Source organism: Myxocyprinus asiaticus, chromosome 34, assembly GCF_019703515.2.
Source record: "Myxocyprinus asiaticus isolate MX2 ecotype Aquarium Trade chromosome 34, UBuf_Myxa_2, whole genome shotgun sequence".
NCBI classification, from domain to species: domain Eukaryota; kingdom Metazoa; phylum Chordata; class Actinopteri; order Cypriniformes; family Catostomidae; genus Myxocyprinus; species Myxocyprinus asiaticus.
The window spans coordinates 3,538,095-3,610,183 of NC_059377.1; the positions used below are offsets into that span (position 1 = coordinate 3,538,095).

Genomic DNA, 72,089 nt, shown 5'->3' on the forward strand with positions numbered 1-72,089 from the left:
CTTTTAACCTCCTGAGACCCCGCGTCCACATGCATGGACATAACGTTTTGGCTTTGCTATAGGCTATGCATACTTTAATTTGATTTAAACCGACTGATCTCAGTTCAGGAGACTCTAGGCTGTCATTAAAGGGTTAACTTTCGCACCAAGTTATGTGACAAAACAACATGGCGCCGATCTCAGCTGAGTTTGTCTTTAGGAGAAATGGCAACAAAACTACATCTGGTAAGAAATCTCATTAAGTTTTTACACTATAACCTTTTTGAGTCAAAAGATTAGAGTCTCTAGTTTCATCCGATATGCAATTTTAAAAATGTCATAAATGTTTCGTGAAACGCCACGCTGTTCAACTCAGCTGTCAAACTCAGCTGTCAAACTCACATTATCACATTGAGAATCAATGGATGCATCCAAAAGTTGGAAAATGTTGCTTTCAGAGGCTGTATAAGGAGTTAGGATGAAAATAAGGTGCATTTTAAACTCTTCTGAGACCAGTGCAGACAGACAGCACACTGAAGGTCATTCATTAATTAGGGAGCAAGGGAGCATCCTATAGCTTTACTATGCAGCCAAGTGCACTCACTCCTAACATCGAAAGTTCAGTTTTAGGCTGCAGATGATGTTTGGACCACTCAACATGTTTGAAAGACATTGAACAATGGGAATCCGTACATAGATTCAGAATTTGTCATGCAGAATTTTATTTTAACATTGTTGGCAGTGATTGGACGATGCTGGCCATTACTTTGAATCTGAATTATTTATGCAAATTTCTGATGTAATGTCTGTAATGTCTCAAAAACATAACCATCACTCCTGAAAACATTTGTAAAAAATAAATAAATAAATAAATAAAATAAAAAATAAAAAATCGGACTTTCTTAGCTTGGTATTATTTTAAATGTCACAAATTAGTCCCACTGTCCACAAATATGGACATACATTTTTAGAAAAACTATTTGGTCTGAGTTGTTTTTGTTTTTTTTTTGTGCATGTTTCTTAAGGGCTACTAGTTGCAGATAAAAAAGGGGAATGGAAAATGCACACAGCAGTCATGCAGGGGTCTCAGGAGGTTAAACTTTGTGACAACTTTTCTGTTTGGCAGCTTGCCCTGGTCTCCCCCATATCACTGTTTCTATGATTTTGTCAAGCAGCATAGGGTCTTATGATTTTTGCCCCAGGTCTCTTTCACAGCAGAGAGGAATACACCATTAAATCGGTTTAACTGGCTCACGCTCCGTGTTTTCATTCCATACTGTACGAGTCACGGCGCATTCCTGTAACAACTTCATTGCGGTACAGAAAAATCTCCTTTCCAAAACCGCAGGCCCATGTGTTGTGAATTAAACCTCTGTTTGTTCTCATTTACAACATTTCTCTCTTATCCCTACCTTCCTCTGCATGTAGCTCTCTCTCTCTTTCTCTCTCTCTCTCTCACTCGCTTTCTCTCTCTCTCTCTTTTCCACATTTTGTGTTGTAAAAGCAGCATTTAATCATGATGAAAGCATTCCACTACAGAGCATCGGAGGATTAGGTTGCCATTGACGACCAGCTGTCAATGGTCCACCGTTACGTCACCGTTGGGGGATTTTCCACACGAAAAGGGGGTTATGGCTTTTATACATGCACGTTGTTCCCGCCCACCTGTGCCGCAGAACAGCCAATGAGCGCAAAGGAGCGCACGAAGGCGCACACTGATTGGAGGAGCGCGCCTGTGAGTCCCTCCCGCCTGTCGGATTAAATAGAAGGTGATACGCGCGCTCTGGCTCGCGGCGTGGGCGGAATCCCCTCGGTCAATTTATCAGCGAGTCACACACGGGCTGTACACTGAATGTCACATTCACTCGCGGCCCGCCCACCGCACTTGTTCATAGACATGGGAACAGTGGACGGGTGACAGGAAACGCTTGCCAATAGCCATCATCCCCAAAAGAAATATAGCCCCCCCCCCAACACACACACACACACTCCTCCCCCTCCCGTAGCCAAAGCACATTTGGCAGACAGTTTTGGCGCTTCAGTGTCTCTCAAGGATAATATGATATTGGGAGGAGATTATCTACTGACATCCATCCGTGAATGGTTCCTCTGGAGTGTTTTGTCATGTGGGCAGTAAAACCGCGTTAAAAGCCCGCACGGTCAGTGCAGGTCGCACAACGCTGATTTTACGGTGTCTGGTCACATCCCCTCCCGTGCCTGTCAGTGCAACAGGTTGCATTGCATTTCACAATATACTGTAAACGCCGACAAATTCTACAATACAACAACAGGAATGATCAATGCATTGCTCAGTAGCCTAGATATCACACAATTCTGCAACAGAAATCTGATATATGATCACATATTTAAAACACATATTTGAACAGATGTTCATTCTGATATAAAAATGACCGTTTTACTAGTGGAGTTTGAATATGTACATATATGCTTAAATATATTAATTATAAATGTTTACACAGTATATGTTCCTATATGGCCATATATCAGATTTCTGTATAGGGATATCGAATATTGTGTTCAAAATACACTTTATTCCCCAATATAGACTATATTGCTTGTCAATTTCGTCATATCTCACACACATATATAGGCTACTGTATGTATAAGGAAATGCTTATATGTGAATCTTTCTCAAGAGCCGTGAATGTTGTGTGGTAGAAGATGCGCGCCCCCGGATAAACCTGTTCTAGAGGGAGTGACTTGATTCACGCGCCGGCCAATTATCTGATAGCAGCATTAGTCAGGTCTAGTCATCCGCAAACAGGCGTGAACCAACGTGGAAGGATTGTTCGTCTGAATATTTTATCTAACGGGGAAAAAAAGAGAGATTTCTTTTTATTTTTCTGGAGGGGTTTTGAATCGCGGCGTCTGTATTATGTGGAAAAGACGCGACTCGAGCGCGTGAATTCCGCAGGTCCATTCACGGCGTGTCTACTATCAGTAATAGTGACTGTGCTCGCGTAAAAAAAAAAAAAAAAACACCGGCTACAAATCTGCAGGAGACAAAAAAAGGGACAGGAGAGCTTCAGACAAACGGAACCTGTGGCCAGACTCCAGAGGAAGTAAATTGATTCGCCCTTTTTGATGAGATTTACAAAGCGCTGCTCAGTCTGTCTGTCAGAGAGATCAACAGTTGGTGCGAGCGCGCGATTGTGGGGACTTTGCATGTAAAAGACTTCGATTTGGCACGTCTCACTATTATGGGTGTGTGATTTCAGCACCTCAGCCTTATGGACACCCGACTGAATTGTTTAGTAATATGGAAGAAAGACTGTTGCACATCGTGATGCACTGGATGCATTTGCGCGTTTAGTAGACTACCTATAAACAAGAATGAGCAGTCTTTTCGGTGCTTTTGCTGTTATTCACGTATTGCTTTTGGTGTAAAAGACTACAGACAGGGATAACAGTCTCACACACCCATCCTTTTTTTACGGGCGCTTTTGTTTTTATTTTCTCTATTGACCTTGCCTGGCGCGCAAAAGCAGCATGTTAATGATGGAGAGCGGCGGCATAGACGCGCATCAGGTTGATCTGGACGCGGACTATGAGCCGCACTGCCGCCCGAGGTCATGCACCTGGCCGCTGCCGTGTCCGGAGGAGGAGAACCGAGCGCTGCCGGTGGCGTCCGTGAAAGTGGAACCGCGTAACGTGCCGGCGTGCCGAAGCGGAGGGGCGCCGACGGAGTTCAAGCATCCAGCCGGCGCCCCTGCCCCTATCGCGGCCGCCCCGACGTGCATGTCCGGCGCCGCGCTGGATGTGGCCGGGCAGCTGCGCAAATCCAAGTCGTCGCGACGGAACGCGTGGGGCAACCAGTCGTACGCGGATCTGATCACGCGTGCCATTGAGAGCACCCCCGAAAAAAGGCTCACCTTATCCCAAATCTATGACTGGATGGTGCGATTTGTGCCCTATTTCAAGGATAAAGGAGACAGCAATAGCTCCGCCGGATGGAAGGTACAGTTGCCACATGATCACTTTTAGAAATGTCATAACTGCATGGCAAGCGCTTTGCGTGTTCTTTTGCATATAGGTACAAAATGATGGCTCAATGTGACCGCTCATGCCCTATGCAGAGGGTCATGGCACTGTTTTGTGATGGGAAAACCTATGGCTTAATACTTCACGTTTTCATTGTTTTCAGAGTTCAAAGTGCTTTAGGCATTTTATCGCCTTTACATTATTATAAATGAACAATATTATACATTTATGACGCAACAAGGACGTTTTTAACGCATTGATCGTTGATTATGGACGCGTTCTATACGCGCGCCGCGTTCTTATGTACAGAAGTCAGGTCACCTGGGGGACAAGAGTGGATCTGGTCATCTTCCCCGCTCGCTCAGCTCCGGCGTCGGCCACGCACGCACGCACGCACGCACGCACGCACGCACGCCTGTCTGTCTGTTGTGAGATCTCCAGCACGCCCCCCTCCCCTCTTCTGTCTCCTTTTCAGTCATGACATCCATCCCCAAAACTATGGGAAATAAAATAGGCGGTGTAAAATTGTAATTAAAACATTACATAATCGAAGAGTGTTATTAAGTGAGGCAAATGCAACCGCATAATTGCACCACATTGGTTGGCGTACCAAGAAAACATGCTGGATGTTTCAGCTGTTCATTTTTATGTCATATGCTTCAAAGATTTTAATTAGATCAGATTTTATATTTTGAACTGTATGCTCATGCTCTCAACTATACACATGCTTCATGCAGAACCCAAGGGACCTCTCTCTCTCTCTCTCTCTCTCTCTCTCTCTCTCTCTCTCTCTCTCTCCCCTTAATTCTATTTCTTTCCCTGGTTTGTGGCTTTCTGGAAAACATTGTAGATCACCAGGTTCAATTCAGAAAACATCCAGAATGTGAGGCAATGTTCAAAACGTTCTCAATATGTGGAGATTTCAAAAACTCATGGCAGTTGTGTTTGGGATTTTATTTACAAAATACAAAACCTTACAGAATAAAAAACAGGAGAACATCATTTTAAAAATTGCATGTTTTATGTCATCTTTTAGATAACAAGAGTTAATACGCTGTTTCAAAGTGGAATTTCAAAGCAATGTTCCGGGTTCAATACAAGTTAAGCACAATCGACAGCATTTGTGGAATAATGTTGATTATCACAAAAATTATTTCTTTTTTAAAAAAGAAGCAGATATCTGTGTTCCAGTGAGACACTTACAATGGAAGTGAATGGGGCCAATTTTTGGAGGGTTTAAAGGCAGAAATGTGAAGCTTATAATTTTATAAAAGCACTTACATTAATTCTTCTGTTAAACCTTGTTTATTATTTGAGCTGTAAAGTTGTTTAAATTAGTTTTTATGGTATTTTGGGGTTTTACTGTACAGTGTTACGTCGCCATGGCATCAAAGTTGTAAAATTGGAAACAACTTTACACAGAAAACATTAGTAAGCAATTATATCACACTAAAATCATGTTTACATGCATATTGTTTACGTCTTGTAGCGATACTTTTGAAACAGTGAGTATTTGAATGTTTACAGATTGACCCCATTGACTTCCATTGTAAATGTCTCACTGGAACCCAGATTTTTGCTTTCTTTAAAGAAAAGGAGGGACGAGTCAAAATTAATTAATTAATGCCACAAATTGTGTCGATTTAACTTAACTTGCTTCTTAAAACAATACCCATTTTTAAGCAAATATTGTTCTTTACTACAAATACCTGTACTATAATTCATTCTCGGTTTAAAAGGATGGCCTGGACTTGTTTGTCTTTATCTCGTGTTAGGGAATGTTTTTGTTTTTCAAAGTGTGTGCAATAGTTGATACACACATCCCATTTATGACATCATCAAAACAGCATTAACAACGGCAGTCCATTTTTTAATATTTCTAAATGGGATATTTACCTCTAACTAGATCCTTGTTTTCTCATTGGTTATAGAGGACAAAGAGTAGGGCTAAACTAATCTTAAGCCTTTAGTTTTAAACTGAAATTAAATCTGCTTTAATTCCTTATGACTTGTTTGTGCTGCCCAGGGATGTACAGCTGGATGTCAATCATATGTTCCCATAAGGCTCCGCAACAAGGCAAGAGATTTGATTGGCTGGCAGGAGGCAAAATGGAGAAAAACAACTTGATTCAATCAAAATAAGGTTGTGGAAAACAGACCCACATGCTCACACATGTTGGCCCCGGAACAGTTGGCATCGTTTTTTTAATGTGCATTTAATTCTGATACGTGTGCCATGAGCTGACAAAAACAATACTCACATATACAGAGATATGTACATAAACACACACATATATACTTCCATATGTTCTGAACCTCATTTATCACTCACATCCATTTATAGATAGACAGATAGAGATAGATTATAGATAAAAAAAAGTGCTTTATGTGGCTCATTAATGACGAAGTCATTTAAAAATGCATTACAAATGATTGATATGCCGTTACAATAACATGAATTAAAAGGGCGACTTTCATGCAATACCGGCCTAATAGTAAGCATTTTAACTTACATGTTATAAATACTTAATAAATACACATCATATTTATATTAATCAAAATCATAAAGTGCCCTAATTCATGATTTTTGTGACAATCCAGCAAAAATAGGTTATTACAGTGAGTAGGTATTGGTTGAAAACTGCACATTGTAATAAACACATATCAGTGATTTAGAATGCATTTATAAATGACTTATTAGTCATTAATAAACCCTTTATAAACACTTAACAAAGCGATCATTAATGTAAAGTGTTCCCAAAATATTAATAGATAGATAGACAGACAGACAGACAGATAGATAGACAGACAGACAGACAGACAGACAGACAGACAGACAGACAGATTTTTCTGAATCTATATACGTTTGAATCTAGATAAGTTTTCTCTGAATTTGAGCATATAGTTGAAAAAACCTGTCTGACAAAATGAGTTACAGTGTTTTGTCTTTGCATGGCATTATACTTATAGAATCTTTAAAAACTGAAATGTATACACCATAGGCAAGTTGTTGATGGGATTTGGATCAGGTGGGGTTTGGAGCAGAGAAACATCAGATACAGAGAGAGAGAGAGAGAGAGAGAGAGAGAGAGAAAGAGAGTGTGCCATTAAAAGCAGTTTTTAATAGCTATTGTGTAATACTGTCTGAGAGCTGCCCGTCTCAACTGTGGCAGCTGGTTTTGTGTCTCTCGACTGGCCTGGCTTGGACACCCAGCCTTGCCATCTTTGGCATAAATTAGCTGCTATTAATAGGCCTTAATTTGCTGTAAAGACTGGATTATTGTCGTATGGTGGGCAGGAGGGCCCATAAGAATGCTCCACACACACACACACACACACACACACACACACACACACACACACACACACACACACACACAACACACACACACACACACACATTGCTCATGCAAATGACCAAGGCTTGTGGTTCAGGGAGGGATGCCATGTTGAAGTGTTTTTCTTATAATGTTCTCATTCTTTAAAAGTGTATCTGCGTTTCTGTGGCATAGCGTGAGGTTTTCACATGAGCCCAGTGATGTGAGGCATCTCATATAATAGTACACCAAGAGTGTGTCACATCCTGTTACTGATAGTGACTGTCGTGATGCATGAAAACACTAATCAGATTTCCTCAATCTTTCCAAAGTATTTATTGTGCTTGTCTTTGATTTATTCGGTTACATGCCGGGGCTCACCGTTAATGCATGTGTGTCAAGCAGAGAGAAAATAGTTCATACGTTCGTCAAGACACAAAGATGTTATCTATGTCTATATCTATACTTTTACCCAGAGTGAAAATGCGTTGCTCAGAGGTTGCTCTTTCATAGTTTAGGAGAGTTCTTATTTATGTTTTATTTCAACAAGAATCAACATTTTCTCTTAAAATTCTAATAAAAATACAAAAATAACAAAAGCAAATAAAACTAGACACAACTGGTTTAATGACTGAGTAAGAGTTCAAAATTAATAGAAATAGCATAGATCAGATAATTTGGTCTTGATGTGAAATGTTGGTAACACTTTACAATGATTTTCTTTGTTAAGGGTTTACAAAGGGGTTCATTATTGACTAATAATACATTTACAAATGTATTATAATTCAGTAATATGCGGTTATAACAACATATGAAAGATGGCTTTCATACAATACCTGCCATTAATGCAGCCTGATCTCATGAAAATTATGTGACTGTAACATTTTTGCAAAATTACACGACATGGTTAATTACACGCATCGCAGCAGTTCCGAGATTCAATGTCCACTGTGTGGCAATAAAAGCGTTTTCTCCCAAACAGATTGGTGTTAAATGGTTTATGCTCTATCGAGTTTTAAATCGACAAAACCAGCATCCCTACCCTAAACCTTAAACCAAAACCTAACCGATAGTGTCAGAAAAGCAAATGTGAGAAGAAAAATGCAATTGCAGAGTAATTTTCTGATGCTTCTATGACATTTTTGGCTCACGTGTCGACTCACATGGTCTTCAGGACTTGTACCCCGGTCCTTTGCGTCACAAGTGCAACGCTCTATCAGTTAAGCTACTGTGCAATTTGATTGCATTTGAACAAGCTTGTAAATGTAGTTGTTATGAAAAGCAAACATTAAAATGTATCATCTTACAGATCATGTGCTATAGTAAAAGTGTTTAGATGTCATAAGATAGCATTGTGTGAGGAACAAAGCAAAAAGTAAGTGTTCATGAACTGATAATCTGCCGTTTTACTCGTGAATTGTGTGAAAGTGAATAAAAGTCACTGTTGTTGTAGCGCCTCTAGTCTGCCTTGATACGTACAACGAGCCACATAAAAATAATTTAGCAAAAATGTATGTATTGTAATATGATTCTATGAGACCAGGTTGCATTAATGTGAGAGTAATAGGTAAACAGTATGAAAAGAGTAATGAAAGAGAGAAATAGGAACATGAGCTATAGTGGCAGTCATTTTCTAATAGTGAACTGGGCTCTTTTGCCACCCAAGCTGTGGCAGTGCTGGCCAGCCTGGCATTGATACAGGGCAGGTCTATGTGCCAGGCTATTTGGCCAGAGCTGTGGTTCAGTTGGATGCCCTCAGCTCTGGAGAAACACTGTCATTGTTATGACCACAAAGACTGTGCCTAAAGAGTGACTGCAATACAGTCAGCCAGTCTGGTATCCAGAGGATCATTCGGGGGGCATGACATAGGCAAGACTCTGGCAGAGATCTTCTGCTTTGCAGTTAGGAAGCTGGATGTTCTAGACTAATAATTACAAAATATAAATAGCTTAAAAGTTGGCATATAGAAATTAATTATTATGGGAGTTATTATTGGAGACATCAGTGTATGTGTGAAAGATAGAAATCATGAGGGCTCTATGAGGCTAGTCTCAACCTCAAAAGGCATGCCAACGACCATTCATCGACCACATGATGCAGTTTAAACACACAAAAATACAAGAGCATTTGCTCAAGCTCCATTCTGATTGGTTAGCTGCTACGCTTCAGATTTTTACAGCCTGATCTCATAGCTATACCTACATTTTTTGCTGAATGATTTTAACGTGGCTTGTTGTACATTTCGTGACAGTTTCCTGGTGAAATAAACACTAGAGGTGCTACAACAACCATGACTTCATTAAATTTTTACACAAATCACGAGAAAAATAGTTTATTATCAGTTCATAAACACTTTTTGCCCTGTTCCTCACACTATGCTTTCTTATGACATCTAAAAACTTTAATTATAGCCCGTGACTTGTAAGGCGATACATTTTAACTAGGGATATCATGAAACCGATACTGGTATCGGAATCGGGTCTGATACCGTGCTCATTTACCTGTACTCATGCTTGTAAAAATACTCAGATACCAAAAAATGATACCATCTGACGTACGAATGTCATTCCGTAAACATTCAGTGCACAATTTAAAATCACAATATATCCTAGTGTGATTTTTAAAATGCAAAGGCTGTGATTTAATTAGATAAATACTGTATATAGTTTGCATGTGCTGCACACTTCAAATGTGAGCGCTTGTGAATGTGTGGAACTGGTGTTGTGCCGATGCTCATATCTTTAAGAGCTCCTTGGCTCATACACGGAAAACACCATTGTGCATTGTGCGCTCTGTTTCTAACAGAGAGCTAATTCACTTTGTAGCGCAAGGCACATACAGACTACATATTTATTTAATTAAATAGCATCCTTTTGCGGTTTAATTATCATATTGGGTCACATAGCGACCTGCTTGTCCAGAGGTGAGAAGCTACCATCAATAATACATAGAAACAGAAAGGGCTTTACTACAAAATAAAAGCTTCCGCCACAATAAAAGCTCAATTTAAATGGAAAAAGTAAGACATAAATATATTACTACTGTATAGCTATGTAATATTCACTGTACTACTACTACTACTACTACTACTAGTAATAATAATAATAAATCAATAGTAACTGTAATATCTCACATCTGTGATGCTCTGTTATGCAACACTTTATTTGACAAAAATAACTCCAATGTTGAATTTTGGATTGCGCTATAAGGGTTGTAAAAAAGCATGTCATTTGATACAAAATAATACAATATTATGTTGAAAATTATTGTTCTAGTTTCATTTCATTAAACACCATTTTGATGATAACATTGAAATAAACTGTTGATAAATAATTCGGAAAAATTGAACAAAAAAACAGGTATTGTATCGGCAAGTACAAAAAAGCAAGTATTGGTCCAGATAAATTTTTCCCAAAAAATTTTATCTGGACATCCCTGATTTTAAAGTTTGGATTACATAACCAACTACATTTACAAGCTTGTTTAAGTGTGATCAAATTGTGCGGTTGCTCAACCGATACTATCTCTTCATAACACCAGTTTTCACATTTGCAGTCACTGTTTGACATTTTACCGGTTACTCTCAGATAGATAACATAAACAGCGTATTAACATTTCTGCGACTGAAATGAGTGCATGAATATTAAATAAGGTAAGCACCATGGCATTATATTATTGGTTGTGTGTTGCAAAACAACTTTCTGTAACATTCTAACACTGCATCGTTCCCACTGTATGCCTTTGGCAATGCAATGCAGGGTTAACCCAGTAACGCAGGATCATAACCCCAGGATAAAAACAGTGCTAACCCCCTTTCAAAATGAAAAGTGTGAAACATTGGTTTACTTGTGGTTAAAAGCAGGGTTTAAAAAGATGATAACCCAAGGTTAAGCTCAGTGTAAAAAAGCCCTTTTGGGCACTTCCAAGAAGAACAAGCCACTGGATTTGGATAGTTTGCATAAATCTTTTAAAGATGTTCAGGAGTTTTGTTTGAATTAGTTTTAAGCCAGTTTAACAAGATGTAGATTCCGATTTGTCGGTGAAATTGTCAATAGTAAAGAAATTCACATCACAGAGTCTTCAAATATGTTATACTAATTTCTTTGGTGTTGTCTCTACAAACTTTTGTTTAGACACTGTGCCATTATGTAAACAAATTGTTGTGGTATCATCAATTTCATACTGTGGTTGGACGTTTTATAATATAATCAGCTGCAAAGTGGGCCAGACTTGATGCCAATAGTCAAAAGTCTGGCTCTGCAAGAGGCAATAAAAAGATCCTGTAATCTGCAAGAGGGATTTGACTGCACCTGGCAACCCCATGTGTTGCCACATGCATTGAATGAGACCAGGCTGGAGAAAGTACCTGTTTGACAATTTTTTTTGATGAATATATATACAGTATATACTTTATGTTTTATACTAACACTACAATGCTTTTATATGGTTGGATACTACTTGTGTGTTATTCCATGCATGTTCTGGAATTGTTTATTTGTATGTGTGTGTGTGTGTGTGTGTGTGTGAGTGTTAAAGAGAGAGACAGTCTGACGGGATTTCACGTCCAGGGGGGAGGGGGGTGCAGCACTCGTTAATAATTCAGATGAGGCTCGTTATCACAGCTACACAGATCTCCCTCTGATTCCACCTTAATTAAAGCCATGAAGCTCTGCACACACACTCGCAAACACACACACACACACACACACACACACACACACACACAGACAGAGTGTCACACAGGCGTTCGCGCCTTTTCCATTGCAGATTCACGGAAAAATGCAACAGTAATGTTGCTATGGACCATATAATATAAAAAGATTCACTGGCGGGATTTTTCACCTATTCCCAATTTTGTTGGGCGATATGTAAAATATTCACAATATACTGTGTTTGCGATGATTTTACTGACAATATAAAATTATGCAACATTGTGAACTAGAGCGCGTCATTAGATTAGTTTTGCGATCCCTTGTCTTGCATCTCACTTGTACGAGGGTGTTAAGTTTACTAGTATTTCTGATAAAATCATCATTAGATTTGGGAAATTCAATCCATTTCAATGACTGTAAAAACATTTTTGTTTTTATTGCTGAGTATTTCTGTCTTATTTTAAATGTTTTAGTAAACATATATGAAGGGAAACTTTGCTGTGTATTACTATTCATTGTAATATTGGTGCATATAAATGGAATTAAATTAATTGTGAATAACATTGTAAAAAAAATACTAAAACATTAATTTAAATACTCTTCTTGGCAATAAAGGCTATTCAGTTGAAATGATGGCTCCTCTGGTTAAAAAAAACAAAAAAAACAAAAAAACAATCAATCACCATTTTAAGAATTTTTAGAAAAAATACATATATATATTGACAAAAGGCTGACAAAAAGAGATATATATATATATATATTTAGCTATATCAGCAAGCCAAACTATGCTTGCAGCGCTTAGCAGTTCAGTATCACTCAAAATCAGTGTAAGTTAGATGAAATCACCAAAACACCAGACCTTTTGTGAAATTCGGCCCTGGCCGCAATCTCTTAGAAACTTACAAGAGCCTGTACACATTAAAAACAATTGACTCCAAAGCCTGGCATGTGCTGCTATTAACAGGTGCTTACATATTTAATCAGATCTTCATAGGATTTCCCCCCACCAGAGCGCTGGGCAAACGGAGATTGATGAGCTGTAATGGGCGAGAGACGAGCAGCCATGATTAGTGCATGCGCAGAGGAAATCCTGGCAGTGCGGCACGACGGTGTTCGTGAGCTCCAGTAGAGGTTTCAAAAAGGGTTTGGGCTCCTTTGACTGTTTGTCTAACACTAGTCTAGCAAACCAGACATTTGACTATCAGCATAAAGTCTGGTCCAATATTGAATTAATTCTGGCCAAGAACTGCCCACTTGGACTGCCCGGCACGTAAAGCGACCAAGCACACTTCACTCTTTTATGTGCGCTTAGGAGTGGGTAAATGCGGCATAAGCTATGTTTCCAACCAAGCTGCGAATTTAATTCATGCAAAAAATAGGAAAATTGCAAAAACAATTTGTGACTATAGCACCATTTCCATCCCATGTGTCTTTTATTAAAGGTGCACACTTGTTTCCTCATTAAAAAAGTTGAACTCCTAAAGACATGAATTGTAATTTTGCAATATATGTAGGAAATCATGAGCACTCATATTAAAATGAAGACTCCAGTCATATCAGTAACCTTATAAAAGCTGTTTTATTCTTCATGGAGAGGGTCCACACATGGGGGGCTGCCATGTTAGAATCACATGACCAGCCAAATACTACTCACTTAATCTCAGTAATCGTCCTGTTATTTGACACTTTCACTCATTGATTAAAATAATCATGACTGACTGTGAATTCTACATTTCTACAATAGGTTCTGAAACTGAAAACTATTGATTTTAAATGATGCTATGTGTCAGTGTAAGTCCAAGATGACACAAAGACAAAAGTTACTGAGTGCACCTTTAAATGTAATAAATGACTTGTGTTTTAGAGTGCGCAGACTAAACGTTCTGACGAACTTCATGTTTGTTAGCGTTCAGCAGCAGATGCCTTATATCTGGCAGCGAAAGCGTGTCACATCGCTCTGGAAGGTAATAGTAGCCAATCATTTAATGACAGACTTTGGCATTTTAGAGTAACCAGTGCAACATTTTTTAGATGCTGTGTGATGATATTCTCTGAGCAAATTATGTAGTCACATGACTTTTTTGAAGAGCATCTATATGCCTATGTAAATTCTGTAGGAATATGTTCTGTTAATGTGTTTCCATCATAGATTATTCACATCTTCTTATGTAAAAAAAAAAAAATGTAATCCAGGTCAAGCAAGCGTATATGTTTTTTTGCACGTTTTGGAGATTTTATTCGCATCTTGATATTTCCATCCATAATTAGTTTTATGCAATGACCCAAAATTCGTATAAAAATATGTGGATGGAAACCCAATTATAGATGATTCCGCAACAATAGAGTGGAAGGGGGCCTGAGTAGCTCAGTGAGTATTGACGCTAAATACCATCCCTGGAGTCGCGAGTTCGAATCCAGGGCGTGCTGAGTTGACTCCAGCCAGGTCTCCTAAGCAACCAAATTGGCCCGGTTGCTAGGCAGGGTAGAGTTACATGGGGTAACCTCCTCGTGGTCGCTATAATGTGTGGTTCTCACTCTCGGTGGGGCACGTGGTGAGTTGTGCGTGGATGCCACGGTGGATTGCGTGAAGCCTCCACATGCGCTACGTTTCTGTGGTAATGTGCTCAACAAGCCACGTGATGGGTTGACAGTCTCAGATGCGGAGGCAACTGAGATTTGTCCTCCACAACCTGGATTGAGGCGAGTCACTATGCCACCATGAGGACTTAGAGTGCATTGGGAATTGGGCATGTGTGTGTGACGTTGGCACCGCAGTGGCAAATTATGGATGGGAGCCCACAGTCTCTATAATATTCTAGTCTCTAGATGGCTTGGATACCTCATTCAGTGTAAATTTGTTGGATTTTACGGCCTTGGTTCCAGAAGTGTTTTTCCTTTTTTTCCAAAGGGATTTCATACAATCCTTCATAAAAGTGTTGAAAGCCATGAACCAAACTAACCAGCTCCGAGGTGAATCACAACATTACAAACTTTGATGTGACGCAAAAAAGTATTTGAAAATCAGACAAAAAGACAAAGGTACAAGACTGCACTAAACATCTTTAATGAGGGAATGAACTACAATCACATGAAGCATTGCGAAAGACATAACTGAAACAAAAACAATGGAAATTTATGAAAATATTGATTTAAATTTGTTGATTAGAAGCAAAGAAACAATATATTTAAAGTATAATATTCAGATACAAATATACTATAAGTAGTGTAAGGAGAGCAACTCCATTGCATCATTCACATTGTATCATGGAAGTGGGCGGTCGCTGCAGAGCTCTTTTGGTGCACTTTGTTTGCCCCCATTCTCTGAGTGGTGGAATTTTTTCTTCAGGATCATGGTTAGTGTAGTTCTTCACAAGGAATTTTGCTATTAAACACGATTATTTTTAAAATGACATTGAAATAATGCAGACTGATGGCTTCAGAAAAAGCATATACCATCGATTAACAACCTTGGAGCTCACAGTAGGTCTGTATTAAAAGTTTATAAGTTACTGTTAAAAATCAATTCCCCTATGGAGAAAGCACACCTATAGCACACCTCTTCCTCAACAAGCTGCATGATCTTGAGGTAGCACATATCGTAAGTAGTTCAATTAAAATTAGATTATTGATTCAATTAACAGCCCTATGCTCTATATTGCTGGTATTTCCTGCAAAGGAAAGAAAATGCAACCTGTTTCTCTCTCCACAGATTTCATTTTCATCTTTCTGGCTCAATAGACTCATATATTTTATTTGCATAACTAAACGGTAGATAAGCCTGTGTATTGGTGTGGGGATGTGTGTGTGTGTGTGTGTCTGTGTGTGTGTGAAGCAGACAGTGTGTGCATTTTATTTGTCAGTTTGATGAAAATGGGTCAGGATTCAGGCCCGAGCGTTTAATATGCTGCCCATGTCACTGCTAACTCTCAGACACGACACATAGCCTGGAATGAACCCTGTGTCCCTTTTGTCTCCCTGTGTCTCGCTCCCTGCTCGCCAGTCTCTTTCTCTCTCAGTGTCTCTCCAGCTTTTATGCTTTCCGTCTTTCCATCTTTTACACACTTTTAATGATCTATCCCCCATTTCTCTCTATTTTTCTAGATTCCTGTTGAAATTTCTATCATAATTTGGAACCAATCCTAAAAGATACAAATGAGAACAAATATGATCCTACTGGATAAACAGACATTTTTCTGTGTATTTATTTATTTATTCTTTTTTTAAATTTTTAAATTACATTTTTTTTTTTTATTTCTGTTTATTCAGTAGGATATTCTCTGATTATTAGAGGATCCTTTACAGGGTTAGTTCACTAGGAATGTCATAAAATATCGATATATCGATTATTGATGGCCATGTTATTTTATCAATATATTTTTGAGGCATCAATATATTTAAATTAGCTTATATTTGAATTAGAAACCTAATTTGTGTGCCTTCCAATTCACTCATTTGGGCTTCTGTTTATTGTCTGGCATAATAGCTTTGGGAGACCACAAGTGGATGATATAACATTTACTGAAGCAGGTTGCAAGACACTGGTATCATAACACAGGACCAGTATTTTAGAGCTCCTTGCACAGGACGCATACATACAAAAGTTACAAAGTTCATTTTAGAACGAAATTGACGTTGATGAGTTTGCAGGTTAGTGTATGTAACTGGTGTAGCTGCGCAAACTGAATGATTCAAATTTATTATGCAATTTCTCTGTATTTATCTTTGAGGAGGTTTCATTCAAGCTGTCAAAACATTGTGTAGGCTATATGAAAGATGCATATACACAGTATATCATTCAGTGATGGTTAGAGTAAATAATCATTGTCCTTTGAGAATGACTTGGGTTGAATTTAATAAAAAACTATGCAAGTTGCGTTCTGTGGCTCTGCACATTTTTGAGTGAACCTGCATTGTGTATGTACCATAGAAAATAATTTTGTTCGAATTTAGAATGTGCCATGTCATTTATTGTGCAACTGGTATCCCTATTTATATCTGAAAAAAATCCTGATATATATAGATTATCATCGGGAAAATCTTATGATTATTGATGCGTGAAAAAGGTTATTCACGTAAAAATGAAAATTCTGTCAACATTTACTCACTCTTATGTCGTTCCAAACCCATGACTTTCTTTCTTCCATGAAACAAAAAGAGAGCTGTTAGCCAGAATGTTAGCATCAGTTGCTATTAACTTTGATTGCATCTTTTATTTCCATACAATGAAAGTGTGTGGTGATTGAGGCTAAAATATTGCCTAATATTTCCTTTTGTGTTTCACAGAAGAAATTCTTACTGGTTTTAAAGAAGATGAGGGTGAGTAACGGGATGACAGCATTTTCATTTTTGTGTGAACTATCCCTTTAAGGATTAGGATTCAAATTACAGTAGAAAATCCAACTGGAATCTTGTACATATTTTTTGTGGAATTTTTGACTAGGGAGTAATCTGATCTTCATCTAAGGTTTTCTTGTCCTTACTCCAAGTGTATTCCTTTTTTCACACTCACACACACATTTTAATTGGTTAAATTGTCTCTACTGATCTATAGCTTCACCCCAAATTTTGACTACATCGAATCCTGGATTCCATTAAGTCTTTATTGTCTTTGATAGCTTGCTATCGGACTCCATCAGTGTGTTAATAGTAACAGTAATCTGTGTATTATCTAATGCCAATGAAAGGAGGATAGTAAGGAAAACCATGAGGGAATGAAAAAGTGGGAAAAAGACTGTTGGAAAAGGGGTGGTAAGAGTAAATGAGAAAGACATATACTTGAAGCAATTCTTTGAACTGTGTCAAAGCCAATAGACAAAGTGTAGACAGCATATTTAATTTGACGCAAATTAAAATGAGGCTGTGAAGGATTGAAGTACAGTCTGCTCAATATGTTGTACTGTTGTGTATCTTGGTGTTAATCATTAAATGAATAGTTCCTCCAAAAAATAATAATTCTATCATCATTTACTCAACCCCATGTTGTCTCCAACTCACACGACGGAACACAGTGCATTATGCAGCGATAAATGTTTCAAATTGTAGTATAACCTCATTTCATTGCATTTGAGTGGCGTCCAATATCATAATAGAAATTAAAACATTTAATATGGATTCTTAATTCAATTTTGTGTAAAAAAGTTGGAACTTTTAAAAAAATGATAATACATCTGGTTCATTCATCACACTGGAAATGGAAGGTTAAGTCAGTGTGCTTAGTTGTATACAGCACATTTCATGCATACAGAAAATATGCATACTATGCACAGTATTCATACTGCAGTAAAAAAAAATAATAGTATGTTAATATGCTATTCATAACAAAGCCAGTGAGAGCTATACAAAGGAAAAAACACAAAGAGAGGAAAAGAAGGAGACATGTTAAATCCTTAAGAATAGTAACTGGGAGACACTCAAAGACAGAGAGAGAGAGATGAGTTGGACAGATATGAAGAGAAATGGTTGTGACTGCGTGACTGTGAAGGCCTGGCTGCGTTCTCTTCTGAAAACAAATTATGAAAGGCCCGAAGCCAATAGCTATGTTTGGAATGACATACTACTACCACACTACTTGTATTCTTCTTGTATACAGTATTCTGCATGCATAGAATAACCAGATGATAGAACACCCTACTACATCATACATCATACAATGCAATGTGTTTAACTTATTCTTACATTTCTAGTATGACCAATAAACCAGAAGTAATATCAGTCAAGATTTTATTTTATTTTTTACTCATTATTTGATCAGACTGCCTAAAGTTAAATTTGAAGTGTGTGATTTCTGTATTATTAATGTCGCCAAACAGAATTGCAAAAATATTTTGCATTTAAAAAAAACTGTTTTTTCAAAAGGTTTCTGGGTTGATCTTCATCTAAGTTACAATAATGAACAAACACAATCTGTTTTAACTAATAACACACAAATTATTGTGTTGTTCTTGTACATATTGAATACATCATTCAAACATTAACAGTGAAGGTTGGAAAAAGTATGGGAATCCCTAGGCTAATGACATCAACAAAAGCTAATTCAAGAGTTGGCAAACCTGGAAAAATCCAATTACTGAAACGAGATTGGAGTTGTGGGTTAAAGCACTAAAACTTGAAGGAATTCCCAAGTTTATCAAGATATCCTAGAGCATAATGTTAGGGTGGCTATGCGCCAGCTGAAGCTCAGTAGAAGTTGGGTGATGCAGCAGAACAATGACCCTAAACATTGAAGTAAATGCACTACAGAATAGCTTAAAAAAAGATTATTTTTTTTTTTTTTTTGAGTGGTCCAGTCAGAGCCCAGAACTTAACCCAATAGAAATGCGGTGGAATGACCTCAAGACAGCCGTTTACACCAGACATCCTAAGAATATGGCTGAGCGGAAGCAGTTCTGTATGGAAGAATGGACCAAAATTCCTTCTGAACGTTCTGCAAGTCTAATCCGCAGCTACTGGAAACGCTTGGTTGATGCTATTGCTGCCAGAGGAGAATCAACCAGTTATTAAATCCAAGGGTTCACTTACTTTTTCCAAAGCACTGTGAATGTTTAATGGGATGTGTTCAATAAAGACATGAAAGATTATAATTGTTTGTGTGTTGTTAGCTTATTCCAAAGGGTTCATATACTTTTTGTTGCCACTGTATATATTGCAACACTATTTCATATTTTGGGTCACTAAGACCAAATAATATTTTGTCAATTAAGCAATTAGATTTTTTTTTTTCATAAGAGAAATGTTGAGAAATACTACAGAGGTGGGGACATAACTCCCAAAAATGAATCAGGTAAATGGGGTGGAAAGGTCCCGGGTTACAAAAGAAGTCAGGTATGAATTTAAGGGTTAAAAACACAATATCTATTAGCAATATGATAACTGGGTGCCAAACATAGAATTAAACATGCTGGCAATGAGGTCATTTGACACATAAATGTGGCATACTACCATACTACTGTTTGAAAAGTTGTGTAATGCAAACTGTTTGACATACTGCATACTGAGAAGTGTACACTGAATACAGCCTACTATTTTACAATATGCAGTACACTAGTATTTCGTTTACAACATCAGCAAACGCTTCCTCTCTAACCTCTGTTTAACCTGACCCTTGTCTTGCTTTCTGTGTCGATCTCTCTCTCCCTCTCTCTCTCTTTCTCTCTCCCTCTCTCTTCCTGTCTCCGTTAATGATGTGCTCGGCCTGTCGAGCTGAATCTGAGCATTGCCCACAGACAGCGCCACTGAGGCGGAAAGACACACACACAGACACGTATGAAAAGTGGCATATCATGCTGCCCCGTTCATCCAGCATACATGAATAAACCCACATTGATGCGTAATCTCTCCATCACATGTGTATGAGCGGACACAGCACTTCAGCACATGAGTTCAGGCTCTCTTTGACCCATGCTCTTTGACCCATGCATTTACTCCAGTCTTGATAGGAGTTAAAGCAAATAATGGGAATAAAGTTCAGATTGTGTTTTACACTGGGTGAACGTCCACTTTGAGTCAACACATAACAAAACTGTATGAACAGACTCTAGTGCTCACTAAGAGAATGTTTTTCATATGGTCTGCATTGCTTTGTATTTACTTGCTGGATTGCTTTAATACTGAGAAAAGACCAATGGGTTCTCATAGTTTCATCATAGGAAGGTTTAAGATTAAAGTGTTAATTCATCAAAAAAAAAAAAAAGAAAAAAAAAGAAGTGGTAGTTCACTGTCATTCCAAACCTGTATGGCTTTCTTTTTTCCATGGAACACAAAAGGAGATTATTTCAAGAATGTTCACTCTGCTCTTTTCCATAGAATGAGGGGAGGTAGGGCAGTAGAGTTCCAAAAATGACCATAAAAGCAAACAAAAAGTAGTCCATACTTGTGCACTATAATTAAAGTCTTCTGAAGCCATATGACACCTTTGTGTGAGGAGCATGACAAAATTTAAGTTGTTATTCAGTGAAACATTTCCCCTCCGTTAAAGCTTGTGCATGTTTAAACTTTGTATTTTAAGACGTAAAATCAATGATAATCACTCCTGCCGATGCACATGGTGCAATGCGCATTGGTGTGCCATATTTGAAGACATGCAAGTGTGAATTAAATTTGAGAGCAGTGGCGGAGCCTTTGAGACATGCAGCCTTAACTAAATGCTTTTGATTTCGGTTCGTTCTGAGTAGCAACTGTATTTTTTTTTTGGGTGTTCCAAGGTCTCCTTTCCAAAATGGTTAGAACGAAAACAAAAAACAAAAAACAGAACGGTTAATAAAATGACATAACTCTATGTTAAAGGTGGGTGATATACCAGTTGCAGTGTTGCCAGATCTCGCAAGAAAAATAAGCGACCTGGTCTGAAAAAAACAGTTCCAAAATAAGGGACTTGCCTCACCAAAATAAGTGAAAATAAACTATCCAATTTTTTCCCATGTGGGGGAATTATCAGCATTGAAATCATTACAAGCATTGTATAAAGTAGCCTATTTAAAATAATATATTTTCAATAAATGTATTCTCACTATTGAATACAGTACTGTGCAAAAGATTACCGGAAAGGCAGTTCTGAAAAATGTTGTATAGCGAGCAGGGTCAGAAATTAAGGTGGGCTTGGGTCAAAAATGCCACCAGAAATCATAAAAATGCCCCTGAAATTCAAAATGTGGGTGAAAAATGTCCTCATAATGAATTAATTTGTTTTTTATTTGTAACATCTGACATAGCTCTTTATATTCTATTATAGTCTGAGATATACATATTATTGCATTAAAAAAATGAGTTTTTGATGTAAGAGATGTTGATGTAATTCTTAGGTCTTAAGAATTTATATGAATGAATTGACTAAACTCGACATTTGTAACATGTACAAGACACAGCTTTAAATAGTTAGAAAAAAATAAGGTTACAAATGCCCATAAAAATCAAATTTAAGGGGCAAATATTACCCCATAATGTAAAAGATAAGTTCTGACACTGACGTAAAAAAAAAAAAAAAAAAAAAAAAAACAAATTAAAAGAAATTGGCATGCATAATTTTTATCAATTAAATCCATACAAAGTGCAGTTAACAACAAACAAAAACTCAGTCATTATGTGGTGTGAGCACCATAAGCCTTTAAAACAGCATCAGTTCTCCTAAGTCGAAATTGTGCACAGTTTTTCAAGGTTGTTAGCAGATAGGTTATCCCAAGCATCTTGGAGAATTGGAAAACATTTTCTTTGTTTTCATTCCTTGAACTGTTTATAGTCCCTGGAGAGAATAAGAAACACGGAGAACACCAGATTCATTCATGCACATTTCTTGGGGAACTCTTATTTTGGCAGCTGCATTTAGAAGAATTAATTAAATCTGTCATTCACTAAGGAAACTGTACTCTCCTCCGCCATGTTAAAAGTTTACGTCTCCTCTCAACTCAGGTATCAAAATTATCTTTGAGTTTCCCAGCTGTCTGAGTATGAAACTCGTATTTACGATAATTCTGATAGCACATGAAGGCAGCATAATCTACACATTTGTTTTTTCTAATGTATTTCAAGTATCACAGTCAAAGCAAACATCTAAGTTAATAACAACATTCATATGTCAGAACAGTTTTGCTTGCACAGAGAGTTTTAGTATATATTTCTCCTAAGGTAATTATCTTAAAGCAACAGATCACTCAAAAAGTATAATTCTTTCATCATTTACTCACTCTTATGTTGTCTCAAACTCATATGACTTTCTTCTGCGGAACACAAATGAAAAAATATTTATATGGAGATATGATACCTGTTTGTCTAATCAATGCAAGTAAATGGGGAACAAACTTTCAAGCTCCAAAAGCACATGAAGGCAGCATTAAGGTAATCCATAAGACTCCAGTGGTTTAATCCATGTCTTCTGAAGCGATCGGTTTTAAGTGAGAATAGACCAAAATGTAACTCCTTTTTCATTATACATCTTGACTTCAAGCTCGATTGCACTTCTTAGTGCTGACACATGAATAGAGCACTAGATGGTGCAAGGATGTGTAATCGAGCTTGAAATCATGATCGCCAAGGAGATAATTTTTTTAAATTATTTTCTTTATTTATCACACATTATACATTTGCACATATACAGTGAAATTCTTCTTTTTCACATATCCCAGCTAGGCTGGGGTCAGAGTGCAGGGTCAGCCATGATACAGCACCCCTGGAGCAGATAGGGTCAAGGGCCTTGCTCAAGGGCCCAACAGTGGCATCTTGGCAGTGCTGGGGCTTGAACCCCTGACCTTCTGATCAGTAACCTGGAGCCTTAACCACTGAGCTACCACTGCCCCTAATTGATTGCTGATGTCAAGATTTATAGTGAAAAAGGAGTTTTGTCTTGGTCTGTTCTCACCCAAAATCGATTGGATCACTTCTGAAGACATGGATTAAACCTCTGGCGTCTCATGGATTACCTTTATGCGACATTTATGGAGCTTGAAAATTTGGTCACCATTCATTTGCATTGATTAGACAAACAGACATCATACATTATCTCCATTAAAATATCTTTGTTTGTGTTCCGCGGAAGAAAGTCAAACGAGTTTGAGATGCCGTAAGGGTGAGTAAATGATGAGATAATTATACTTTTTGGGTGAAATGTCATAGTTTTGTTTTATTATATATATATATATATATATATATATATATATATATATATATATTAAAGATCTGGAATGGTGTCCATATGTTAACTCTTAGGTCAACAGGTGCAAGTCTTTTCGGCATCAGATGTATATTGAAATATATTGATATGCGAGTATGTATAAAGGCTGTTGAATAGTCTGACTGTGTTGTTGAATAGTCTGATTGAGTGTGTATATAGACTTCAGCCTTTTAATGAAGTTCTCCATTAAGTCTCCCAAAGACTTCACATTCCTCATAACCCCCCCACCACGCACCCCCGAGCATACACATACCCAAATGACCCATCCCCCCCACAACGCAACACACGCTCACGCACACAAACACTTAAAACACACATTCCAAGCATCCTCATTAGCAATTCATGAGCTGAGTCTCATTAGACACTAAGTTTTAGCGCGGGCCTCTGAAGTAGATGGCTAGAGCTGTTATAAATATTTCATACGTCTTCCCATTGAGGAGCTAAAAAAAAAAAAGAAGTTGCTTCGCTTCGGCAACAAAGTCGCTTGAGCTCTCCTCTTTTACTACTCTTCCTCTATTTTCCCCTTCTTTTCCTCCTTCGTTAGACCGCTCCTATGGACTGCCTTTTTCTTTCCCGCTCTGCCTCTCCGCCCCTCTCTCTGGAGTGCAGACCCTAACTCAGACTGACTTAATTGGGCTGTCTTTGTTCAAAGAAATGTGGACCTACCTTACGCTTTCCCATAGATTCAGTCCACAGAATGAGACCAAACCCCTAAGAAAAGAAAAATCACAACTGATATCTTTTCAAAATCTCAACTGTTTCTCTTATACAGCAATGAGAGTAAGTGGAAAGCATCTCAGTTGAGAAAAAGAGCCAGTAATATCACATTTAGGTAATACTTTACATGAATGTTCCCTTTGGAAAGGGTAATAAAGGTTCTTTCATGACTAATAATTCATTTACAAATGCATTATAAATAATTGATGTGCGGTTATAACAACATGCAAAGGGTGACTTTCCTGCAATACCTGCCAAAGGTGAGCCATTTTACCTCACATGTTATAAATGCTTAATAACACTTATTCAACATTAGTAACCTGTGAAAATGTACCTTAATATAAAGTGGACACCTGTGAAGCATGTATAAGGAGTTGGCGACATTAGAAACCTGTACATGAACTTCAGTATGGTTTAATGGTCATAAGGCTTTATTACATGATTATATAATGCGGTGAATTAGCATGAAGAGCTGAAGTGTTTTTGCAGAGGACTTTAGGTAAGTAGGACTAGGTAAATTGGGACAGCACTCAGATTCACTATAAAAGTGTAGCTATTTTTTCTGCATTGTGACATAAATCATGAATTAGTGCATTGTATGTTTTTGATTAACATTATTATGAATAAATGTATTAATTAAGCATTTATAGCATGTAAGTTAAAATGCTCACTGTTTGGCAAGTATTGGATGAAAGTTTCCCTTTTTTATGCATGTTGCTATAACCGCATATAAATGATTTATAATGTATTTGTAAATGACTTATTAGTCATTAACAGTGTTGGGCTTAATCAGATTACAAAGTAAACCAATTACTTTTTTAGTCAAAAGTCCCATCACACATTTCAATCCTTGTAATCAGATTACAGTTACTGACTTTCAATGAAGTTAATTTTAAGTACATTTCTTGAGTTACACATATTTCTAAAATAATATTATTTATGTAGAACACATTTAGTTCATGAATTATGTTCACATGTACATCTGTTTGTGTTTCTGTCACAGCTGAAGGGACAATGACAACTATTGTAATCGGATTACAGTTGCAGCGAAGGAATTTGTAATTTGCACTGGATTACTATTTTTGAGTAATTTACCCAACACTGTTAATTTTCGGACCCGTTTATAAACTCTAATCAAAGGGAACATTAAAGGTGCACTCAGTAATTTTTTCCTCTTTAAAAAAAGTTGAACTCCTAAAGACATGAATTGTAATTTTGTAATACATGTAGGAAATCATGAGCACTCACATTAAAATGAAGACTCCAGTCATATCAGTAACCTTATAAAAGCTGTTTTATTCTACATGGAGAGGGTCCACACATGGGGGCTGCCATGTTAGAATCACATGACCAGCTGAATACTACTCACTTAATCTCAGTAATCGTCCTGTTATTTGACACTTTCACTCACTGATTAAAGTAATCATGACTGACTGTGAATACTACATTTCTACAATGACATTTGAAACTGAAAACTATTGATTTTATATGATGCTGCTTCCAATCAGTGTAAGTCCAAGATAAAAAACAAAAGTTACTGTGTGCACCTTTAATGTAAAGTGTTACCCAACTTTCCTCTAGAGTTTCTGAATAGATCTCATCAATGAGCACGTTTACATGCACGTTCTTACACCAATTATGCTTAATAAGCCGACAACACGTGTGGTCATGTAAACACAATAAACCACATTCCTTTATCTGTGTAAAGGCCATAAATGGCTTATGAATAACCCGATCGACATGGGTAGATTTTTGCCCATTACGGCGATTTTGTGTGCCATGTAAACACCTTACCCGGTGTTCTTACCGGCTCATCCAATGTGCGCACGTGTTGAACGCATGTCTCTTCACGGTTTAACGTCAAAAGTAGAGAATAACATGATTAATTCAAATGTCATGTAAACACGTATTTCTTGCCTTGTCAGATTTTTTTTGAGTAATCAGCATATTGGTGTATATGTAAACAAGGTCACTGTCACAAATTGTGCTCAGATTTGCCAAGATATCAAAGTCTGCATTCAAAAGATTTGATATAAGCATTTCTCATTCAATTCTTTCAGACCAGATTTTCTGAGCTATGCTTTTCCACGTTAATTTAATGTATTCCACATTAATTTAATATACTCTTACCACATGCTAAAAATTGTCTCATTTTTATCTCTTTACATTTCAAAGCAATTTTAAGACACATCTTTGAGTTGATACCAAACTAATCATAACTGAGAACTCACTGTCTCCTGAGCTATGAAGGAGCAACTGCTGAGAAATGATATTGATGCAGAGGAAGGTAGAATTAATAAATGAAGGTGGAAAGTGGCAAAGCCACTGAAATGTTAAAGGAGTATTCTGGGTTCAATACAAGTTTAGCTCAATTGACAGCATTTGTGGCATAATGTTGATTAAATAGTTTTGACTCTTCCCTCCTTTTCTTAAAAAAAAAAAAAAAAAGAAAAAAAAGAAGCAAAACATTTCAGTGAGGCACTTACTATGGACGTGAATGGGGTCAATTTTTGGAGGGTTTAAAGGCAGAAATGTGACACTTGTAATTTCATAAAAGCACTTAATTCTTCTGTTAGAACGTGCTGTAAAATAGTTTAAATTGGTTTAAATAAGCTGTAAAACGTTTATACACAGAAAAGGTAAGAAAGCAATTTTATCACTCTCAAATCATATTAACACACATATTGTCTATGTCTTGTGGCTATACATTTAAAACCTTTAATGTTTACAGATTGGCCCCATTCACTTTCATTGTAAGTGCCTCACTGGAACACAGATTTGTGCTTTTTTATTAAAAGAAAAGGAGGGACAAGTCCATTTTTTTGTTGTGGTAATCAACATTATGCCATAAATACTGTCGATTGTGCTTAACTTGTATTGAACCCAGAATATTCCTATGATATGAAAGGCAGACAGATAGCAGAAAGTGAGACAGCTAATATGGGAGAACCCCATGTGAACCCTACAACCCCAGTTAAGAGGTTGGGGGAATCTAAGAGATCCGACATCACAGACACGCTATGCTCTAGAAATAAGCACATGCATGAATAAGTCAATAATGGCCGTCCTAAAATGTGTACTTAAAAACAAACAACGGTGTGTGTGTGTGTCCATGTGGAAGGGCAGACTCTCGTGCTCTGGAAGAGCGAGACAGACGCCACATTCCCTCTGAATGAGAAACAGACACAGACAGAGGGATGAGAGACAGAGATGTCTTTAACAGCGATTGTGATCCGACTGTCTTTTTGAGTCTATGTGCTTAGCCGAGGAAAGAATTCAGAGATTCCATTGCCTCCAACAACCCCCCACATGGGCGAAACCAACTTTATTCCCACTTTATCTGTGGGAGAATATGTGCCAGTGTTCCTCTGTCTCTCATTTAAACAGAACTGTCATGAGAGCCATAATCAAACCAAAAACACATCACAAAGGGAGAAGAGCAAGGCAATATGGAACTAATTCTGATCTGACGGCAGCCAAAAACCCATTTACATTGGAGACAGTAGATTCGCTCCCCTTCTCTCCTTATTTGACCCTCTTCTCCAAAGCTTGATCAATATCACCTCATTTTGTCTTTGTCTTTCCACTTTTTCACCGCTTCGCCCTTATTCCCGGATGTTTGTTTTCACACTAGCACCATTGCATTTTGCAGGACAACATTATTTTTTGCATCGCCCCTGAATTTGTTGTTTATTGAGCCTAACTTGTTTGTATTTTGTCAAGCTTTTTTTTTATTTATTAGAAACACCTGCACAGCAAATTTCTAAATAGTTAAAAACACAGTGTTAAGCAAATCTGGTGTTAATTTTGTAAGATTTCACACTACTATAGTTGTAAAGTGTTAACTGCATAGTGCTCCTTGTGGGTGTTAACATGAAATCAACTTCTGCGCATGTACAAAGCATTTATCATTTTTCCCGCCCCTTCTTCATCAACTTGACTGGCTGGTGGTTGTGCCTGCACCACATTTTAAGGTATGTATTAACTTCATTATATCACTAAAACACACATTTTATGTAGCCTATACAATAACATAGAACGGTTACTGTGTGAATTCATGATAGGATATAATGTCGGATAATGTGAGCTGGATAAATAGAATTTTTTTGACCCGACTGGTTAATTAGGAGAAGAAATATTTCTGTTTTCACAAATGATTAAAAAATATAGTCTACATTACATTAACCTATTCATTTAAGTTTATAATTATCAGTGGTAGTAGTCGTTACTCTGTAGTCAGCTTTAAAATTATAGATTATGTGCTCACCCTTCCTCGTTGGAATTTGGAAGTCGGAATTTGCTGTAGAGAGAGCGGCTTTTATTTATTCTGAAACGTATACACACGGGATAACTCAGATTAAATGTGTGATGTTCATTTTAGAATTGGTGCTTCAACGTTCAATAACTGTCGAAACTGCCGAGGTAATGCTCATTTTTCCATAAAATGTGTAGGACAGCGCCAACATGACAGATGAAAGCGAAGTGAGACCGCTGCTCGTAATGAAAATCTAAAATTTAAGTCTCCGTCTTGCCCCTTTATGCATGCTGCTAATCTGAATGATGATTTGAAATAACATAGTAATACATTTCGGTGAATGTAATAAACACTTTGATGTGTTCATTAGTTATCCCGGAAGTTTATTCTCCGTCAGAGAACTCTGCGAATGCATTGATTTCAATATGGTGGTGCATCTGGGGAAACCTCCGACGGAACGTTTGACATATAGGAAACTGTTTTTGGATGGTGTGGAAATTTTCTCATTTTTTGGTTGCGTCACTATCGCAAACCCTTGTGTTTTCCCTTTCCGTCCTTCCGACGCACCATCCCCATTGACGACAATGCCTTGGCGGCGATCTTTGATGCAGTTTAAATTCTAGCATGAAGGCGCCCTGAATCTCTAAGTTAAATTGTATTTTAACGCACAAGTTCAATAAATAAAATAAATAAGCAATCCTACAAACTTTTTAGAAGTATTATGTATTTGTCTTTTCTGTACTTTTATTGCCATTCAAGTTTGTTTAACTCTCACAATTTGGACTAAATGGACTATGAAGAACTTAATACAAAGAGACAAGAAACTATAGCGACATGCTTCATGGAGTCCGTCACTAAAGGCAAGTCTTAGTATGAGTAGATTATTAAATATTAAATGCACAAATGACTTTGCATATAGCTTTTTTATCTGTTACATGACAGCAACATTTTACTGTTATACATGTTAATAAAGGATACTTCTTAACCCTAATAGAACCTGAATGGAATTTGTATTTGGCCTTGTGTAGAAGTCAATCTAAATTTACACATAATAAAGAGTAATTACAGTTTAGATATATTCTTGTTTCTGTAATAGTAGTAGTAATGAAGCTATTGTTTTACAGAATTGACACCTGTTCCAATTATAGATGAAACATCTTGAGAAGTGGATGTCCTGAGCTTGTTACAGAAAAGGACATGTGTTTTACTATACATGCACAATGGTAAGAATATTGACACCTATTTTATCTTTATGTGCAGGTGTTTGGTTGTGAGTGACATACGTATTTTTATATATCCAGATTCCACTTCCGCATCCACATTGGATCAGCCGCCCCCTGTTCTGACTGATGGAAAGTCTGTCAGCAAGTCTTTAATCTTTATTGAATGCAATGGAGGCAACACAACTAATGTCTGCCCTTCAAAGAGACCCAGGTGGAAAACTCTGTGTGCAAAAATGTGCTCTGTGTCTATGTGCTTTTTGGAGCTTCAAAGTTCTGGTCACCATTCACTTGCATTGTATAAACCTACAGAGCTGAAATATTCTTCTAAAAAGCTTCATTTGTGTTGTGCTGAAGAAAGTAAGTCATACGCATCTGGGATGGCATAAGGATGAGTAAATGATGAGAGAATTTATTTATGGGTGAACTATCCCTTTAAGAGCAAAGCTGTTAAACAGTAATTGAGTGTAACTACAAATCCATGATGACATGTTTTATCTGCAATTTATTCAGAAGGATACTTAATATATTATTGCTCATATATTTTTTGTAGATTTCGAGTCAAATTTGATTGAACCTGTCCATTCATTCAGATTAATTGACTAAATGCCCCAAAAGCTATGGATAGTGAACAAGGACCTAAGAAATGTTTCTGCATTTGATAAACAGACATCTTATGGATCTGACTCATTTATACACATAGTGACAAAGAGATGTATTTTTTCAGCACTTCACATAGATGCTTAATTAATGATATGAAGGAAGTTTGAATGTGTATTTATTTATTTATTTTTACCTGAGAGTTATTGATGCTTTAAAGGATGACACATGTTGTATTGTTTCAGCATTAAACATGAATTTTTAAATTTGAGGATGTTATTGGAGATTTTAAGGAAGACAAGCTGTATTGTTTCAATAAATGCATAACTCCCATTCTGATTGTCAGTTTTTTCCTTTTTTGATAATACACTTAGTTTACATTTGAAATATGTATTAATCATAATTGTAATGTTGCTGTTTTAACATCAAGTATAAAATATCAATATTAAAACAAGTTTCAGTGCCCTGAGTAATTGTGTTTGGGATGCAACACCACTGAGTGTTAATGTTAACACCCTTAAATATTAAATTTTCAACACTAGAAGTGTTAAAATTTTACACTAAAAGTGTGTTCATATAAGTAACACTTTGGCCAGTGTTAATTGAACACTACCAAAGATGGATCTGTATGTTCACCCAGAAAGTGTTCATTTTAACACTCACAGTGTAAAATTTCCCAACAATATTTAGCTGTGTGCTTTGACACGTCTCTTATATCAGGTGTAGATTTGATAAGTGAGCGCTAGGCTTCAGCACTTCATAACGAATCTAGTAGCGTTGGGGAGTAGCTAACTACAGTAAAAGTAGCGACGCGGCTAACTTAACTACTTTTTCAGTAGCATTAAAAAATACTTCAGCTGTTTTCAATATAGTGTAGCATTTCAAGTAACAAGCTCATTTTTCCAACAAGCAGGAGTATACCGTGACAAAGTCACATAGTATTGCAGTCACCAGTGTTGGGGAAGCTACTTTGAAACTCTCTGTGAATTCTGTGTCAGCCCCGCCCCCCCCCCCCCCCACTTGGGTCACTTTGTTCATTCATGAAGAAGTACAAAAATCTTTGTAATTTTGGACTGCAATCTCCTGCACTGCATCAACACGTCCTGTGTGTGTGTGTGTACGATACATGCTATATCACCCTCTTGTGGTCTCCCAATGCTATAACGCCAGACTGTTAAACAGAGGTCAACTGAGTGAATTGAAAAGCATGCGAATTGGGCTAATTTAAATGTTGACTAATTTTAAAATATCGATGCCTCAACAATATATCGATAAAACAACCTGCCGATCAGTTATTTTATGACATCCCTAGAACCTTATTATAATGTGTTACCAAAATATTTTTAGCTATAAAACAATTGGATGATCGTTTCTGATTGCAGAATACAATAATATCACCTGCTAGTTATATATTTAATTAGGGTGACATTACCTAATCAAAATTAACCATAGTTTTACTACAGTAACCATAGTTTAACCACGCTATTTGTTGTAAAATCATAGTAACCACACAATAATTTTTTTTAGAAAGGTCAAACAAATAGGATAACAACATTAAATTTAACGTTAATTTATGCTTGTGTAAATTTGTACACTAATATACGTAATATACACTAAAAAAACTTGAAAACACCCTATTTTATAAAACCAAATTGAAACACTGTGATAAAAAGCAGCAATTAACTAAATATTTCACTTCAAAAAAGAAGGCAAAGTCCCTTTAAGGTTGTGCAGGGATCAAATGAATCAGTGAATCATTTACGTGAACTAGTTCATTTAGATGAACAGCCCGAAAGGACTTTCCCAACTCTACATGTAATGGAATAGTTTATTTTAAAGGTGCACTCAGTACATTTTTCCTGATTAAAAAACTTTTACTCAAGAAGAAATACATTTTAATTTTGAAATATATGCATAAAATCAGAAATACTCACACGAGATGAGGACTGTAGTCATATCAGTAACCTTATAAAAGCGGTTTAAATCTACAGGGAGAGGGTCCCCTCAGGGGGGCTGCCATATTATGATCACATGACCAGCCAAACACAACTCGCTTAATCTCATTAATCGTCCAGTTATAGGACACTTTCACTCATGTATTAAATGAATCATGGCTGAATTTGAATTTATACAATGGCATCGATAACTGAAAACTATTGATTTTAAATTATGCTGCATCCACGCCGCTAGGTGTCACTGTAAGTCCAAATGACACTAACAAAAAGTGCACCTTTAATGATTCTTATATGTAGAGTTTGTTTGGAGAGTTCATGTAAACAAACCAATTTAAAAAGAAAATGATTCACCAATGACAGAAGATCCTCTTGTTTATAGCTAAATGTTTAGTTAAATATGTTTGACTCAGATCTATTTTACATGGATTAAATTATAATAATATCATCTGATAACTGTTAACATCTAAAAAAAAAAATTGTTATGGGGTTTCATGACCCTTTAAGTAGCTTAAATGTAGAAAACATTTACAAATGTACTGTTTGAAAATAGCTTCAACACTGGAAACAAGTCGCCAAAGAGAAACTATAGTTTGGTGTTTGGGAAAGTTGAGGCTCTTGTAAAAGCAAGTTTTAGAGTGGTTTAATGAGTGAGCCGTGGCCACTTCTTGACAGTGCACGTTGGGAGGTGCCATTTAGTGCACTGGAGTGTTCACTTTGTACAATTAGTGGTAGTTTGCAGCCATCTTGTGCAGTCACCGGCACACTAGCACAATAGGACATGGCGCGGTAAGCCAGCGAGCCGTTTCATGAGAAAGAGCGTCTGAAAATGCCGCTCCGGAAGGCGCCCTCGCTCTGCTTTTTACAAGCGAGTCTTTCATTTTCCTCTGTTTCGAACTCTATCAATTTTCACAACACATTCTCCCTCCTGGTTTTTTGGTTTGTCTTCCACCCCTCCTCCATTGCTACCCTGCTTGCTGCGTTCTTTATAAAGTGTTTCTCTTTCAACATCTTACCCATAACCCCTCTTACACCCCACCCCCTCACCTCAACACACCCTCACGCTCGCTCCGTCTCTCTGACATTCAGATCCCTGTGTTCTTTTCTTTCTTTCTCTCTTTTGCTGCCTACTATGGTCAGGTCTCTTGGGGAAAGACAGTTGGCAGGAAGCTGGCTTGCTGCCATAGCAACAGGATCCCTCCCTCTCCCACAGGTCTCCTTAGCAACCGGTAGCTTGGCATTGTTGTAATGAGCAGACCCTATGTGCCAGGCTAAGAGCATGAAAGTGTGAGTGTGTGTGTGGATGTATGTAACAGAGAGCATCTTTGTGTTCCGTTTCTTATTGTAAAGACTGTCGTGAGACCTACGGATACCAAATCTGAAGAGAATGGAAAATGTTTTGTGTGTTCTAAATATGTAAGAGTCTTTGTCCTTTAACATGAACCTCAATATTTTATATTTAAGTGAACATTTGAACTGCATTACAATTGCTGAGTTTTAATTAACAGTCATGTGACCAGGTGCTTCCCAATCTGTTTGGGGTTTGATTAAAGCGATCAGCTCATTCCACGCCCTGGAACTGAAATAATCGATGCGTGACTTAATTAATGATTTACTAATTAATTGTGCATGCTCTGCCTAGAACAGAGGGTGACTTTGTGCTCGATGATAAAGTCAGTCATAGCTGTGCGCTTGTGTTTTTGTTTGCGAAGAGAACGGCAACATAGAATATTTTAAATTATATTTGTGAAATGAATTGTTTCCATGCAGCATGTTAGCCTGATTTTACTATATATACTGTATATATTTATTTACTATTATTTATATTTCCTTATGTAATATTTTTTAGTGGTTTTCAAATGTGGTTCTACCACAGAAAAGTTTCTAATGCAAGACTTGTGCTCCATCGACCACCACTGTTTTCTTGTTTAAAGCACACTATATATATATATATATATATATGTTAGATTTTTGTTAAAAACTATTTGCCATTGTGGTAAAAACAAATTATAAAAAAATACAGTCTTAATTTCTAATTCAAATACATATACACTGATGAGCCAAAACATTATGACCACCTGCCTCATATGCCATTGGTCCTCTGCGTGCCGACAAAACAGCGCCGACCCGCCGAAGGATGTACTCTACAAGACCCCTGAAGGTGCTCAATCGAATTGAGATCTGGGGAATTTGGAGGTCATGTTCCTCAAACCATTCCTGAACAATGTGTGCAGTGTGGCAGAGTGCATTATCCTGCTGAAAGAGGCCACTGCCATCAGGAATACCATTGCCATGAAATGGTGTACCTGGTCTGCAACGATGTTTAGGTAGGTGGCACATGTCAAATTCATGTCCACATTAATGGCCGGACCCATGGTTTCCCAGCAGAACATTGCCCAGAGCATCACACTCCCTCCACCGGCTTGTCGTCTTTCCACAGTGCATCCTGGTGCCATCACTTCCCCAGGTAAACGACGCACACGTACACGGCCGTCCATGTGATTTCTCCTGCATTCAACACATTGACTACGAGAACTAATTGTTCGCTTACCATCTAATCTACCAAGACCTTGACATGTGGCCTTGTTAGGAGATGATCAATGTTATTCGCTTCACCTGTGAGTGGTGATAATGTTTTGGCTAATTAGTGTATGTTGTTTTTGGGATGTTCAGATATTTATGAAATGTGAATAATGTGACACTTGTTCAACAGTGAGTATTTTAAAGTTTACGGATTGGCCCCATTCTCTTCCATTGTCTAATTTTTTTTTTTTTTTTTTTTGTGGTAATTAACATTGTGCCACAAATGCTGCTGACTGAGCTTAAGTTTTATTGAACCTGGAGTATTCCTTTAATTCAAGATACATTCTCTGAAAACAAATATTAATACCTTATGCAAGTACATTTATGTTTTTTTTTTTTGTTTAGGATTTTCTTTTTTAGGATTTTTAACAGAAGACAAGGCAAAAATACTGATTAAGAAAAAAAAAATATTTTACAGATTTTGACATTTATTTTTCCATTTGTACCATTGTAGTTAGCAAAGTATATCGCAACAAGAAATGTCCATCTGTGCATGTAAAACCCAGGTGTAGGACCTCAATTCTTCTGAGACAGCAGAGTCTGTGCGATCTCCCACAGGTGTTTGTACTCTCCACCTGTTGTGTGAAAGCGGTTCAGGCTAACGCTGCTCCCGGCTCTTAGCGCTGCCCAGTCTGGGCTTCATGCCACGCGATGTCCGGGCAAACGTATGCCAGGGGGCGGCTGTGCTATGCCGTGCCCACTACGCCACAGTGAAGGACTGGCTTTTATGCCCCGAAGGTCTGGTCAGTTCTGGCACGCAGGGCGGATTTTCCGATCCCCCGCACCGCTCTCAGATGCTCCTAAATCTGCCCGCTCTATTTTTAAATCTCCCTCCCCTCTTTCTCTCTCTCTCTGTCCATCCCTCACTTCCTCCCACTCCCTCTCCCTCCCTCAGGCTCTCCCATCTCCCAGGGAACTTGGCCCGGCTCAGCCAGCAGCTCCAATTAGTGCTCAGTCCAAGGGAATGGAGCGCACTAGCTGGCTGCTCCCACCTACAGGCCTTCAGGGGCCTCGTCTTCTTTTCTGTGCCCAGTCAACCTCTCTCAGGTTAGGCTAAATCTCCAGACAATGCCCCTCCCTTCCTCCCTGGTCCCTCTGGAGGGTGGGCATTCCACAGGGATGTGGGCGGAGAGAGAGTCCTTCTGTCGCCTAAGGGTTGGCTGTAATGATGGCTTTGCTCTGTTTTTAGGGTATGAGTGTTGTAGTTGTATCATTAGTGGTTTTAATTTTTCTTTTCAATTTTTCATTGTTAATTTTGCTCATTATCACCACAGAGAGACAAAACATTAAATAACTCTATGCAGACAAACATTAAGATTAGAAAGAAGAAGATTATTAACAGAAGTTTTGAATCACTGAGAAAATTAAATAAAGACATTTATATTGATAAAAATGACTATTTCTATACAAATAAAGGCCGTATTCTTCAAACTTTCGGTTCACCCAAGAATCCTCCACCTGTAGCAATGAGCGCGTTTACATGCACGTGCTTACACAGATTATGCTTAATAAAATAACCTGACAACACTTGCGGTCATATAAACGTAATAAACTGTGTTCCTTTATCGGCGTAAAGGCCATAAATCTATTTATATTTATCCAACATACCCTACCTCTTCTGCCATATATTTCCTTGCATCTGTATATAACAGATTTGTATTTGTACATACGTATATCTATCTATCTATCTATCGCTCTCTCTCTCTCTCTCTCTCTCTCTCTCTCTCTCTCTCTCTCTCTCTCTATATATATATATATATATATAGTCTTATCTTGCATTTCAATATATTTATATTTTCTATTCACTTATTATATTTTTATTATTATCTCTGTCTTGTTGTATTGTTAGTGCACTGGAAGCTTCTGTCACCAGGACAAATTCCTTGTATGTGTAAGCATACTTGGCAATAAAGCGGATTCTTGTTCTAAATGGCTTATGAATAACCCGATCGACACGGGTAGATTTTTGTCCATTACGCCAATTTCACGTGCCATGTAAACACCTTACCCGGTGTTCTTACCAGCTCATCCAATGTGCGCACGTGTCTTCACGGTCTTGATGAACAAAAATGTCTTCGTGAATTCAAACTTTTGAAGGGTAGTGTATTTCTGAACAAATTAATACAAATGAAGTCAGTTTGAGAGACTGGTGTTGGCCCACCTGAAGGACATCACTGGACCCTTTCTAGATCCCCTTCAATTTGCTTATCGAGCAAACAGGTCTGTGGATGATGCAGTCAACATGGGATTGCATCATATCCTGCAACATCTGGACAGACCAGGGACATATGCAAGGATCCTTTTTGTGGACTTCAGTTCGGCTTTCAACACCATCATCCCAGCTATTCTCCGGACTAAATTACACCAACTCTCTGTTCCCATGTCTATCTGTCAGTGGAATACCAGCTTTCTGACAGACAGGCAGCAGCTTGTGAGACAGGGGAAATTCACTTCCAGCACCTGTACAATCAGCACTGGTGCCCCCCAGGGATGTGTGCTCTCCCCACTACTCTTCTCCCTCTACACCAATGACTGCATCACCAAGGACCCCTCTGTCAAGCTCCTGAAGTTTGCAGATGACACCACTGTCATTGGCCTCATCCGGGATGATGACAAGTCTGCATACAGAAGGGAGGTTAAACAGCTGGCTGTCTGGTGCAGTCAAAACAACCTTGAGCTGAACACGCTCAAAACGGTGGAGGTGATTGTGGACTTTAGGAGGAACACCCCAACACTGACCCCCTCACCATTCTAAACAGCACTGTGACAGCAGTGGAGTCATTCAGCTTCCTGGGTACTACCATCTCACTGGACCTGAAGGGGGAGACCCACATTGACCCAGCAGAGGTTGTACTTCCTTCGCCAGTTGAGGAAGTTCAACCTGCCACAGGCGCTGCTGATACAGTTCTACTCAGCGGTCATTGAGTCTGTCCTCTGCACTTCAATAACTGTCTGGTTTGGTTCAGCTATGAAATCAGACATCAGAAGAATACAAAGGACAGTTCAGACTGCTGAGAGGATTATTGGTTGCCCCCTGCCCCCCCTTCAAGAACTATACACTTCCAGAGTGAGGAAAAAGGCTGGGAAAATCACTCTGGACTCCACTCACCCTGCCTACTACCTTTTTGAACTGTTGCCTTCTAGCCGATGCTTCAGAGCTCTGAGCACCAGAACCATCAGGCACAGGAACAGTTTTTTCCCCCAGGCTATCCATCTCGTGAACAGTTAAAACTGCCCCATTGAGCAATAATTAATGTGCAATACACAGTTTAGTCTTTTTATATTATCCAACACATCCTGCCTCTTCTGCCATTACATTCCCTTGCACTGTACATAACCGATTTGTATTTAGATTTGCACTACGTATGTGTGTGTGTATGTATGTATGTATGTATGTGTATGTATGTGTGTGTATGTATGTATGTGTATGTATATATATATATATATATATATATATATATATATATTGTCTATTGTGTATTCTATATATACTTTTTTCTTTTCAATATTTATCTATTTTTTATTCAATTGTAATTATTTTTTAAAAGTCTTGTTGCTGTTTTTGTATTGTTGTGTACTGGAAGCTCCTATCACCAAGACAAATTCCTTGTATGTGTAAGCATACTTGGCAATAAAGCTCATTCTGATTCTGATTCTGATTCACTCGGTGGCCATCTTAGTAGCAACCACGGGCAGGTATTTTCTATCTACTTGAACTGCAAAGTCTCCAAAACTGTCAAGATTAAGTTTCAATAACATCACCAATTAAAATCTGTCAATGGTATTATAATTTTTACTTCAGGAGTTCAAATCACACTAAAACTGCATATGGTCCAGCTAATGTGTATGTGCGAGTAAAAGGGCAGGACTTCCATTGTTCCAGTGTTATGATTTCCACTATTCATTGTACTTTGCGTGGTCTGTCTCCACCTCCTTATACTGTCTCTGCTAATACGTGAATTATATGTTATATTACCCAGAAATAATATTGTTAGCATACTTCCGTTAGCATCATTATCATGTATGTGTCCTGTTCGATACAGTAATTTCATATTGCCTTATCCGTCACGTTGCCAACACCTCTCTCTGCGCTCACCTTCCACCGTTCCCATTAATCGCCCGCAAGTTCTTGCTTTTTTCACAAACAGCCGAGCGCCGCCCGTGACATCACTCACAGGAAGTGCATCTTTAGCGCTGGCTAATTTCCATCGATTGCCTCCAGACAGGCTTAGCAGACGCACCCTGTTCCCACACACAACTCTCATTTTAAGTCTCCTCGCCTGCAGGAGTTCTAACTCACTCTCTCCCTCTTGCACAATGAAAGCAGTCAGCGCTTTTATCTCCTACCCCACTTGTGCTTATTATCAAATAAATGCGAGGCAGAGAGATACCCATTGACAGTAGCATGCATAATGACTGCTGGCTGTGTGAAATGGATTAATAAATAATGGGTGAACGCGGCTGAAAACAGCTTTTCCAGTCCTGCGAGTACACAAGAATGCTCGACAGAACAATCCCCCAACACGAGCCGTGCGTTCCGGACCGCGTCAAATTGAACACTGGGCAGAATGTAAAACAGAATGCTGCCTTGCATACTCTGAGGAGACTGCTCAGTAAATTAGAATGATCCTCAAAATGAAAAACAGATTGCTTGGCAAATGTTAGCAGGAATAGTTTGCTAAAACTTTGAGGTAGCTAGAGTCTTAAACATTGCCTTCTCTTTTTACTGAAATGTACTGTAGACACACAACACATGAGAGAGGCTACAGCGGTCATTGCATTTTGTACCTGAGAGAAGCTGAATTGCAACCTTGTCAAAAGTTTACCAGCAGGGGTGTAGATTCCGGGCGGGGATGGGGGAGGTAACCCCCCAATAATCAAAGCTAGCAAGAACTGCATACCCAATGATAAATGGAAACACAGGTAAATGCTTCATGCTGCAAAACCAGCATTACCCAGACTAGACCAGCATGGAAATTTATACTAGTCTTTTCAGGCAGGACACTAAAAACTTATGCTGTCATAGCATGTGACTGCTCCCTTGTTGATTTTCTAACTAGCCAATTGCAGTTTTTTTCTGATCTTTATAGAATTAGTTATTACTATGACATCTTTATGTACCCCGCTTTAAAATTCCTTTTTCCTATAATGCCCTAAGATATCCTTTCACCCTACGGATACAATCACAATTTCTCCCTGAGTTCTCTAAAAGTTTTCTATTTGATTGTATATCCAATAGAAAGCTTTGAAACCTTCCCTTTCTTGCTGTATGATGGTTTGTTTTTGATGTATCATGGGAATTGTTAAGCCAGAACTTTCCATGTAAAAGCAGCCTTTTTTATGACTTTGACGACTTGTGGGCATACAAGACCAACATAAAAACAAGAGGGTGGGGGTGACCAATGGCGCCTGGTGGTAAAATAGTTCATAAATCCCAGTCTGACAAATTAAATGAGCATTAATTTAAATCTATGCAGAAACAACTTCAAGTATATCATCCCCAGGTTGATTTCCCTGAAAACTGCAAACACTATGGGTCTGTAGTGTTGTAACTCATGTTTTGAAATGTTCCTGATTTGTCCAATTTGATCCCTATGCCGATTATTATGCCCGTCATCACTCTTTCTCTACGCATCTCCTGCCTGGCCAGCATATGATCCCTTCAATCCCCATTACTTTGTTGCATTCCAGGGGTCACAGTCAGCTGTGGGGCAGCCAGATTTAACTAGGATTAGCCCCAGATTTCTCTGGATTATGCTGGCTGGAGTGGGATTAAGCCTGAATGCCAGACTGTTCCGACTTGCCGGGCATATTTGAAAGTGTCTGTATATCAGGTTGTGTTGTACTGTAAAGCCCCGTCCAGAGATATTGTCGCTTGGTGTCGCTAGATTCTGCGATCTGTGTTGCTGGTGGACGTTCCGACTGCTGCCACCACTCTAACATTATTGGTGGACTGCACAAGTGGCTATAGAAGCTTTTGAAATGCTGATTACAGATGATACTGCCGATAAAACTAAGATATCATTCTAATTTGACTAGGAATCAGTTCTCTTGCCACTAAAAATGAACATTCTACAGGGGAGAGCATTTTATATAACCTGCAGCAGTGCTTAATGCACCATATCATTAAACAAGACAAATGTTATATCAATATATGAATCAAACTCACCCAGAATGCCGACACGGTTTTACATGCATCGTTTTATTAGCCCATATCCATGTAAAGACAAATTATATAAAACAGTGAAATCACTCACAGAAACTTTTAAATTCTCCTCTTTCTTGCCTGTATATGTCTCGAGTACCTTCACTCTCTGCCAGGAGACAGATGACGTGAGCTCTGCTGTCTTCACTCTCATTGGTAGTCACTCGCGAATGTCATAAAGTTGAAATTTTCTGAACTTTGTCTTGTCGCTCTCCATGGCAATCTTGGTTGCCACCAGCTGCGACAGCTCGTGTCACCGGAAGTCGCTGTGCTCTCATTGAAAATGAACGGGATCGTGTTGCTGTCTCGCATGATGTCACTGGCAGTGTGAACAGGGCTTTAATGAGTGTTTGAACATTGCCTGCCCTGAGTCTGTCGCAATGTTCTATTTGGACGCTCAGCATTAAATTACTGGAGGTCACCAGGTTGCTTTAGTGTTGATGGATAGTATGCATCCTTACTCATCTGCAGTATCTAACTGTATCAGGAGCATATAGACTTATTAGTCATTAACAGTGTTGGGCTTAATCAGATTACAAAGTAAACCAATTACTTTTTTAGTCAAAAGTCCCATCACACATTTCAATCCTTGTAATCAGATTACAGTTACTGACTTTCAATGAAGTTAATTTTAAGTACATTTCTTGAGTTACACATATTTCTAAAATAATATTATTTATGTAGAACACATTTAGTTCAAGAATTATGTTCACATGTACATCTGTTTGTGTTTCTGTCACAGCTGAAGGGACAACAACAATGAACAAGAAGGAAATGCAGACAGTTTGCATTCGTTGATTGGAAAAACAAAAACATCAATGTGTTTGATGTGAACACTGTGAAAATTGTTTTAGAAAGTAACTTTAAAATAATTAGTAAAGTGATTAATTTTCTATGAATTAATCAGTAAAGTAATCTGATTACAATTGCAGCGAAGGAATTTGTAATTTGCACTGGATTACTATTTTTGAGTAATTTACCCAACACTGTTAATTTTTGGACCCCTTTATAAACTCTTATAAACTTTATAAACAAAGAGAACATTTAAGGTGCACTCAGTAATTTTTTCCTCTTTAAAAAAAGTTGAACTCCTAAAGACATGAATTGTAATTTTGTAATACATGTAGGAAATCATGAGCACTCACATTAAAATGAAGACTCCAGTCATATCAGTAACCTTATAAAAGCTGTTTTATTCTTCATGGAGAGGGTCCACACATAGGGGGCTGCCATGTTAGAATCACATGACCAGCCAAATACTACTCACTTAATCTCAGTAACCGTCCTGTTATTTGACACTTTCACTCACTGATTAAAGTAATCATGACTGACTGTGGCTTTTCTGAGGATGTGGACTTTAGTGTTTAACATTATTGATGCTTTTTCTACATGTGAGAGTTTTTGTTGCTGGAATTTAAAATAATGGTATATGTTCACATTTTCGGCTAAGATTTTTTGGCCTTTTTTTCTCTATCTGCAGAAAACCGAAAATTTTCTGAGGCCAAAATTTCGGTGCATCCCAAACTTTAAGTCAATCGTGGGTTGTATTTTTTCAAAAATTGTACACATTATGTCACTGTGATGCTATAAAAATAACAGTCTGTGTGTTTCAGCGGCCCGCATGCCTGACACAGCAACACTGACTCAACCAATGGCAAGAAACAAGAAAGCTGTTTGACAACAATGTTTAATTTTGCAATTCCGTTTGTTTGCACTAATGGGGCAGAAATTACACATTTCAACTTTAATAGTTGCAGATGAGTATTTGTAGAGTTTGGGGAGAATGTGTGTTTTTGTGTATTAGAGAGATACAAAGCAGGTCATAAGCAGATGGCTACACAGCTGACCAGCGAATGACTCAGAGGCAGAGGAGCTTGAAGGTGTCTGGATCAAATTTTGAACCACAGACCTGCTATTTATAACACTCACCACCGGCCACACAACCACCACAACAATTGTGACTTCATGAATAATCCGCTTTTATCAAACACCACAACCACAGAGAAAAGCACCTCGTGCTCTACCTTATTCTCCCCATTTTAATGGAGCCACATAAGGCGAAAAGTGGATCTTTTCACTGACTAAATGATGATGTGTGGCCTTTCAAGTCTGAATGTTGTCATGTTTAAAAAATGTGATCTTTCTACAACAAGCTTATGTCTAGACGGCTGTTTGGTGAGCTGATCCATGGAGTGGCGGGTTGCTGGTTGCTACTGTGAAGTCGTGCAGCCTATAGTTGACTTGCTAATCACTGTTCCTCTGAGACAGCTCAAGCGATGGTGTGACTGCTGATGATTGAAGCTCTCTTGCGAGTTGGGCGAGTCTTCTGACTGTCAGAGATGAAAGTCTGTTTGCAGTATACCTGCAGCATCAAACAGCATCTGCCTCTCTCTTCCCCCCACTTTTCGCACATAGCTCCTCTCTTCCTGTATCCACAGTAGTCATGGTTACCCTTGCAACAAAGAACAGTTGCCGGAGCTGTCAATGCATCGTGCTCGGATCACCTCACGCAGGTCGTTTCGGCATGCAGATCCTGGTCATGATGCCATGCTTCAATTTAGCTTTGATTAAGTCGGCCCAGGAAGCATCTGGGTCTTGCACCAGCACGGGGGCTTGTGTAATTTGGCAGAATAGCTGGTGGAGAATAAAGGCCCATCCTGGGGTGTGAGAGTACATAAATACATCTTCCTTATCCAATTTCTCACCGCTCCGAATGGAAGCAGCAAATCTGCCACTGGTGTTGGGGGAAGAATTAGCCCTTCAGGTGTGAGGTGACACTAAAACAGCACGCAGTATCAGATTAGCCTGCTTTACAGTCGATATCCAGCTGTAGTGTAAATTTTGCCAAGGTAATTGGCTCTTTTCAGTGACTGATATCTGACCACTCATGAGCGGTAATGGTTCTCAGAATCACTGCAGAAAACAAGAGGCGGCTTTCCGTAAAGGCGTGCGATGGGGATTATAGAGTATAGATGGGCCGATAGACGCACTCAAAACATAATTGTATTGTGGATGATTGAGGGACATGAAGTAGATTTGTTTTGTCTTATTTGCATTTTTTGTCTTTTGCAGAGCAGGTGAATGAAATTAGTGTCATGATTTGTGGCTAGATGGCGAGAGAGTGAAAAGAGAGTGATAAACAGATGCAGGGACACAGGGAAAGAGATGAATGAGTGTGAGAGTGAGGGAATCTGATAGACGGTGGGTGAAGTGATGGAGAGGGGGGTTTGAACCCTTGAGAGGCTCTGTAGCTTTGAGAGTGAGAGACTGAGTGTGTATGTGTGTAAGGAGTAGTGCTCTCACTACATTAATGTTGCTGTGTACACATGTCAACACATTAAAATGGATTGTTGGTAATGTTGAGAATTTGATAGACCGATATGATTTTCCTGCTAGAGAGAAAGAGACAGGGAGAGAGATCAGTTGGTGTGAACACTAGCATACTGTGGCAAGAGCACTCAGCAGGGAGTAGCAGATTGAGGGATCTGGCCCTGTCCTTTTTACAGAGAGAGTTAAATAGAAAGAAAGATGTTGTTCTAGTCTACGTTGAGTACTGGCGTCACACTGATTCACTGGATAGCCTTGCTCTTTCTTTTTCTTTACCCACCTTCTTTCTGAGGTCCTGTAAGCCCAGTAAATCTATTCCCCTTCTCATCAAAATTAGCTGTTCTCAAAGGAATCCATTTGACCCTTAATAGAAACCTATCAATTAACAAAACACACTGTATATATCAAGATGATTTGAATATTTTCTTCCATTTTTGTGTGAAAGTAGAGGATAGATACTTTAAACACATTGTATTAATATTGTGTGATCTAAACACTGACATACATTTCCATATTATTATGTGATCTAACCAGAGCATGTGAGCGAAGCGGAGCGGTGTGACACTCTGCTCAATAACCCGCTCCATGCGCGTGCGCTCTGCTCAGCTGCTCACAGCCCAATTGGATGCTCCGCTCATGCTCACTGGTAAAAAGTTTGTTCAAATTCCGCTCCGATATGAAATGTCTCTGTAGTATACTTGTTTCCAGGGACGTAAACAGGGGGGTGGCTACATTGGCCTGAGCAACTGCCCCTTTGCCCACATGGGCTGAGGTGCCCCTCTGGGTGAAATATAGACTATAGGCCGACATTTATTAAATTATCAAATGATTAGTAATGTACACATCTGAAATTATGTGATTGTATTGTTGTGTTTTTGTATATAAAATCTTGCTGTTTATTTTGGACTGGTTTACAACGGCTGTTAGATAATCGGGTCTACCAGACCTTACTTATCATTTGTAATCAGTCAAATATTTCTCTTTTAGCACATATGTCACTGAACATCTTCAAATAATGCCTTGACATTTTTTTTCAGTTCTAAATTACCTTTATTTACTTGAAACAAGTCATCAAACATGTCTCTACAAGTGATAAAACATATGTGTGGTGGCGCAGAAACTCGCATATGTGCAAATTTGCGCTTTTCAGTTTAAACTGGATCTGAGTGACACAACCGACCAGAAAAACACAATCTTTTCACAATCTTTAAAGTTTGTTCTAATCGTTCATGGAAATAATGAAAACAATGTCTAATACCAGGAAATACAGGAAAAAGTGAAATTCATAATTGTTTTTCAGTTGTCTCCACGGAATGATTATTAGGTTACTGTAGATTTGATACAATACTAAGTTTCTGATTTAATGCTATCAGACATTAAGTCTGTAAATTAAAATGAGCAATTTCTCATCCTAATTTTGTGTTCAGTTTTAAAGGGCATATTATGTTATCCAGAAAAGAGCAGTGAAAGTTTTTCTCTTTTTCAGTATTGTTGCTTGATGATTATTCTCTACAATTTTATATGTACGAATTGTATGCAATCTAAAGGACTGTGGTTAATTATATAATAATTATTATATTAGTAGATACCATGTGCCCCCATTGTTTTTCCTTGATATTTCTAAAGCAGCATAAAATGAATCTGGACATTACATGCGTCATGTTTTGTGTATGCGCTCTTTATATGTTCAGCAGGGTTTAACAGTGGATTTAACAAATAACAAATATTTGTCCTGTACAAAGTGAGATTTTGTCCAATACTGTATATATTATATGAAATCATGTTTAATGATCCCAAAACAAATTATTTGTAACAATTTAATCTAAAATAATTTAATTCATGAATTACACTGCCTTCGTTTAAGAAAACGTTTTCTTTATAGATTTTTTCTCTGCACATGAATGCAGCAAGCGATGTCGGAAGATGTTATCCGCAACCACTAATCTAGAGTCAGTTTTTTACATTTCACTGGCTTTGGGAAACTGACCAGCAGTTATGTGCACTTTATCCTGGAGCAGAAATTGAAAGCAACAGGCGGTCGATTAAGTGAGATAATTCCGCAATGAAATTCTCTTAGCGAGAGTGGAAATCTTTACCAATCAAATGCTCAATCATACAATGAAGGCATGAAAGCAGAAAGCTGTGCCTGCAAATTAGGACAGACTGATCTGCAAGATCATACATGTTTATTAGTTTTGATGCAGGGATTTTTTGTGTGAGTTGAAGGAAATATGCTTTGCCAATTTACAGTATTATCAAGCTTACATATTCAGTTGAGGGTGCTCTAACGTTCACAACCCTGCAGAACCAGGCCTGCATCTAGCTGGCAGCTGCACTGACATGACTGCAAAACAACAAGATACCTTACTATCTACTTATCTATTAATTTAATATCGAATGCTAGTGTACCCTGCTAGCTCACCTTTTGCTGCACTACCATGTTCGCTTAGCACATCCTCTTGCTTTCTGGCAATGTGACGTATTCCAAAAGGAATATTTGCAAATTCTCATGGTCTCTCCACACTCCCTTTCAATTTCCTCATTCTTAACTTTGATTTATAATTTGCATTTATATAGGCTATAAGGTTTGCAACTTCACTAAAACAATGTTTGAACTCCTTCAGGCATATTGCTTATTTAGCAGGTTCCCAAACCAGCATATCATGAAGCACATTCAGGGTTGAAAGAGTTGCGCTCAGCAAGAGGAGAAGAATCTTCAAAAAGGCGCTCTCCGCTGAGGTGGATTTATCACCGCTCCGCTCCACTTACATGCTCTGATCTTAACACCAACACACATTTCCATATATCATAGTGTATTGTGGCACTCAATGCTGCTCTCTAATTCATCAACATTCTTGACTCCATTGTAGTAATACAGCAAAGGAAAGATGCATTTCTGTGCTGCATCTGTTTCACTGAAGCCTCTCTCTCTCTCTCTCTCTCTCTTTGGTTTTTGCATTTCTCTACTGCATCTGTATCACTGAAGCCTCTCTCTCTCTCTCTCTCTCTCTCTCTGGTTTTTGTTTCCTTTGTCTGGTGATCCTCCAGGATTGCAAGCGTGCCAGAATCATGGCTCACTCTCACTTTGTCATCTTACTCTCTGGCTTTCCCTCATATTTTCGCAAGACTGCAATCGATAGATGTGTCTGTGATCAGGTTGCCACGTGTAATTCATTTGGGTAACCTTGATTACGGTTTGATGTGTGTGTGGACTCAGCTTGGCTAGCTGCAGTGTGAGTCAGAGCAAGCGTGCAGTGTGCAGGAGTAAGTCTGCTTACAGTATTGATTTGCCTGTGCAGCCAAGAGGGGTTTCACCTTTTCCTGTACTGAAAGCCCCCAACTGCTTAAGGGTTTTTACAGGAACTTATCTTGTGTTCTACAGGAGTATTATATTGTGATGTTATTACCCTGAATGGTCTTATTTTAAATATCTGTTGATTTAAATTGCACTTATGATTGAATGATTTAGTTGAATAAACCTTTGTATAAAACTTAATTGTTTAAATATGTCCATATCCTACATAAGAAAAGACACAAACTGGTGTTGCAAACATACCTCAACTCAAAGTTTGATCACTAATGTCTACCGTTTTCTCTTTTCTACAGAACTCCATCAGACACAACCTCTCTCTTCACACCCGCTTCATCCGTGTGCAGAATGAGGGAACAGGAAAAAGTTCCTGGTGGATGCTTAACCCAGAGGGTGGAAAGATGGGCAAAGGTCCCCGCCGACGAGCTGTTTCCATGGATAATGGAACCAAGTACCTGAAGAGCCGAGGCCGGGTCAGCCGGAAGAGAGCGGGAGCAGTGGGAATGGCCCGAGAGCTTGGAGCACCTGGAATACAGGGATCACCAGAACATGGAAGTCCAGCTGGAAAGGGAGCAATGGGAGTGGGGGGCGAAGAGTTTGATGCCTGGATAGACCTGCACTCCAGAACCAGTTCTTCTACGTCAACGCTCAGTGGATGTCTATCACCCATTCTGGCTGAAGCAGAACCTGATGAACCAGAAGAAGGAGGGCTCTCCAGCTCAACCTCTCCTCGACTCTACCCTAGCCCCACCAGCACTAGATCTCCAGCCCTGGGAACAGGGGGGCATTGTCCATCTGTCGAGCTCCCACATCTTGCTGATCTAACAGGAGCCATCAGCTTGGAAGAGGGCTACTCCCAGCCTTTGCCACTTAAGCGCAATGGCTACCAGTATGGCCCTGGAACCAAGGCAGAGACCTCCTACTGTGGAACAGTATATGGCCAGCCATCCATGGGCATGCTTAGGCATCATACACCTATGCAGACTATCCAGGAAAACAAGCCTTCTACCTTCCAGCGTGCCCTCAGGGCATACTCAGAAAACAATGCCCTCGAAAGTCTGCTAGCTGAGGGACCACAATACTGTGGTAAGGACATGGTTTTAGGGCAAGGAGGAGCATCCCATTCGCTTATGTCACAATCTAACAGTGCTGTGCACTCTCACAGCCAAAATCACAGCCAAACTCACAATCATAACCACGAGCAAGGCAACAATCACAATCCCAATCAAAGCCTTCACAATGGCCATGGAGTGAATCATGAGCAAAATCCAAGCGATCATCTCAATCCCAGTCAAGCTCATAATAAGCATCATCCAGGTCTCGACTACAGTCATGGACATAAACACCACCATAGCCTTGACTACATTCAGTCTCATGACCACAAAATTAATGCGAGTCCCAATCCCAACCACATGCACAATCAAATGCAACATAACAACTCCAGACAACCAGACCTTTCTCCCAGGGTCAACAATTACATTTTGCATCCCTACAACCACAAATCATCCAACCTTTATGGCCCTCGCACTCACCTTCCTTCAACTGCCCTGCCTCCTAACCCTGCCATTGTCCTGGATGTACCCCAGGACCCTTGTCGCCTGGCTTCAGCGCCACACCCTCGCCATCAGTCCTACCCATGTGCCCCCCTCCACCAGGGAATGACAGAACCTTGGCATGGGTACTACCACCACCCATCACAGAATCCTAATTACCATGGCAACCATCAAGCTAACCATCACCAGGATCCTCACAACCGGTTGCAGTCTGACCTGGAAATGGATGTGCACCAGAGCAGTCTGGATTGCGATGTGGAATCCATTCTCCTGAATGACTTCATGGACTCAACAGAGGGAATGGATTTTAACTTTGACGGGACACTGTCACAGGGTGTTGGCTTTGGGATGGGTTTGGGGATGGGAATGGGAATGGGGACATTTGCAGGTCCTCAACAATCACACAACAGTCAGAGCTGGGTTCCTGGGTGAACTCTGCGGAGATTGAGGGCCTACATATAGGCAAACCTTCAACCATACAGCCTTCTGAAGGGCAGCAGGTCAAGTTGGGGACTGAAATAAACAATTTGACCAAGATTCCCTTTTGCTGATGTCAGATTCTGGACTCATGGTAATTCCCTGCCCCACCCACTTAAAATCCTCCCCCTCCTTCCTCTCAATCTTTTTCCTTGCTATGGAATAATGTTATAGCACCCTAACAGTCCTTTCTGTGGTTCATGTCCTTCAGTTTGTGCTCTATTCATCACCTCCATCTCTTATCTGGGCAAAAGCTCCAAAGCACTTTACATCTGTCGCCATCCATTCTGATGCTGTAACGATCACCCTGTGACCTGGAAGGAATCACATTTTCCTCTGGCCTGGGTTTAATGTATGCAAACGACTTTGTTATCCTTCCTGAACAAAAATAAATAAATAATTAAGCATTGGTGTTGTTTTGCTAAACATGAGTACAGGATTGAACAGTTGCTATAGCTGTCTGGGTGTCTGTGCCGTCATTTGTGTATTCATCATTTTGTGCGGGTTGTGCGAGCATGTGAGTGTGGAGCTGCTTTACTTTGGTAAATGAACACACCTCCTCCCAAGGAGGTGTACTGGATGTCCCTTTATTGTGGGCCAGGACAGACATCCATCAGATACACTCTATTGATATTCAGCATATCCTTTTTAATCTCCAAAGTAATGCGCCAGCTATGCATCACTGTTGCAAATAGAATGTGATGCTCGGAGTGCACAGAGCTGTTTTTCCCCCGGACACACAATGACTTAATGTGTTTTGGCGAAAGTGATGATTAAAGTCACTCTGCAGTAAGTGGGGGGAGTCAGGGAGGGGGCACTTGAAGGAGGTAGGGAGGGCAGAGATTGAGGGGGAAAAGGAGAAATGCAAATATTCTCTCTATGCCCCCTTCCTCTCCATTCTGTGAATTTATAAAGCTTTCGATATAATGAAATAAGGAACGATCCAACACTGCTGCAAATCCTGTGCACGGCTCTTTCCCGGTTCACCTTAGACTAATTACTCTGTGACAGCCTTTCTCCATCAGCAACCAATGCACTAGCTTGATTTTGGCTACATTAACATCCTCCTTTATATTAATTTTAATATTTTTACTATCTTCCTTCCTATGCAGTGTTACTTTAGTTAATCAGTGCTGATTGATCACATTTGAAGCCTCGTCAGTCCTCATTAACTGTGTGTTCATTTAAGACAGAGCTGGAATTTATCCTTATCATTGCATCTGCTTGACAAAGTAACTATTCGATGGTAGTGCTACCTCAAGGTTGCAAAGGGAAAGCATCTCATATCTGGCTCATGGTCACAACAACTTTACACAATGATTATACTCCACCATCTTCCAGAGCTTTTGTGTTGTACACTATTGGATTGCATGCTAATTAATTCAGTCAGCAAGCAAAAAATGGGTGTTATCTTCTCTTTGCAGACTTATTTTCTGTATTTTCTCATTCTGAATGTAACATAACACCAAGAATTCTGAGGGAAAGACTACTCTAGTTATGACGTGATATGGTGTGGTTGGAGGAAACATATGGGCCACATTTAGGCATCTAATTTCCAATTGTCTTATCCTATTATGACCACTAGACATACAGGAAGGGGAAAAAAAAATGAAACACTCACTTGAAGTATTTAACTGTTACAAATATAGGAAAAATCTAAATATTTTATGTTGATTTTTTATTACAAAACGTTTTAGATATAAAAGAGGTCTGACTGCTAGCATGGAAGCAACATGAGGCAACTTCCAGATTTTCAATGACAGTGAAAAGTCAACACCTAAATTGCTCAAGCATCCATTTTGTCAGGGGGGACAGGCTCAAAAATAATAATAGCATTCTATTTGTCAAATATAAAAAATATGAATTGGCAAAGAGGGACAGAGGTTGCAAGTCAATGCTCTCAGAAAATTGGAAACTTACAAAGTACAGCTGTAAAAATTACCATTTGAATCAGCATTTATCTGATCAACCATCAAAAAAACCCATTTTCCAAGATCAGATGGTAAAATTACTGTAACCCAGCAATGTTCCATATTTCCAAGAGTATAATACCTCCATGCACACTACTAATCAAATTCAAGACAGATTTCATGACGACCAGGATAAAGTTGCTGTCCATGGCCAGTCACCACATCTGACCAGTCAAACCTTTATGGAAAGCTCTGGAGTGCAGAGAGTAGATTCCACCTTCATTATTACAGAACTGATGGCTTTCAACATTCCAAGAAGACCTGACATTGTTGTGAAGTTATTGTCCTTGGTATTTCTATATTGCTTGATATCTTGGTTATTTCATCCACTCTTTGTATCTTTGGTTTCTTTTTTTAAGCTTTTAGATGCTAGCTCAGAGACTGAAAACTGCCCACAGATACACGGCTCGAATGCAGTCTTTATGTTCTGCTTAAAATTTGATGAGGAAAAATGTACATGGAGAAAGAAATGGGTAGGGCGGTTACAATAGAGAAAAATGCTGACAGAGAATGTGTTGAAAAGGACAGCACTAGGTTGATCGAAAGAAAAAAACTTCACAGTTACAAATGGAGTATGTGTTTGTGTGTCTGAGAGAGTCAGTCAGAGTAGCATCCTTCAGCAAAGCTGTTTGAATCAGGCCAAATGTCAAGTGGCTCTCCACAGCTTTTCTCACACGGCCTGATCAGATAGCCATCCCTCTTTTGCACTCTCTCTCTCTCTCTCTTTCCTGCCAAGGACAATGAGCCCTGTCTTCATCCCATTCTCTTTCATTCCCATCTTTATGTTGTTTTCGAGGTGGCCAGGAATGAGTTGTTATCCAACTGTAATTTTGATTGCTGGCCCACGCCTGCCTCTGTACTCAGCTTCATGTTTGTGTGTGTGTGTGTGTGTGTGTTTCTAGCACAGTGATGTACCTGAAATGAGTATGAAAATTAACTGAAATTGTGCCCTGGTAGATACTATGCCTGGCTATCAATAATATAATATCCACAGTTTATATTTATTGGGTATAAAGATAGGTTTGTGGGTGACGGTATGGAGCTCCTGTATCCGATCCATTTATATGACAAGATCATGATTCTATTACAGTTCATTTCTGTTTCATGCTGTATAAAAATCTGTAATGAGAAAATTGTATAATATTTTTTGACAAGCAAATATCAGTTTATTTGTTTTTTTCTAAATGATGTATCTGCTCATCTTGTGGCTTGTAAAATAAAACAAAGGAGAACTTGAAAAAGCTTCACACCTTGTGTGTGCGTGCATGCGTGTATGTGTGTGTGAAAGCAAAATCACAAATTAGATCTTTTTCCCCTTTTCCACCAAAATGGCGCTGGTTCTCGCCCGGGCGAATCTGGAGCCTATCACAAACCGGCTTGCTTTTCCACTTACTTGAGAACCGAATGGTGACGTAACAGTTTACGTGGCTACATGGTAGTTTTATGTGACTACCTAACCTGACCACAAACAAACAGGGTGAACCACAGTGTTTGTGTACAGCTGTTACTCCGATTTTAACATACAGAGTAATTCAATTCAATAACATTGCTCAAGACGACTGGTAACATAGGTATATTATTTTGTATGACCTTTATAATGTGGCATAAACTGTAAACAGTGGAATCGTTATAAACATTTGTTTAGCAGATATATGTGAATTTGTGCCATAGCATATAATATTAGTTTGCTTATATATTACCAGGGTTCATTTTTGTGAGGGTTAAACAAATAGGGTGAAAACATTAAATTGAACACACATTTATACCTAATATACGCACTAATATAAAACACCCAATTTTAACTGAATCAAAATATAATGATAAACAGCAGCAATGAACTAAACATTTAGCTTCAAAAAAGAAGGCAAAGCCCCTTTAAAGACATGCTGACAAAGTGAATCAGTGAATCATTTATATATGAACTACTTTATTTATATGAACTGTCCAAAAGAACCAACTCGAATCAGAGTTCTCAACGCTAAATAGGCTACGTATAAGTGAAACGTTTTTTTTTTTAACCGGTTAATTTACATGAACTGTCAGAAACAACTGATTCACTTAAATGATTTGGGTTTTCCCAACACTGCATGAGAGAGAGAGGACAGTTTAGGTGTGTGTTTAATTACTCTCTCAACTCCATTGCTGCGTTTGCAATACAGTGTGACAAATGTAGCATTTTGTGACACTACAGTGCTACTCCTTGGGAAATGCAGCTCGTTACTGGAAAACCGGCACTATAGTGAAAATAGCTGAACTACTTTCATGCTACTAAAAAACGTTAGTAGTGTTGCTTTTTTAGGTTAACTACTCCTAACTACTACTTAGTTTCCGCTAAGAAATTTTGGTGCCGCCAATATGTCAGGAAATGATAAAGTTTGCTGGACAAATTGGAAAAAATCTTGTCATTTCATTTCAGTGTGGATTTTGCACTGTAAACACGATGGACTATGCATAATATTGTGATTTAGGCTAATAATGACACAGTCAAGTCAACTGAACGATAAACATTTGCTGCTTTTCCGTAAAAAAAACAAAAAAACAAATGGCCATCATGGAATTAGCGTCTAATTAAAAAAATAAAATTCAACAATGGGGGCAAAACAAAACAACTAAACTGCAATCTGCCACATAGCTTTTCATTTATAAATAAATATTAAAATAACAAATTGTTAGGTTATGTCTAGTGCTGTCAGTTGATTAAAATGTTTAATCGTGATTAATCGCATAATTTTTTGTAGTTAAGCGCGATTAATCGCACATTTTATGAGTGCTGACATTTGACACTATATGTACTTATTTTCTTGTCATAATTCATTTTTTTTTTTATTTTAGGAAAGAAAACAAAACAATATGTAGCAATATAATGCTTTATTAACATTTTCCAAACAAAGCCTTCCACAGTATAAAGATAGAAATGCACTAAAATAGCACCAATTCAAGTAACATTAAACATTTCCCAAAGTCTAAGTGGGAGTTTGACTAATTGAAAGAACTAGTCCCCACATAGGTTGCATATTCATTGCAATGGGCATTAAATCTCTTAAACTCTCATCCTCCACAATATTAATCTGCCGATAGACTGTGGCTATCTGCTTTGTTACAACAATCGTGAAGCTGTGTTCATGTTTCAAGTCAGAGCATCAGCGCCATGAAAAGTGCTTGCAAACAAAGACGTCTCATTCTGTGTTTTGATGATAGTTAAGATTTGGTGTGCTTCTGTGCAGTGTTAATTTCACAGTTTTTTGTTTTAGTCATAGTTTTAGTCTTTTGATGAATATGTCCTTTAAAAGTAGTCAGTATTTCGTCATCTCATAATCATTAGTTTTAGTCAGTTTTAGTCTGACGAAAATGACAATTTTAGATTTATTCAATAGCACACACTCACAAGACCCATCTCTGAATTTGACACCAAATTTAAATCCAGGGTCTCCACAAAGGGTCTGGAAGTCCATGGTGGTCCATGGAAGCACACATGTTCAACCTAGAATCATACAACAATCACATCTTCATACTCATATAGTGCATTGCAGAAAGCTACACTAACATCAGGCTCCACTTCATTGCCAAGGAAACGTGCTGCATAACACCCCAAACGGCTTAGGAAAACTCTGGGCAAGCTTGTATGCAAAAAAATCAGTAAGATATAAAGATCAGCTCCTACTGCCAGCAACCCTCTCTGCAAGAGCCAAGCCCATCCATAGAAATTACATTTAGAACATAATGATCTTTTTTTTAATAACAATATGTAACAAAGATAAAAAAATACAAAAATAAAAAAAGAGACGAGAAGTATATTATACATACATTAAAAGAGGTAGTTCACTCAACGTCATGTCCTTCCAAACCTGTATGACATTTTCTGTGGAACACAAAAGGTGGTTTTTAAAGAATGTTTTTGTCCATGTAATGAAAGTCAATGGTGACCAAAACAAGCTATTTTGCTCACCATTTACTTTCCTTATATGGAATACAAAATACCCTCTTTTGAGTTTCATAGCTAATATTCATTTAGCCTAAGAAAATAACCACAATGAATGTTCAACATAAACAAAAGTTACACCGCATAATTATGTATTCAGAAACAAACAAACAAACAAAAAAAAACAACACATAAAGCCTGCAAAACATATGTTTAAAAATGTCTACTGATATCTTTCCTCAGTTTCTTAAACTTGTTTCTATTGAGGTAACACGTGTGCCACTGAAGGTAATACTGCTGCGATAAAGAGTAACATAACACACTCACACTTTCAATATGCAGGAAAAAAAATGAGAGTCCAAATAAATAACTAATTACATGTATAGGAAGATTGCATTGTGATGCTGTATATGTAGACTTTTTTTTTTTTTTAAAGTGTCTGAATGGGTAAAAATGACTCACCAAAAACAGATGATTTCCCATTAAGACCCATATGGAGTACAGAATGTTAGGGAATACAAAGATGGCAGCGCAGTTGCTTCACTCTTGTGATGTCATGAGCAATCCAGCTATATATTTAGATCAATGCCCTAAGCTTGTAGACTTGGTAGAAGGAATCTGGCGCTGTAGTGTGTCTGTTTGTGGCATGTGTGTCAGTGTAATGACTTCAGGCAGACACATTACAAAGGTTCCACCCTCCACACCAGTGTTTATGCTGTATTAACGTTAAATCCGTTAATCACGATAAAGAAAAATGAACGCGTTAAACTTTTTTAATTAATTGCATGCGTTAATGACAGTTCTAGTTATGTCATATAATTTGTCACCTTGGCTAATTTCCTTGGCTCTTTACTTTTAGGACTATTTTCCTTAGATTAGCACAAAAGTGTTTTGCTGCTAAAGTGAAGTCAAATGTGTCCAGCGTTTCTCTAAAACCTGAGATGCACATCAGCCTGGTGTCCTTCTCCTCCAGATGACGGCAATGCAAGGATACATGATATATGAACGCAACATGGACCAAAGACTTCTAAACGGACCAAAAACAGGAAGTAATTTGCCTAATAATGACCTCAAGCATACCTGGTTCTTCTCATCATAGGAGCTATGTTGCCCATTACATCTTGGTACAGGCGTCGGAACTGCCGTCAGCCGTCCTTGCAGCATATCTTCGTTTGTGTGTGCAACAGAGGAATTCCTGGCACTGTTTTGACTCCTTTACACATTTTATTAGCTCTTCGTTTGTTCTCAGCTGGTAAAAATACCACCATATATACATGTATAAATCTAACGAGCGCATTTCGCCGAGCAGCCAGTATTGTTTTGGATGTTCGGCAAAAAATATACGTCATAAAAACTGTCCAATCAGGTTGTGAATTTTTCCTGATGCCTTTTGTTTCCTATCTTTAGGTTCTGTGTTAAAAATGGCAGTGGGAACGCTAAGCAAACCAGGACTAAATGTATCATTTTCTTTTTTGGTCCGTACCAAGAGGACCAAGAGAACCAAACTACAAGTGTGAACACACCCAAAATGTGAATCTGAAGTGACAAACTTCTCACTGCGTGCATGCGAAACGGGAATAACGCAGGCTGCTTTTGCCAGTGTGCGGGATACAACCCACTGTAGTCGAGGATTAGGACTTTGCAAGCTTTGGGAAAATTGAAACCTCTGTGGCAGTAAGCTCTGTAATCATTGGCATGGCATCACACTGTATAATTGTGGCATCAACTAAAGGGGGTGCTGACGCATTGTTTTAATATTTTCACCGGACATTATGTCCGACAATGTTTGACAAGCAATTACTGGCTAACGGATTAATTAATCCTATCCAGGGACAAAAAAAGAAAATATTTTTTCATTTTGGATTGTTCTGAGTAGAAACAATATTTTTTCGTTCTGGTTCTAGCATTCCACTGCCACCTTTCTAATTGGTAACTGGTCAGAACTAAATTAAAGAACGGTTAATAACCTTTTTTTCTTTTAAATGACAGTACTCTGTGCTAAGAGTGGGTGATGTACCAGTTGCAGTGTTACCAGATCTCTTAAGGGAAAAAAGGGACCTGGTCTGGAAAAACATGCTCAAAATAAGGGACTTGCCTCAACCAAAATAAGTGGTTATTAAGTGGTGCAGGAGATCCACCATGGATCTCCTGTAAGTTCAATAAATAAACTTCAGTTGGTTCAAAATGCAGCAGCCAGAGTGCTGACTTGAACCAAGAAATATGATCATATTAGCCCCATTTTATCGTCGTTACATTGGCTACCTGTTAGATTTCATATTCATTTGAAAATTCTGTTCACTAAGTAAAAAAGGTTGAATGGTCTAGCTCCGCAGTACTTAAGTGACCTTCTGTCACGCTATATTCCAGCACGTTCATTATGATCGCAAAATTCTGGCCTGTTAATAGTTCCTAGAATATCAAAATCCACAAAAGGAGGTAGATCCTTTTCATATTTGGCTCCTAAACTATGGAATAGTCTCCCTAACAAGGTTCAGGCAGTGGCATATGAATTATCTCATGTCTTATGGTTGGAGTTGGCATCAGTTCATCCTCTGAGGTCCATCGTAAAAGACTGAAGTGATGTCTGGCTGGCACCGGCTGCATTTAATTGTCATCACTCAGAGACACATAGCAGTGGAGTCCGACACCAAGCAGGAACGGAGCTGGTTCTAGCCTGCTCTGGTAACCTCGGGATATGAATCATATATAGAATAATATTAGTGTAGATGCCATTCAATTTATTGCAGAGTTATAGATTATCAAACTACACAATGACGACTCTAAGACTTTATAGATATTACAGTTTCATTTTCTGTTAATGTATGATTTTCTATAAAGCCGCTTTTAAACGATGTGTGTTGTGATAGGCACTATACAAATTAAAATGACTTGACTTGACTTGACTAGATTATGATAAATGTTTCTGGTTCTGACAGACCTAACTAAAGCAGCCTAATTGTGAGTTGAAGGATAAATTAGGTGTATGCCTGGCTAAATAGATGAGTCTTTAGTCTAGACTTAAACTGAGTGAGTGTGTCTGCGTCCTGAACATTGGACTTAGGATAGACCTCACCGAAATGACCTGCTGGATGAACTGCGATGCAACTCACTGATCTCTGCCTACATCACCTCGGTCTAATGATGGACTACACTCTTAAAATAGAATACACAGACTTTCAATTATTTGCCAACAAAAGCCTTCATCAGCCAACTAACAAGGACAATTGCATCTATGTGAACTTCTGCAGTTAATCCAGGATGGACTTCATTAATCATTAATCTTACAGTTCATACAAAATCTTTGTTTAAACACTGACTCATAACACTTACTTAGTTTACTAATTTTAAACCATGACCTGCACTGCACATAAATAACTAATATTGGCATTATATTCATGATGTTAGCCAGAGGGGAACTGGCCCCCACAGTAAGTCTGGTTTCTCCCAAAGTTATTTTTCTCCATTAACCAACATCTTATAGAGTTTTGTGTTCCTTGACACAGTTGCCTCCTGCTTGCTCACTGGGGTTCTAAATACAATTATTATTTAATTATTTATTTTTACACACAATTTACAATCATATTTAATCAAACTACACAATGATGACTAAGACTTTATAGATATTATATACAGTTTGGTTTTTTATGCATAATTTTCTGTAATGCTGCTTTGAAATGATGTGTGTTGTGAAAAGTGCTATACAAATAAAAATGACTTAACTTGACTTAAATATTAAATATATCACCAAAAATATTTCACAAAAACATCTGGCCATCTAAACTCTATTAATAGCCAAAATCTCTCTCTCCTGCATGCATGTACACACTGTGCGGGTGTGTTTGTACTAAACGTTAACTTGTGCAGGCCGAATTATTTAATTTGAAACATGTGAGAACACTTTCATTACAGTCAGAAACCGGCAGCATCAAATCTGTATAAATGCATCATATTCAATACCATCTAACAATAATTCAGTGAAGACTTGGAAATGTACTCTTTACCTCAATATTTTCCCTTGTATCTGGATTAACTGTGCATTAATACATAGTAATTATATTTAGTTTTCTAAAAGGTCTTCAGCATGTCACAGAAGGCTACATCCACAATGTTTAATTAGGCAAAGAAATGTGTGATGCAGCAGTTTCCTTCAAAGCATCAAAGCACATGCTCATCATGTTCAACTAAAAAGATAGAAGCCTCATTTTTTGGGCAACAGGAAGTGGTGTAATTCCAAAAAATGTACTCTAATAAACCATTCAGACTTTGGTTTCATGAAAAAAAAAATAAAAAAAAAAAAATAAATAAATAAATATATTGTATATCGAAAAGAAATCAAACTGCTTCTAACATTTAAAAATAACATTTTCACTCTGGAATAAATGAAAGACTTTTTTCCCATTTTCAGTTATGGTCTGCACAAAACATTTTTTGTTTTCGGTTTTCATTTTCGTTCCTTGGAACGTTTTCAGTCCCTGATCGTATCCACATTAAGTTTATAGCTCCATATGTTTACTCTATGTCAGAAATTAACTCATTTGATTTTTTTGTTTATTTCTCCTAAGGAATTTTAGGAGAAACATGCAAGCCAAAGTTGATCCTTAAATGAAACAGAACTCAAAACTCAATTAAGTCTCATGAGGTATAATACAGCAGCCTCTGAGCAATACAGTTTTTCCACGGGATGCCATTAAGGTCAATGACAATAATACTCATTATATGTGCCTCAATGTGTGTCAGTTAATTTGATATAATTTCTGCAGGAAATGCAGTTCATATGTAGAATTAGTTGAAAGTGTATGTGCATCATTTACCATGCACGTGTGTGTGTGTGTGTGTGTGTGTGTGTGTGTGTGTGTGGTGTGTATCTGATAAGGTTCATTAACACCCCTGATGCTGTAGCACAGCTGTACTTGTCCCAATGGAAGCATTCTTACTGAGGGAATGCCAGCATCTGCAAAGCCATACTGTTCCATGGGTTTCTGTGAGACACACACACACACACACACTACTGCTCGTCTAATTGACCCCGTTCATCTCTGGCTCTGCCTCGCCTCTAAAGGCGACTGTGCGTGAGCAAGAGATAGACAACTAAGTCGTGAGAGAAAAAGAGAAAAAAGAAAAAGGAGAAACTGTATTGGAAACACATGCTCACCCTTCACACCACTCCTCCTCTGTTCCCTTGAGAAAATTGTAACCATAAAAACAGATCATTTTAATCTAGCTTTAATTTTACTTTGCCAAATATTAAGAGAATATGTCAACCAAAAATGTAAATTTGGTTATTAATTAATCAGATATTGTTCCAAATTTGCATATGCTGAAAAAAAAAAAAAAGAAAAAAAAAATATATATATATATTATTTTTTTATTTTTTGGGGGGGGGAACACTTTGAAAAATCATTAAGCAACTCTTGCCATACGACAACAGTTCATAGTGACCAGAGGCTGTCAAGCTAAAAAAAAAAAAAAAAAAAAGAAACATGATAAAAGTATCGTAAAAGTAATTAATATGATATGAGCGTTGTATTTCAAGTCTTCTGAAGTCATAAAAGATGGGCGATATCTGATTACAAAGCTATTTGTCATTTTAATCAAATAACTTTTAGTCAAAAAGTAGTGTAAAATTGCATTACAAATTTTGGCAATCAAATTACAGTTTCTGACTTTCAGTAAAGTTAAATAGTTTTAAGGGTCAACACATTTCTAAACTGGTATGCTTTATGTAGTATTTTAATATAGGTAATATAGACATTTATTTTATTGAGCAAAAAAACAAAATCTTTTCTGTGAAGTGTTTTAGTGTCATGTATTCCCTGTTTTTGTCTAGACTTTTATGTTGAAATTATTGTTTAGTTCCCCGTTCCTGTTTCCTGTGTTAGTTTTGTAGTCCTTTGTAGTTTTATTTCATGATTGTTCTCCCTGATTGTTTCCCCAGGTGTTCCTTGTTTTCCCGTGTGTATTTAAGTGCTTGTTTCCCCTGGTTAGTTTGTCAGTCTTCACATGTATTGTTTGATGCTTTGTGCTTGGTTCCCTGTGTTTTGTTTCCTTATATTCTGAGTTACTTTGTTTATCTTTGTTTTATTAAAGCTGCGTTTAGATCCTCATTCCTCGCCTGCCTGGTCACATTTAGAAATAGGGTGGCCAGACGTCCCATTTTTCCCGGGACAGTCCCATATTTAAGCACTTTTTCTAGTGTCCCGACTTATTCTGAAACAATCGTGTTTTGTCCCGTATTTCTCCTCTCCTAAAATTTCTCTATCGTCTATGCAGCTTTCTCAGTCACGTGAGTATTCTGATCAAAGGTAGCCAAGGATACGGCTTGTAAAACCAATAAAATCACACCGAGTTATTTGAAGTACTTGATTGGATTAAACTATCCAATCACAATCCCCTATCAATAGACGTCCAGTTAGTGAACTGATTGAAGAGTCAGTTTGAAAGAGCACACAGATGAAATTGTGGCTGGAAAAATTTCAAGGAAGCGTGCATGTTCATTTAATGAGATCTTCAAAAAGAGTTTACATTTCTGAAAAAAGGAGTCACAGACATCGCGTAGTAAAGTGAGGTTTGAGCTCACTTTTCCATTGCACATGGAGGCCGCACCGACATCATGCAGCATGTTCATACAAAAAAACATGTGGATGCTGCTAAAAGTAAGTGTGCCACACCAAGTGTTAGCGATTTTTTTTTTTTTTTTTTTGTGTGTGAAGCAAGGTTCAGAATCTGACAAGATGCATGCAAGTGAAGGACTTTTGCCTTATCATTCTGTTGTGCACTGCCATAGCTTTCGGTCGGCTGACTGCACTGCGAAATTGATCAAGAAATTTTATGATCCGAAATTTTCTTCTGCCGGCACCAAATCTGAAGCTGTCATATGCAATGTACTCGCTTTTGTGCAGCTGGACTATCAGAAATTACTGCAGCATGGCAACACATGTTTCCTCTCTCTTGGTCCTGAAAATGCTACACGTTTTCAATTGTCTGCGTGCATACTTTCTTCCTCAAGAAAAATGCCCAAAGTTTCTAAGAGACATTTTCAGTGATCCTTGCACTAAACTTTGGATTGGCTTCACACTCAAGCAAACAGCTACTTTTAACCATGCACTGGAGATAGTAGAGCAAGATCACATATCAGCCACAGAGGTGGCTTTGCACATTCATGACCTGAGAAAAGTCTTGCAGGCCAGGCTGGAGGAATCATTCATACCCTCTGACATTGAAAAGCAGTTGGATGCCCTAGTTGAAGCTGGTGACATGTGAGCGGATGAATTCTTTTGTGCAATGAGAAACTTTTTTCAGCATCGGAGGATTACCTCCAAAATTGGAGCCGCTCATTGGAGAACACAGAAAAACTTGAGTGGACCCTACTGAGAGACATCCCAGTGTGGAAAGACATTCAGAGCAGCCTCGAACACTTCTCCTGCAGAATCCCTGCTCTCAGTTTGATTGACAAAAACACGCTCTTTGATGAGATGAAATGAAAAACATTGTCACTTGTCGCATCACTGAGTGGAACATGAACCAGACGGCCATGTCTGAGAGATGGACAGACATTCTTTGTGAGCTAGAGAGCAAGACCATCAACTTCGGAGTCTTAGCCAAGGTTGTGGAGTTTGTTTTATGCTGCCTGGGACATCTGCATCTGTGAAGCGTGTTCTCATTAATGAACGCAGTATGGACACCGGATAAATCTCGACTCACTGTAACAGTCATGAAAGCAACGTTTTTCATATGTCTTAATTTTGGACTGCACTGCTCTGCATTTTACGATAAACTCTTGATAAACTGAGAAAAATAGCTGCCAGCGAAAAGTCCAAGGTGACAACAGTTACAGATGCGGATGCACCCTCTACTTCGCATTGATCTGTGCCTTGGTAAGCATACGTCAATTTCATTTTTGCTGGGAGTGGGCTTTCCCGTTTTCCACAAGCAGGAATCTGGTCACCCTATTTAGAAAGTAACTTAAAAGTAAATTAATTAGTAATGTGATGAAGTAATCTGCAAAGTAATCTGACAAGTGTATAAGTAATTAGTAGTGTATATGTCCATGGCAACGTTGTGGTCGTGGCTTGCCTTCGTAAGAAAGCAAGCCACCCCAGAGGCTCCCCGCCTGGACAAGCCGCCTCCGCCCTGCACGCCATGGCTCTCCTGCAAGTCCGCTAAGATGCTAAAGGAACTGCACGAGGGTAGTTCCGCCCCGGGATTGATGCAGGAACTGCGCTCGGTGACCGACCTCGCTCTCCGAGCGATGGAGGTCACGGCACGGTCTCTCGGGCGGACGATGGCCACACTAGTGGTCCAGGAGCACCACCTTTGGCTCAACCTGGTCGAGATGGGTGAGGCCGACAAGACACGATTCCTTGCTGCCCCCATTTCCCAAGTGGGCCTATTTGGCGACACCGTCGAGGACTTTGCCCAGCAGTTTTCGATGGTGGAGCAGTAGATGGATGCTAGCCGGCATATCCTGCCCCGGCACGGCTCAAGATCCTGCACCCCATCTACTCATCGCCAAGGGCATCCCCCTGCGGTGACTGCACTGGCTCCACCACAGCCCGCCCCTTCGGCCCAGCCCCGGCGTGAAGCCCACCGCAGGAAGCAGACGCCACCCATCTCGCGGCCCGCCCAGAACCCGTGAAAGCATTCAAAGCTCCCTTGAGGCGGGCGACCCAGGGACAATGAAACCCACTGCTCTGGAGCTGGTAAGCAGATCTCTCCATCTTTTTGTTACCTTTTGCATTTAATTGCACTGCATGCCCAAGTGGCTGCAGTACTCAAGAGCTCAGCAAGAGTGGTTACCTTGTTCCCTGGGTCACATATCCGGTGTGCACAGCCGTCATCACGACCACCATCCACCACTCTATTTGGTAGGTTTGGCGCTCCAGCGGCAGTCTCCCGCCCCTGAGCACCCAGCTGTGGCACAAAACCGCCCCCGATGTGACAGTCTCCACGGGTCATGAGGACAGGCCTCTTCCTCCCCCGTCCCAGGCTGTTCCGGGGGTGGTCACAAGGAGCCAGGTAAGTGCTTCGATGTCCTTAGACTCAGCACGGCCATGACGTGGTGTGGCACCTCGAGCTCCGCCCCACCGCGAGGCCCCACCTGCCGGTACGTCCGATGATGTTGTCCCTTTGGTCCCCCTTGCGTGGAACTTGGACGCATGGCTTGCGCTTTCCAATCTGTTGTGAGGGCTGGTCCAGACCGTCCGACTCGGCTGCGCGATTCACTTCACCGGGCGTCTGCCCAGGTTCAGCGGTGTCCGCTTCACGTTGGTGAAGGACGAAAATGCTGCTACCTTGCGCGGAGATCGCTACCCTCCTACAGAAGGGCGCAATAGAACCTGTCCCTCCAACCGAGATGAAGAAGGGGTTTTTCAGCCCCTACTTCATCGTACCGAAAAAAGGTGGTGGGTTGCGGCCAATCTTGGACCTGTGAGTTCTGAACTAGGCTTTACACAGATTCCCGTTCAAGATGCTGATGCAAAAACGCATTCTGGCGAGTGTCCGGCATCAAGTTTGGTTCGCGGTGGTAGACCTGAAGGATGCGTACTTCCACGTCTCGATCCTTCCTCGACACAGACCCTTCCTGCGGTTTGCGTCCGAGAGTCATGTGTATCAGTACAAAGTCCTCCCTTTCGGCCTGTCCCTGTCTCCTCGTGTCTTTACGAAGGTCGCAGAGGCTGCCCTTGACCCGTTAAGGGAGGTGGGCATTCACATTCTCAACTATCTTGATGACTGGCTAATCCTAGCTCATTCTCGAGACATGTTGTGCACACACAGGGACCTGGTACTCTCTCACCTCAGCCGACTACGGCTTCAGGTCAAGTGGGAAAAGAGCAAGCTCCTCCCAGTTCAGAGCATCTCTTTTCTCAGTTTGGAGTTGGACTCAGTCTCCTTGATGGCGCACCTTATGAACGAGCGCGCCCAGTTGGTGCTGGCCTGTTTGAAGGCATTCAAACAGAAAACAACGGTTCCACTGAAACTCTTTCAGAGGCTCCTGGGGCATATGGCATCCTCAGCGGTGGCCACCCTGCTCGGGTTGATGCATATGAGGCCGCTTCAACACTGGCTCCAGACTCGAGTCCCGAGATGGGCATGGCGCTATGGGACATGTTGCGTGGTCATCACACTGGTCTGCCACCGTCTTTTCAGCCCTTGGACCGACCTCTCTTTTCTATGGACAGGTGTTCCTCTAGAACTGGTCTCCAGGCATGTCGTGGTCATGACAGACGCCTCCAAAACGGGCTGGGATGCTGTTTGCAATGGGCATGCAGCCACCGGCCTCTGGACGGGTCCGCGACTGCATTGGCACATCAACTGCCTTGAGTTGTTGGCAATTCTGCTCGCCCTGTGGAGGTTTCGGTCGTTGATCCAGGGCAAGCATGTGTTAGTTCAGACAGACAACACGACAATGGTAGCATATGTCAACCACCAAGGTGGTCTGCGCTCTCGTTGTATGTCACAACTCGCCCGCAGGCTCCTCCTCTGGAGTCAGCAGCACTTCAAGTCGCTGCAAGCCACTCACATCCCGGGCAACCTCAACACTACAGCGGACACACTGTCACAATAGGTTACCCTCAGGGGAGAGTGGAGACTCCACCCTCAGGTGGTCCAGCTGATTTGGAGTCGATTCGACACGCACAGGTGCACCTGTTCGCCTCCCAAAAATCCTCCCCACTGTCCGCTCTGGTACGCCCTGACCGAGGCCCCCCTCGGCATAGACACGCTGGCACACAGCTGGCCCCCTGGCATGCGCAAATATGCGTTTCCCCCAGTGAGCCTGCTTGCACAGATCCTGTGCAAGGTCAGGGAGGACGAGGAGCAGGTCGTCCTGGTAGCACCCTACTGGCCCACCCAGACGTGGTGCTCGGACCTCACGCTCCTTGCGACAGCTCCCCCCTGGCGAATTCCCCTGAGGAAGGACCTTCTTTCTCAGGGACGGGGCACCATCTGTGCCCAGACCTCTGGAATCTCCATGTTTGGCCCCTGGACGGGACATGTCCTGTGGTGGTAGACATGATTACTCAGGCTAGGGCCCCCTCTACGAGGCACCTGTATGCCTTTTAAGTGGCGTCTGTTCACTAAATTGTGTTCTTCCCGTCGGGAAGACCCCCAGAGATGCGCAGTCGGATCAGTGCTTTCCTTCCTGCAGGAGAGGTTGGAAGGGAGGCTGTCCCCTTCCACCTTGAAGGTGTACGTTGCCGCCATAGCAGCACACCACGACGCAGTCGACGGTAAGTCCTTAGGGAAGCACGACCTGATCATCAGGTTCCTAAGAGGCGTCAGGAGGCTGAATCCCTCCAGACCACGCCTCGTTCCCTCATCGGACCTCTCTGTAGTTCTTCAGGGTCTACAGAGAGCCCCCTTTGAGCCTTTGTAGTCAGCCGAACTTAAGGCACTCTCCTTGAAGCCTGCCCTCCTGACTGCGCTCACTTCCATCAGGAGGGTAGGTGACCTGCAAGCATTCTCTGTCAGCGAAATGTGCCTGGAGTTCGGTCCAGGTTACTCTCACGTGATCCTGATACTCTGACTGGGCTATGTGCCCAAGGTTCCCACCACCCCTTTAGGGACCAGATGGTGATCCTGCAAGCGCTGCCCCAGGAGGAGGCAGATCCAGCCCTGTCGGCGCTGTGTCCGGGGCGCGCTTTACGCATCTATTTGGATCGCACGCAGAGCTTTAGAATCTCTGAGCAGCTCTTTGTCTGCTTTGGGGCACAGCGGAAAGGAAGCGCTGTCTCCAAACAGGGGTTTGCCCACTGGCTCATTGATGCCATAACTATGGCATATGTCGCCTAGGACATGCTGCCCCCGGTAGGGCTACAAGCCCATTCTACCAGAGGTGTAGTGGCTCCCTGGGCCCTGGCCAGGGGTGCCTCTCTAACAGACATTTGCAGAGCAGCGGGCTGGGCAACACCCAACACCTGTGCAAGGTTCTACAACCTCCGAGTGGAACTGGTTTCGTCCCAGGTAGTGGCACGTAACACAAGCAGATAAGCCCGGGATAGCTGGCCGGGTGTATCGCTTGCACATAGCGCTTTCCACCTCCCTTGGAGCTGAAGATTAATTCCCAGTAGTGTTCACAAACTTTGTTCCCTGGTTGACTTCCTCCGAGCCCTGTGGCAGTCGAGTTTTTGGAGAGACTCACTGCCGGCCCAGTACACATGCTAATTAAGAGTTCTGTTCTGGGGTAGGCACTCCGCATGTGGCGGTTCTCTGTAAGGCTAACCCCATGCGATTATATATCTTCCACTAATTCGTTTCCCTGTTGGCAAATTGCGTCTTCCTTGGGCAGAGCCCAATTATTTATGACACTCATAAATATGTTGGGGGAGGTTATGTGTTGACCTGGTGTGCTGGCTATGAGGCACACAGTAGTCTGCCCACCACATACCGCCAGTTCACGTAACACAGTTCAGCCAATTGTGGCATTTCGTATAGGGACCCCTAGTGTCACTACATCGACACAACGTGACAGATAGGGAACGTCATGGTTACTTGTGTAACCTCCGTTCCCTGATGGAGGGAACAAGTGTGTCCCTCCTGCCACAATGCTGAACTACCCGCTGAAATGGCCGGACCTTATATCGGCTCCTCAGCATAAAACCTGAATGAGTGGTTGCATACCAGCTCCTTTTATAGCCGTATGTCCGGGGGAGTGGCATGCAAATACTCTTCGCCAATTTTCATTGTCCTTTTAACAAAGACCAGAGGTGTCTCGGGCTCCCAAGAGTGACCCCTAGTGTCACTACATCGACACAACGTCTCGTTCCCTCCATCAGGGAACGGAGGTTACACAAGTAACCATGACGTTTTATATATTCCCATAGTTTTTTATTCAAAGACATCATTCACAATGCTTCATGGGGTTGTAGTTTGTGCCCTCATGAAAGATTGTAAGTACACAGTCTTTTACATTTGTATTTATGTCTGATTTTCAAACACTTTTTTGCCTCAACATTTTTTTGGTTTGGTTCCTGGCTTACGACTCTTATGATGGATTTTGTGAAACGTCTATGTAAGAAATGAATGGGGAAAATACTTCCAGAACCCAGATGGCTGAAAAAGTGGGCGGGCACTGTTGTGCTCTATTGATGCTAAAATGGAACTGGTTCTCGCATGTGCAGTAGCTGAACGTAATGCACCATTTTTTAGTTCTGGATGTGAACACCAGCTTGGGGTAGAGCTGGCTTTGTGAGGACAAGATTTTCAGTGTAGTACAACTTACATTTCCATTTGTTTCTCACACAAAGACATTGTATGGTTTCAGAGGACTTGGAACTTGTCATATGGACTAATGTGATGATAATGCTATTTCTGTGTTTATTTAGTCCTTTTTGAAGCCATCACTATGAACTGTCGATGTATGGAAAATAGCTGTGTAAAGATTTTCCTTTTGTGTTTCATGAATAAAATAATAGCATACGATTTGAGATTGACTTAATTTTGACTAAATAATGACTTCATTTTAATTTGACAAACTTTACATTAATGTTCTCTTTAAAGTTTTATAAAGGTGTCCATTAATGACTAATAAGTAATTTACAAATGCAATATAAAACACTGAAATGCAGTTATAACAGCATTCACGCAATACCTCCCAAATAGTGAGCATTTTAACATACATGTTATAAATGCTTAATGAACAATAATCAAAAACATAAATGCCCTAATTCATGATTTATGTCACAATGTAGCAAAATAGACTATAATAGTGAGATTAAAAGGAGGGATTATATCATTTTGTGTTTGTATTCATTACTTTAATGTATTGACTCATTTGTATTGTCACTATCATTCACATGTCCATTTAACCATACTGAACTTTATGTAAATAGGTTTCTAAAGTTGGCAATCCTTAATAAATGCTTTATATGTCCACTTTACATTAAAGTACATTTTCATAGGTTACTAATGTTGAATAAGTGTTATCAAGCATGTATAACGTGCAAAAATGGGTTCACTATTTGGCAGGAATTGAAAAAGTCGATTTATAATGCATTTGTAAATGAACTATTAGTCATTAATGAACCTCTTTATAAACGCTTTACAAATGCAACATTAATGTAAAGTGTTACCACTGTTCCTCACTAGAAGACAAGCATTGTGTCCAATCTCACATGTTCTCACATGTTCTCAATCTCACAATCTCACTATTACATCTCCACGTGCACTCTAAGTATCAAGCGCACCCATTAACGTCAGACAATAGAAGCTTCCGGATTCACGGGCCATTTTCATCCCTGAGAGCAGGATTTGTCAAAACAGCATGTGCTATTGAACCCGGCTTTCTCACCAAGCTCAATGCAAATGAGAGCAGCCTGATTTATTCCCAGTGTTTGATGGATTTATTCTGACAGAGCAAGTGACAGCGCTGTGACAGCCCCCCCCAACCTTTTCTATTTCAATTCTTATTCTATAATGCATTCTATTCCGAAATTCTTTCTCAGCTCTCGGGGCTTTTTCGCAGCATTGTGTTGTGGAGAGGGTTGCATTATTCATGATCATATATTCATTGTCATTTCATATACCACCTCTGATTTGCATTCAGCTCCATCCACATACTGATTACTGCGGATATGGACTTTATAAATTCTGTGAGCAATAGGCAGATATGTATTTTCAATGACTTAATTTGTGCCAACTTGGTTTATAATGTACTGTACAGACCATGATGTTATATGAACTTTGTATGACATTGTATTAAAAGTGATGAGATACATTAGACTCTGATCATACCAAAAGTTGATTTTTTTTTTTTTTTAACATGACAGAGCAGAAGAATGCAATAAGAATGAAGTGGCGTTCACACTGACAGTGATTTGCTGCAGCAAAGTTACCTGAAGTGATTCATTTTCAATGAGCATTGGCAATATGAGGCAACGTGAGCAACAGAGAGCGCTGGCGAAGTTGAGTGGCGTTTAACTTTATCCAAATGTGAAGCTACATGATACGTAACAAGAATGGGAGTGCAGACAATGGAGCACATGTAATGTAATCTGCTGCCCACAGTCGAGTATGAATGCCTACTAGCAACCAATTCTGCAGTACTGATTATGTGTGCATCCCAAATTGTACACTTCTGCTCTATTCTATGCCATTTTGTAGTGTAAATAGTGTAAGTGGTGTGTTCACACTAAAAAATGCATCGAGTACTATGAGTACGTTGATGATGTACTTCTTGTGTAACGAAGTGTGTAATGTTGGACACTTCGTGCACACATGCACTCATGGCTTGTCTTATGAAAAGGGGTGGATTTACATGGCAATGATGCTGGCCTCACAAAAAAATAAATACATTCGCAACAGGAGTGCACCAATTATGCCTTAAAATACTGCCTTCATAACTGCCATCAGCTCTGTGATATCATGTTTGCTTGACCACTGTTTTATGAACAGAATATTACTTCACAGTCTCAGCCAGTGGCACTATTAGCTTTTCAGTGAAACAGACCTCAGATCAGTAGCTCAGAGCAGTCAATCCTAAACTCTCCTCTGACATCGCAGGAACCCGTACCCCAGGCCAGCAGAGGACAGTGCGGCTGAACTCCTGCTCTTCCTGTAGGGATGCACTGTCTGCTATGATAATGATGATGATGATGGGTTGAAGGTGATAATAGTTGCTGTCTGTGTGAATTCTCCAGAGCTGTGTTATGATGGATAATATTGGAGGTGTTTTGTAACAAACTTGATGTGGGTGGAGGTCACTGATATCGCTATGTGGGATAGAAAAAAATCATTATCTATTCATGTAGCTGCTTTAACTAGTCCATAACAAATAAAACATTTTTTTTTTTTATCAATTTGGCGATTGAGACTAGCCAGCAGTGAGGGGTGTGTGGTCCCTCACTGGCAGGGGTCCCGGCTGTTTGAAGCATGTCAGCCGCAGTGCTGGTTTTGATCAGTGCTGGATCGGCGAGATGAGAAAGTGGATCAGGAGCTCCCAGGGGAGTGTCATTTACATGTGCCTCCTACCGAGGAGAGAGCGTGCAATTATACGTTTGTTAAAATGCTAATCCTGATCTGTGCCCCTCCCAACACACACAAACTCTCATGTAAAGGCCACATTTTCAATCCCACAACCTCCTTTAAAGCAGTATTCTTGGTTCAACTTCAAGTCTTCAACTGTGATAGATTTGCTTACCAATCCTGTCTTTGCAAAGTACTGCAATAGCCAATCTTTCAACACATCAATGTCATCATGGCCAGATTAAAAGTAAATCCGGCCACTTTTGCTTGGTTTCCAAGCAATACTAGGAATGGATAATAAAAGTTACATGACGTATAGGCTTAGGATTGATGCCTTTTTCATGCATCGATAATATGAAAATTTTCATGATTATTATCGATATATATCGGGATTTTTTCAGATATAAATTGGGCTGGTCATTGCACAATAG

At 39.5% G+C, this 72,089-nt stretch overlaps 1 protein-coding gene across 2 annotated transcripts; it reads left to right on the top strand.

Annotated features, from left to right (window-relative positions):
* The first annotated feature begins 2,771 nt into the window (after positions 1 to 2,771).
* On the top strand, positions 2,772 to 52,385 carry LOC127425692 (forkhead box protein O6-like). 2 transcript variants are annotated; one of them, XM_051671920.1, is made up of 3 exons: positions 2,772 to 3,957; positions 17,235 to 17,267; positions 48,076 to 52,385. In XM_051671920.1, the coding sequence occupies exons 1-3, from the start codon at positions 3,490 to 3,492 to the stop codon at positions 49,762 to 49,764; spliced, it is 2,190 nt and encodes a 729-aa protein (XP_051527880.1). In that variant the 5' UTR covers positions 2,772 to 3,489; the 3' UTR covers positions 49,765 to 52,385. The 2 variants fall into 2 exon arrangements, with proteins under 2 accessions (XP_051527880.1, XP_051527881.1); XM_051671921.1 differs by lacking the exon at positions 17,235 to 17,267.
* The last annotated feature ends 19,704 nt before the right edge of the window (positions 52,386 to 72,089 follow it).

Coding starts and splice junctions, on each gene's coding strand:
- LOC127425692 (XM_051671920.1), top strand. CDS start 3,490: ATGTTAATGATGGAGAGCGGCGGCATAGACGCGCATCAGGTTGATCTG. Junction 3,958..17,234: donor ATAGCTCCGCCGGATGGAAG/GTACAGTTGCCA, acceptor TGTGTTTCACAG/AAGAAATTCTTACTGGTTTT. Junction 17,268..48,075: donor TGGTTTTAAAGAAGATGAGG/GTGAGTAACGGG, acceptor TCTTTTCTACAG/AACTCCATCAGACACAACCT.